At 33.4% G+C, this 62,279-nt stretch overlaps 1 protein-coding gene across 1 annotated transcript; it reads right to left on the bottom strand.

Annotated features, from left to right (window-relative positions):
* Positions 1–2,428: 2,428 nt before the first annotated feature.
* Positions 2,429–55,187, bottom strand: LOC124079726 (zeta-sarcoglycan; the record flags this gene model as incomplete). Its single annotated transcript, XM_046425406.2, has 4 exons — positions 2,429–3,858; positions 10,606–10,729; positions 21,788–21,860; positions 55,061–55,187. Coding segments are annotated over 4 exons (519 nt in total), but the record flags the coding sequence as incomplete, so codon positions are not given.
* Positions 55,188–62,279: the final 7,092 nt, after the last annotated feature.

The following is a 62,279-nucleotide window of genomic DNA, read 5'->3' as shown; positions in this document are numbered from 1 at the left end:
AATAGTTCTATTAACTTCCTAAAGAGTTATTTTGAATGAGACCCAAATACACACTTATCCTTTTTAATATGAACTGTATTCTTGAAGATAGTCAATCAAAGATGATTTTCTCAAAGTGACCTCAATGTACAAATAGTAAGAGCGAAAAATGGAGCACAGGATGAAAAGGTTGGGAGCTGAAAAGATTTGTATTTCAACATTTATTAGCATCTCTTTAACGAACATATGATGATCACAAATGTTAGTTTAAATCAGGCTGAAGATTGGCTGAGTCTTTTCTAAAATGAACCATTAAAATTCAGAAATAAAAGTGACCAAGGAAAACACCTCATTTAAAATCTCTCTCTCACAGATAAATAAACTGGCAAGAGAATTAAATATATTTCTTAAGGAAGTTTACATGATCAGCTAGGGCTAAAACCAGAATTGAAATTCCTGACTTTATTTTCAGAAATTTGAGATAGTGTAAATAAAGATTTCCAAGTTAACATTAAAATTTGAAGTATGTAATTGTCTAAAATTCTTAGATAAATAATTATATAGCAGATTATGAAATTTATGGTGCATAATAAAATATGAAAAAAATAGAACCAAAAAGTACAGTGTAGAAATTAGATTAAAATAATCAGGAAATTTAGAAGTGCTGTTATTTTTTGAAGTGTTTTATTGAAATATCCGGAAAGGAAAAAAAAAAAAGAATAATATGTCTTCTTTTTGTCTTTTTGACCTGCCAAAACTGAACTCAAATACATCTCAGTTTATCCATTTCTGGCAAATAATTTAAAGGCCAAGAATACTCCCAAACCCCTTTGTTTCTTCTTTTTTTCCTGACTTTCTAAGCTAAACTATTACAGCTGAGTAGGGTTCATGTAGTATATTTTAAAGGATTTACTTTTCTGAGTGTGATTTAGAGAAGATGAAATTTGCATCATCCAAGTAAACTGAATTTTAGGTACATATGCTCTAACTTAAAAAAAAAGTTAATAGATAATGAATCTGTTTGGGTAGTCTGTAATTCAGGGACCTAATGTGTCAAGGAAGAAACAAGTCATTTGCATTAGGAAATGAAGTACTACTAGGGTCAATCATCTAAGATTTTTAACAGAAGCCTGAACTCGGACTGCATCTTAGATCCTGAGGAATGTAAAACAGTCATATAATTCCAACCAATTAGTGATGTGTAGAAAGTACTCTGTATCACACTTTTTTCTCTTAAACTGAACAGATATTTTTATATCATCTGGACATAATCTCAATCTCTCAAATGGGTCTATACTTTTGAATTCTGTCTGTATTTTTATTATAATTTTGAATTGAAAATCTGACAGTCTTTCCCCTGGAATTGGTTTCTATCTCCCTTCTTCTGATCATACTTGTCAACTTCTCATCACTTATGATATGTAATTTAAATTTTCAGTGTTCCCATGTACCTTTTATAATATTTTTTTTCTGATAACTAGAACATTTTAGAGCTGGAATAAACCTCAGAAGACATTTAATGTTTATGTTGTTAAGTCAAGTAAACAGAATCCTGCAGATATTCTCAGATTGCTTATGTCAGCTCAACTATTAGTAGAAGATTTTAGAAATAGGGCCAATTATTCATCAATAGAATTGTACCCCTTTGACTAAGAAACTTCTCAATTACTTTAATTTAATATGTCTCAAATTAAAGAAAAATGTTTTGCTTGACATAATATAGTAATTAGCACCCATAATTTCTCAAAATTTCTTGTGTTATAATTTGAGTATTTTCTAAAGACTTAATTGTCTGAATTTGTCATACAAAATTCTAATGTTTCAACAAAAACTGTTGTAAATTTTTAAGCAATTGTATGTCGTAAGTCTTATTTCAATATTGGTTTAAAGACTTATATAATAACCCTCAAATGCAGATAAATTTCTATTTAAAAACAATAACATTGAAATAGCTGAATTCCAGACCCTTCTTTTGAGTAAAGAATGCATTCAGTGAAATTGAATTTTTTCAATTACTAGAAATGATGACTATCCAGACAAGACAATTCTGACCAAATAGTTCACTTTGATGATTTGTTACCCGATTTTCTCACAACCAAATTACTTTGATAAATTCCAGTCTCCCATTTTGCTCCTTCATATGGAAACAGTCAAGAATCCCCAAAATGAAACTTGAGCATATTTGTTAATAGTGTGCATAGGGGTGAACAGAGTGATTGATGTGTGAAAATGAAGAACTTACCTTAGAGTAATTAAGTCATCTTCCCATAATAGGAAATATTTAATATAGATTTACATTCTTGGATTCTGTAGGTTGCAAGAATTGGAGTTAAGGAGTATTATGATAAACAAATCTACATTATTCTGGAATTATTTATTAGAAGCTAATTTACAAAAAAAAAAAAAAAAAAAAAAACAGTGAAGAATGGAAGGAGCTAGATTTCTGAGGTCAGGGTAGCTTAACATTTTAATAAAAGTGACTAAATGTTTGCAACTGAATATAAATGTGACTAAATTTCTTAAAATATGAATCTAAAAGAGTAAACAACACTTTCAACATGTTTATTAACATTTGTCTTTTGTAGTGTTCAGTCAGAATTTTTTTTTTATTTAATTTATAATCTCCTTAAACCTTCAATTTTAAAAAGTGAAAACTCTGAAGATGATATCCCAATGGAAAGTGAATCCATTCTCAGCATTATGTATCATATTAGTATTTATTTAGATGATGTTTGAATTTTAGCAATCCAAGTCAAGTATAAAGTGAATGGAGCAAACAAAAATGTACTATTAAAATTTAGGTGTAAAGGGTAGCATGTGAATTTTTAAGGAAATGATCTATGGATTCCACATCATCGATATTTCCCTCTTAATCCTATCTTATCTTGCAATAAATTAGATGTTTTGTTAAAAGCAAATACGTCACATGCAATAGCCAAGTAAATACTATATAAGGCCATCCAGATATGACAAATGACAGGATAATGGCATTTTGTTAATTCTGTAAAGATTATATTGCTGAGTGCTTTCAAAATTACCTAATGTACAAAATTCTAGACTTAGTAGACAAAGAGTAACAACACATTGGATTTAAAGAAACAAAACTCAGGGAGGGATTCTGTCTTCTTTTGTTTTGTTTTGTTAAAAATCATGTATCGAATTTAATTTTTAGTAAAGCAAGCATTACATAATGCTTCAAAATTTTAAAATTCGGGGATAAAAGTTTACATCCAAAAAGATGAATGGAAAATTGTGCTTTCAAACTGTAGAATTAGTTTTCTTACAGGGTTAACCATTTCATCTTGCCATTGGATACTGGGAATTTCATCTATGTGATGTATATTTATGTGCAGTTCATATCCAGGTTCTGCAAAAATCTAAAACTGTGTGCTTCACTTCATGTAGCAAAGGCACCTATGTTATTCTCCCTTTTGAGCAAAAGTTATGATCCAGTTTTCCTGTTGAAGATGATGTTTCCACTGCTATGTCACTCACACTCTCTGTGTTGAGCAGTCTGGTAAATCACAAGAGAAGGTGGTGGCGGATCCCTGCTTATACTGGAAGAAGTCTCTCTGTGGACCATCGGAAGAAGTTCTGGACTGATCACAAGGGAAACCGAGCAGAAGTGTGAAGCAGACGGACAGGAACAAAAGGCTATTCTGGTGTGAGGAGAAATCAGTCACTTCAGCTCCACAAGCAGATGTTGCTACTGGACTGACAAGTGGAACCTACCCCTGCTGGAGAAAGGTAAAGTTTGCCATTGGGGCAGACACAGAGTTCGTACACTGTCTGTCGAGAACTTGAGGAGCTGGTTGAAGAAGATGAATAGGAGCCGGTTGGTAGATTTCCCAGCCGGATGGTATCTGCATTTAAAAATATCTAGGGGGAAAAGAGATTTCATTTTAATTCATTTCAGCCTCCTCCATCCCCGAGAGCTTGCAACATGGTCTGATAAGAGAGACTGAACTACAGACAATTCTCCTGGTCTAGCTGCCATGCTTTGTTGAACAAACAAATTACATTCCTCCAGTATGGTCCAAACACTCTGCAGCTGTCTCCTCTTTTGAGAGCTGGTGCATTCTGACAGAAAGCCCTCAATCTGAAAAGTAATATTGTACAATCTGCTCAAGGGGCCCATCCAGTTTTTCAAACACCACGGAAAATTAATGATTTCAATAGTCTCTCAATTTAACTTCTTGATTTGGCATAGTATAAAGAATGTACAAAAAACCCAAAGATGTCAGTAAAGATGACATTACTGAAGAAATGGGCAATTGAGGAAAAAAGATACTTTCTGGTCTATTTTTAAAAATACTAAGAAAATCATGTTGTCTCATGTTCTAAAGTTACCTCAAGTAGATCATCAGCCCAATTAACAAGAGATAATTATTATGTAGAGTCAGAATTCAAGTTTCCATGAAATATATTACATGCATTTGAAACCCACTTTGCTGAATCTTTTTGCTTGGAAAATTATCTCACTATTCTTAATCATAGACTCCTACCTTCAGGGACAGCTGATTACATGCATCATATGGTTTTGACATGGTTGAGGAAAATTCCAAAGAAAGAAAAATTGAATCATGAATTTCAATGAACAAAGACACAACTCTCTCCATCAATTTCTTAATTCTATTGTTATGACCTGATTACTGCCTAACTGGCAGTCCTCCCTGTTCCCCTTTTGCCCTTATGGGAGTTTCATTCATTTCTTAATAGGACTCTTGCAATACCCGTTTAACTGGCCTTGTGACTCCATGACTCCATTCCTGTCCGTTTGTCATTGATCTTACTTACTGCTAGGGTATGTAATTTTTTTTTTTTTTGGTACTTGGGATTGAACTCAGGGGCACTCGAATACTGAGCTACATCCCCAGCCCTATTTTGTATTTTATTTAGAGACAGAGTCTCATTTGCTTAGTGCCTCACAATTGTTGCTGAGACTGGCTTTGAACTGTATTCTCCCTCTGAGTCTTCCTAGCCCCTCGGATTACAAGCCTCTACCACCATGCCTGGCTGCTAGGGCAAAGTTTTAAAAGATGCAAATCAAACCAGCCAAGCACTCACAACTCTCTAACAGTCTCCCAGAGACTTGCACTACCTGCCTAATCTCCTCAACACCATCTCCTGCAATTCTCCTTTCCCCACTTCTTGCACTTTCTCCAACATACCAAAAGTATTGACTTCAGAGCTATTTTACTCTTTATTTACTCAGTCTGAAATACTTTACAAAGGCTTATAAGTGGCGATAGATATAAACTGGGTGCCTGGGAACAAGGGTGGAGAGTGATTTCCAACACTGATCTTTTTATACTCAAAAAATTTTTGAATTGTGGGAATCTATTGAAAACTATAAATAATCCAGAAAAAGGATTACTATACTAAGGGCATAGATATTTCAGACTGGTTTAATTATAAATTTGTTCCAATGTTTGCTAAAAGGTCACCTCTGCACAAATTATTAACTGTATTAAAATAACACTAATCCATTAATCTTTACTTTACAACTGCTTGTTTCTATAGTAACAAAACTTTAATACTACTATATTAAGCTTATATTTGTTCATTCATTATTTCTTCTACTTGCAAGTTTGATCCATGAGGGTCAGGCCTGACTTTAGTTCATAGCTACAGATCAGGGCAAAGAACTGTACTAGTGTGTGCTGAGTGACATAATGTTCCTCCTTAACCTTAGAAGTGTCTCTCTTTTGTAGTGTACTAGTACACCCTCCATGAAAGCCAAGTTCATATGCTTTTTTTTCTTCAAGAATCTTCCTTGATAATCTAAGATGAACTGGCTCTTCTTATTTGACCATCGCATTGGAATTAATTATTTTTGGTATTTTATGGTGCTGGTCACTCAATATATCATTTTATTTATTTATTATACTTCTCCTACTAAACTATATCCTCCTTAGAGAAGTAGATTCATGGCTGATTTAAAAAAATATATGTTTTTGTAACTTCTCAGGATGTCTGACCTAGAAATACATTTTCACATAATATAAATAGCTATTGAATAAAGGAATGAATCATAAAATGAATGAATGGTGGCATTTACCAGCAGTGATTAAAGTTACGAAGTCACACTAAACATTTGTGAAATGTTAAAATACATTACTCCATATCTATGTCTGACTTGAAGGATAGGAAAGCAAAGAGATTGAAATGACTTCTGTTTTAATTTTTAAAGAAAATATCTGCTTTTCTGAAGCCAAAGTAATAAGTGCACAAAACTAAATAAAAAAGTGCAGAAAACATGGCTATCCACTTTGAAAGTGTGAGTGTTGGTCCTCATTTTTTCTTGCTCCATTTTTCCCTGCTGAGGGACATAAAGGAGTGAAACAAGAATTGTTACACATTTTGGGCTGGGCAGTGTTATTCCTCCACAGAGGAAGTGGGATGACTCCTTTCATTAGCTTACTTTGAGAGAGAGCAAATGGGTATTATTCAGTCCCTTTTCCTCAAAACTTTTTGTTTTATTATTTTTTTTATTTGTTCTAACTAGTTTTACATGACAGCAGAATGCTCTTTGATTCGTACACAAATGGAGAACAACTTTTCATTTCTCTGGTTGTACACAATGTAAAGTCACAAGCATGTACCTAAGGTAATAATGTCCATCACATTCCACCATCTTTCCTACCCCCATGCCCCCTCCACTCCACCCCCTTTGTCCTAATCAAAGTTTCTCCATTCTCCCCACAGCCCACCCCCATTATCGATTAGCATCCACTTATCAGAGAGAACATTCAGCCTTTGTTTTTTTTTTTGAGATTGGTTTACTTTGCTTAGCATGATATTCTCCAACTCCATTACTTACCTGCAAATGCCATAATTTTATTCTCTTCTAATGCTGAGTAATATTCCATTGTGCATATGTACCACAGTTTCATTATCCATTCCTCACAGCTTTTTAGAAATGGGTATGCTTGCCAAGACCAAACATTCTCAAGCTTTAAGAAGGCCAAAAATATTACAGGGGCAAGCTCCAGATCTGTGAGATTTAGGTCTGCGAATGTGGAGATGAGTTCATTTAGAAGAAATGAAACACCGTCTAGAAACACCACCTGGAGCTGGTTTTTAAGCCAAGACACTTTGAGATGTAGATAATAAGCTGAGGAATGAAGAAAGCTAAAGAACATGTAGAAAAGGAGGCTCATGTGGGATTGATAAAATTATTGCAAGATTCTGTGAATTGTGAATTCATTAGTAAATACTGATAATTAGTGTTGCTAGTTAGACCTGAGGGTTTGTAGGGGCTTGCTAACACCAAGCCATACCTCTGGCTTTTACATTTTTGGAACTAGTTGTTTCTTGAGTGGCTGTGGCCTGGGTGAATAAGTGCAGAGTAGTTGTTTCATAAGGTAAGGCTAAAGCTTGCAGGTGGCAGCCTCAGAAAGCAGGCATCAACTGTGGGCTTCGGCAGAGCAGTGAGCCTCGAAGGACTTGGCCCTGATGTGTGTAGGTTGCAGTGCAGCCACAGCAGAGATCTTTAGTACACACATTTAGGGGCTACTTAGGACAGTATCTGGCTATATGACAATCCTTCATTCCATATAACCTTCCGAGTTTCAAAATGTAGCTTTGCCCACATAAAGGAGATAGATTTTATAATCAATATATTCATTCATATGGAGCCCTTAGAAAGAAAAAACATTCTATTTTCTTGGTTTAAGATAGCAACATAAATCAAGAAGTAAGAAGGGCTGTTTCCCTTTGATTACTTTTGGCACAGTGTTCCTGAGCCTCTCCAGGTCACTGCAATGGGGGTGGGCTCAATCAGCACTTCCTGTTGTTCTAAGTAGTTACTATCATGTTCGTTTTCCAGTTCCTAAGAGTGATATGCCTATTCTATATTGCCCTATAAACCACAGAAGCCATTTGTTCTGAAACTCATCCTTGTTGTCAGAAGTGCATCCCTGAGTTTCAAAGTCATATCCCACCATCTTTTCTTTATCCAGAAAGAATTCACTCTCATCATTCTCACCTGTTGAAAGCAGACTTATCATTCTCAAAGTCTTGACCAATTTTCAAAATAAACAGTCTTCCTCAATGATCTGGATATGTTATTATACTGCATATTCTAGTATGCCACTTATAATACTCCATGTACAGTTATGATGCTTGTTTTTCTCAGGGATAAATCTAAATTCCTTGCAGCAGTCTGTTTGAAATTATTTTGAATATTCTCCAGTGAGGACTTCTATGTACAATTTCATCCTGTCTTTAATCCATTATTTTGAATGCCTGGCTATAATGTGTGTTCTGATATTAAGTAGTAAAAAAAAAATACTGTGTAAATGTAGGTACTTTATAACTTTCTATAATGTTTAGTAAGTGATTAATTTGTGGCATAGTTGATGTAGCAAAGAGAACTATTTTATATCATTTCATTTTTTATAGCAGAATTATTTGTTATTTTAATAATATAAAGTGAGGTATCTTTCTGTAACTTCATTTTATTAATATAAAATAAACCACAGATGAAAACCTTTGCCTACGATTTATTTATAGCATAATATTCAATTGACAGTTAAATGCTAACCTGTAATTGAATCAAAGCATTTTACTTACACATTGAATGAAAGAACACAAGTAAATGATTCATAAACAGGAGCATAACAGAGGTTAATAAACTCTGATATTTATTATGTGACATTCACTATGAATAATTTGAATGAATGGTTATATGACGAAGAGTAACTCTTTGAAAAGGAAGCAAGATATTTTAAAAATTATTTCTGTTTTGCTAAGCCTGACAAAATATCGTAGCCTGCAACTGCAATTTAAAAAAAATACCAAAAAGATATATAGATGTACTTTTTAAATGTTGAAGCATATTTATGGATTGTCTATGAGTGTTATCACTAAGTTGCTAACATGAACCTGCCAATAAGTTTGTTTATAAAAGGAAACAAAATATATAATTAAAATTTATCTTGAACTAGCAACTGAGAGAATGGCAGAAAGTTAAGATTCTATTAATTAATCATTCATCTGGAAAGGTGTGAAATGCCCAAGAGCATCTTCTTCAGATTATTTTTCCATTATTTTTCTTCTCAACTTGACCTTTGTAAGCTCATGTTAAAAAAAATAATAAGGAAACACATGAAGGAAGAAAAAACAAATATGCTAGAACAGCAATACAATAGATTTAGAACCTTAAGGACTTTGGGAATTGTAGTCAGAATATACAGTGTGGAATATAAATCATGTATAAGGACTTAAAATAATTAAGGTAGAATTGAAAATAAACCAACAAAAGAGCAACTGCCATGATGTCCAGGCAGCTTTGAAAAAGAACAGATGATAATTTTTGAAGAAAATAATAAATCTATACAATTAAAAGACCAAAAATATTTAATACTGGGAAGAATCTTGGGGATGAAGATCTGAATATATAAGCTGGATGAGGCCACAGGAAACCAAGAAAGAGAAACTGGGAACGAGCATCCAAAGTCTTCTAGTAGAATGAAGGGTATAAATTTCTTTAGAGTTTTAGGGAAAGACCACAGAGATAATGGGTGAGAGGTAATAGCTGAAGAGAGAATGCAGAGAAATTTCCAAAATTGACAAAAATGTAAATATGTGGAAACAATAATTACAATATGTATTTATAGCAATTCTAGCAATGACAACATATATGCATGTATGTGTACATGTAACATACATATGTAAATATGCATGTATGCTATATATAATATCCCACATTATAGTGGGTGGAGGTCATCAAACACAAAGGGTTATTTACACCAGGCTTGAGAATATGGATAATATTGAAAGTAATGACAAGACTTAAAGGAGACTCTTCAGGGCAGATAGTGGCATGGAAGAGAAATATTAACATGCGTGTCCTTATCCAAGAAATAAGAATCAAAACAAATAGTAAAATAATCTCTTATTTACCTTCTAGACAAATGTAGATGTTATTCCTACAGAAACAAAATGCTGATATCCAAAGTCCTCCTTGGAAGAAACTTTTTGGTTTTGTTTTTAATTTATTTTTAAATAATAAATAAAACCAGAAAAGTTGTACATGTTAATTGGATACTATGCAATGCTTGATACATGTAAACATTGTATAATGCATAAATCAGGATACTTACCAAGTATTTGTGCTCAGATATTTGTCATTTCTTTATGGTAAAAACTTTTATGATTCTTTCTCCTAGCTTTTTGAAATGCACTTTATTGTTACCTACACTCACCCTACCATGAAATAGAACACCCAAACTGCCTGCACCTAGATAATTAAAATGTAGTACCCATTGATCCTTCTTTGGAAAATTTTTTTGAAGACCAAAAGAGAACAAAGATAACAAAGACTGTCTTCATTCTTGATATCATCTTAATATTAATTATGTTTATGTGTTAATGGTGTAACTTAAAGAATTGAAATGCCCCATTTTAAATTGCCATGTGACTAAATATCTCAGTAGAAAATAAGTGGAGCTGTAACTTAAGAAAATAGTATTAGTTTTAGCAAGTTTCATGTTCAAGTATTAATATTTTCATATTTAAGCTTACTACTCCTGAAGCAGTTGTTTATGTCACACTGGAATCACATGCATAGATCCTGAGAACTCAGCAATAAATGGGTCAATGGCTCTCCTGGGGACTTACCTCCCCCTCTGTAGACTGTAAATGCAGCTCCTTCCTGCAGGTAGCCTTGAAGTCACCTGCAGCAGCGCTCACCTGGACCCCACGAGGAGCTTCCATAATCAAGGATCTGGTAGGTGATTCAAGCCTAAGGGAACAAAAAAATCATGAAAAAAACAAAAACAAAAAAAAAATTATTAACCCATTTATCCCATGTCTCAGATAAGCAACGGCTATAAAAACTTAAATTGATCAATGCATTCATCAGTTATAGCAACTTTGAAATAATTTTTATGTTTTTAGATGTCTATCCTTTTAAGAAAAGTACTATAAGAAATGCATTCATGAAATCATGTTCTAGAAATAGGCTGTCATTTCATTTCGAGAATGCACTGTATTTCAAATTACCAACAGTAGAAAATAGGACCCTAGGACAGCCGAATACTACATAGTAATGTACAATGCACTGACCAGATGTTCTGGGCAGCAGAAATGATGCCCACTTGCCCTCATTGTTCTGTGTATGAAATTCAGCTTTGTCCCTTTCTATCTTGCCTTGAGTTTTAAGAGGTTGACCTCTACACACCATGTCTATTTTGTATCCAATGTCCTATTTACACTACAGCTTATACATGTAAAATAGTCTGTATTGTCCCAGGGTCCTATGTATAGGGCTATTTGTAGTTTTATTCTCACTGATAATAACTGATATACGCACTGATCGTGATGAACATTTTCAAACTATTTTAATGCACCTGTGCCTTTGAACTAGTTGCATAATTGAGAACTTGGGACTTAATATTGACAAAAAAGAGGAAAATAGCAATGAACTTAGATTAGTCAACTGAGAACAAGCAACCAACCAAATAATGGGCAGGCACAGATACAAATCTTTGCCATTTCAAGCAAGGATTTAAACCCAAAATGAGTTTCAGAATGTTTTTTTATTGCCTTATATACTTTTTTGGCTCATTATACAATCTTCATTTGTTCATATCAATTATTTACTCTCATTTGTAATGATTTAGTAGCAATTTCTTATGTTGTTTCTCGGCTCACAAAAAGTAGGTCAAGACGAGTTTACATTATTAAATCTTTTATATATTATCAATATTAATGATGAAGTGTTAATAAATAAATTGGTACAATTTAGGATGTACGTATTCCTTAATAAAAAGTTCCAGCTTCACAAAGAAGAAAACTTGAGTGAAAATCATTAATGCTCTAACTTTGAAGAGTGTGCAGTAAAATTTTGTGAACTTGAAAACTTTTAAGGTACACATTTACCTCTAGAAATTAATTAAATAGTACATTTTTATATCAAATAATGTCTACTGGCCCAGTAAAATGTTCAAAGTGAGTAACATCAGCCTGAGAAAGAAAAAAACAATTGGGAGATAACACACAAAAGCCAGAAAACCGTGATAAAAGGTATGAGTTTCCTAGCCTAATAGAGATTTGTGTGTGTGTGTGTGTGTGTGTATGTGCAATGAAAATGGCTCTGAACTTTAACTAAAACATCATAAGGAAATCGAGAGCAGTGAGAATCTGTTGTTCATTTCACCCATTAAAGCAGTGCTTTTTAATTTACTGGATAGAGAAAATTTGGAGGAAAATCAACATATTGGTCTCAAAAATTCTCTGCTCTGCTCCCTGAGGCAAAGTTCAAGGTGATGGGGTATTTAATCTTTTGATGTTATAGGTTTGGGGGAGGGTAATGATTAATGTCTGAGAGTAACTGAGGACAAGAGTGCCAAAGAAGGAAACAGCAGTGACTTAAGGTGAAGGAAGTGAGAGAAGAAACTCTTAGCAAATGCCAACAGGCATCTAGCAAGCTTCCAATGAACAAATGCTTTAGCACAGTGTGAACCCTTTGGTACAATGACTCGAGCTCAGGGAAAAAGAACTAGATTGACTAATTGACTGGGCTTAGTTTTTGATATTTAGTACAATAGAGGTCAACGATAAAATTAGATTTTATAAGAATATTTTTGTTTCTTCTGAAACTAATTATTTTTTGGCTTAAGACATAACTGCTAAATACACATATATTAATGCATCACAGGGTAGATTAAAACATTATCAAAGTGGTAGCAATTTTGCAATATTGTCAAATTGCTCAAGTGCTGAAGTAATTAAGACTTTGAATTAAACAAGTTCCAATTTTATATCTTGTTAATCTTGATAAAACTAAATGTACTAATCATTAAGTAATAATATAATTGCTATGAAGTAGCACTATCTGTTTTGAATGATATCCAATATCCAGGAAAGTGATGTAAAAAAAAAATATATATATATATATATATATATATATATATATATATATATATATATATATATATAATTTAAAATTAATTTTGGAAAAAGTGTTCAGTAAAAAAGTGTTAAATAACAATTATTAGAACATTTGAAGAATTTCTTAATTCTATTTTCAAATGAACACATTGCAGTAGCCAAATATTTCTAGTGAATATGACAGTTAAAGCAAGATTATAAGTATTTTTATAAGCTTTCTTGACTATTGAATATAAAAAATATACTTTTTTCCCTGTGGGCAAAAGTCACTACAGGGCAATCATATATATGGAAATCAAAAACAAAACAACTTCTGATTGACATTATTTTGGACAGCAAAATTCATTGTGAACATTTACAGATGCATTATATGTCAATCATCCAATGCCAATGTTTATAATTGCATGATTACCTACATTTACACACACATGCACACGTTAATTATCTGGAGCTGAATATTGTCTCTAGGTATCCAGTGCTAAATAGGAAAAAAAGTCATTTCTTCCCACAAATTCTGTAGAAACTTTGCTGTATGCCTCCATCTAAACTCTAAGAGGGTTGAACTTCTTGCACTTTGACAATTAAAAAAAAATCATCTCTTTTTTTAAGTGCAAGCAATTCCATCACTCCTTTTTTAAAATATTTATTTTTTAGGTGTAGATAGACACAACACAATGCCTTTATTTTTATGTGGTGCTGAGGATGGAACCCGGGTCCCGCCCATGCGAGGCGAGTGCTCTGCCACAGAGCCACAATCCCAGCCCCTCCATCACTCTTTTAAAAGAGATTGCATTAAGGTATTCCTGTGATTACATTAACTAGGCAAAGAACAGTATAGAACAAATAGATCTAGATACAATGTTTAAAAGATCTAAAACAAAAATAAGCATTGTGCATTACTAGCCATGACAGCTTATCAAAATAGGTTGATAACTTTGTAATTATAAATTTCCTTGACTATTTTGTAAATAATATTTTCCCAAGACATTTATTAGAAACCATGTACTTCTAGAAGCTATATTATAAATTGGAGGAAAATAGAAAAGTGTCCTCTATATTGAAAGTGTTGCTCACAATATAAAGTAAGGCAAATTATTCCCAAGAAGTAGTCTGTGAAATCCAGGTATAAACTCACCGAAACTTAATTACTATGTGCAAGAGTTATGTCAATCTAATGAGAGAATTAAGTGTAGGAGTCTGAATAACTATTCATGAATTCTACTTCAAATTTTAAATCAGTTTAAATTATCCAGGGCTCAGTTATTCGAACAAATAAAATTATAGTCATAAAACACTTTAAAAATAGAATATTGCAGTCATAAGAAAATATTAAATTTATCTTCTTTGTTAGTTATCCATATAATTGCAATAATGTAAAAAAGCTAATGTTCATACTGAAAACTTATTCTGTACGTAAAACTCTGAATTGATGATCTCTTAATCATCACACTAATACTAAGAAGTGGACTCTCCAATTATCTATATTTTATCTACAAAGTACTTGAACATTAGGTTGTTTGGGTTTTTCTCAGGTTTATGAAGCTAGTGCAAAGATCCCAGGATTGCCAAAAAAAAGGTTGAAAAACAATGTTAGACAAGTAAAAAAACTTACAGCTATAGTAATCAAGATCATGCTGGCATAACAAAATAATGGAATAAAATAGCAGATAAATGGATTTTTACTTGTGTGGTCATCTGATTTTTGACAGAGGCCATAATGATGTTAGAATAACTAGAAATATCTTTGAATAAGATGATCCTCAATATCTATCACACATTATTGTCAAGAAAAATCTAAAACATAAGGCTTTGAAAGGAAAATATCTTTGTGAATTTGAAGTAGGAAAGATTATAATAAAAGTAAAAAAAAAGTAATAACTAGTAAATACCTTAAAATATAGCTTATGATTTCAATATTAAGAGCACTTTTTCAAAATAACCATTGATAATGTGAATATATAACAGAGAATAGGGAATAATATCCACAAAACACACATATATCACAAAAGACTGACATAAAGAAACAGAAATTATCCCCAACTCAAACATTTAAATATAAAAACACAAACATACTGTGAACAAAAGATTTGAACAAATTAAAATGATACATAGTTGTCCCATACACTTACATACATGAAAAAGTGATTAATATTAGTAGCCATCAGATAATGAACAGCTATAAATAGTACCAGTAAATATCCACTAGAAAGACTGATTAGCAAGATTGCTAACACGGCATATTGGTGAGGAAGAGCAGAAACTGAAAATTTTATCTTTTTTTGATGGAAAGGTAAGACTACAATCCTTTGGAGAATTTTGGCATTTTTACACAAAATTTAATATATGCAGAAATATACCATGTATGTCATTTACAAATGCACACACAAATATTTAATATTCATATAATGGAACATTGATCAACAATAATTAAGAAAGATGTATCTATGCAAATAGGATCAAGGACAGATGTCAAAGATAAGTGGTGTAAATGAAATTTTACAAAGAAAAGTACATATTGCTTGATTGATTTATTTTTAGTATTAAACAAAGCTAATCCATGATTTAAGAAAAAAGTGACAATAGAGATTACTATTGTGTGTGGTGTGGAGGTTCAGTGGACATGAAGAAATGGTCTTAAATAATGGTAGTAATTTATATCTTTAGATGTATCTGAGTTACACGAGTGTATTTATTTGTCAAAACTCAGTGAATGCACAATTGACCTTTGTGCAATCGCATTACATGATTTAAAAAAAAAGAAAAGAAGCTATAAAATTATCTTGAATACTACTTCCCAATATACACATTGAAATGATCAGGGGGGAACATATGTGTGAAATTAATGTTGAAATCAGTAAAAATTAAATATACTGTTGGATGTATGGTAGAATGGATATATATATATATATATATATATATATATATATATATATATATATATATATGATTAAATATATGTAAGAAAATTACAGTGGATTGATTTACATGGTGGGTATGTGGATGCTTATAATTTTGAGTGCATTTGAATGTTTCCACAGTGAGAGACCGAAAAAGAAGGTATGGTCTTATATTCTTATAAGATTATTCATTTCTAAATATCTGTTTTCCTAATAAAATTTATAAGAAAATGTTATGGAAATATAAATATGAAAATTGTTCTTTCCTCCTGATGTTTCTCATTGACAATATTAAAAAGGAATGACGAATGTTCATTAATGACATATAGGAATACTTTTTAAAAACACATTTTTGTTGCTAAATTATTATTTTACTATGAAAGCCATATTTCACATAATCAGTATTTTACAATTATTTCAGAGTTAAGAATATAACATAAAAAGAATATCTGACTTTTACTTGTCTGAAAATACAAAAATTAGGTATGTTTTTCAGAAATATAAACTCCTAGATAATAAAAATGGCAATAGTTTTAAAAATAAATATATGTATTAAAATTGCCACAGAAATTCAATAGAGTCTTTTTAAACTCAAAAGACTATGTTAAAAATTTGGGAAAGATAAGTATAGTTGGTGCTTAGCAAAAATTTTCAATAAAGAGAAAGTAATCCAGGCACAATGGCACACTCCTATAATCCCAGCAGGAGGCTGAGACAAGAGGATTGAGAGTTCAAAGCCAGACTTAGCAATGGGGAGGCCCTAAGCAACTCAGTGAGACCCTGTCTCTAAATAAAATACAAAATAAGGCTAAGGATATAGCTCAGTGGTTGAGTGCCCCTGAGTTCAATCCCCAGTACTCAAACCCCAACAAAAGAAAGAAAGTGAGACTTTTTAAAAATTAGACCTAGCATAATTATTATAATTGAAACAAAATTATATTGGTATTAGAAATAGAAAACTTGGTTAATGGAACATAACAGAGTCTCAAATTCCTTTAATAGAAATTAAAATCTGAAAAATTCAATAATTATTTCAGGGTAAAACATTATATTATTTAACAAATTATGCTTAATAAATGGATTATCTGAATTGCAGAAAATAATGTTCTATTCTTAACATATTCCAGAAAAATAATTTTTAATTTTACCTTTCAAAATATTAAAATAATAAATTACAAAGTGTAATTTCAATAAAAAATTAGAAGAAAATTATTTTTAATTTTCTTTATTTCAAATAAGAAACTAAGAAATGAATAAATAACTGTACAAAATAAATTACAAAAAATTGTAAAAAGGCACAGGAAATATGTAAGTCTAGAAAGAATAACTTCTGGAAGAAGACAGAAAGCCCAGAAGATAAAAAAGGAAAACAATAAGAGGCACATATGCATAAATGTGTATTCAGGCATATATAATTATTTGTATAGATTAATTTATATGTATAATTATAATGTTTTGCAGAAAATAAATAGCCATTTTTTTTTATTAGAAAGCACTTTGAATGTATCTGACAAATATATCAGGAACATATTAAAAATACAAAAGACTACTAATAGATCTTCACAGACCAAAAGAGAAAACAAAAACACTACAATTGTAAAAACAACACAAGGCCATCTATTTGTGCACAGAGGTTGATATGTAGAGAAGGTGGGCTTGTACCTGCAATCTGCTAGAATTTCTGAGCTTTTCTGTGATGCTAATGTGATCACCTAATGGCAACTATGTGTACAAGAATTTTGCAAGCACTAAATTGTGAAAAATGTAGTCACTGTAGTCATATATTTCTGCTCATTTTTTTTCCTACTCTGGATTCTGAAATCAGTCTAGAATCCCAATGAGATTTTGTTTTTAAGGTGTTATGCAGTGATCGAATCTGAAAATGTATATGGCCTGTTTCTTCAGAAAACATTCTCAACATTCTGAACAAAAGAATTCACACTTTTTAAAACTAAGTTGCAAATGGCAACTTGAGCAGAACTTGAGTATCAAGCATCTTGTTCTTGCTAAATATTTAATACAGAGCAAAAGACACAGTAGGCACCCATTAATAATTTGCAGTGTCAATGATGGAATGGAATGTACTGAACAGAAAACTATGTCAGGAAAACAATGACATCAAAATGAATGCAAACCATGACCTGAACATAAAAGAAGAGCAATAACTTGTTACTTCAGACTATGTATGGTTAGCTTCCTTCAGGAGCAAATCACATGATTTGTTTTGTTTTTATTGTTTTCTGCTCACTCATACCTCCCATTCTGTGTCTTTCTTCAAGGTAGATTACACATATTTCTTGATTGTTGCTCTGTGTTCCATAGTTTGCAAACTAAATTAAGCTTCTCATAATGCTCATTTGTTAATTCTAGATAAATATATAAATACATACTTAGAATGAAATAAGAAAAGGAAAGAATAAAAGAGAAAGTGAGAGACTGGGGAGATTGAGAGAGAAGAAGAAAGGAAAGAAAGGGTACAAAGAGAAAGTAGGAGAAAAGAAAATATACTAGCTTATTCTCTGTGTGTGTGCATGTGTGTGTGTTTACTTATTTATTTTTCTTATAGGTAGAAAGATACCAGCAAAACAATTTATACCACCATTGGCAGAAATGCCTCAGGGCAAAATAGTACTGACTGCATAAATGTTAGCTTTTCTTGAATATTGTATTAATATAAGCTAGAGTTATGTGTTTCCAGAGATTAATTTGGATTGTGAAAACATTAGCATTTCACTTCTAGATTACGTTCACACAGAATGAGAATGACTTAGAGATGCCAATTATAAGATCAAATATTAATTAATATTACACATTCCAAGTACAGCTTCTTTTCTTTTTCTTGGAACAGTTAATAGATCTCAGATCCAAGCTGTCTTTGGGTGATGAGAGTTACATAATGGGCTTCATCTCTTCTCACCATAGGTACAGAAAGTCTTTGGACTATAATAATTTAACTACATGTTAATTTAAGAAATTAAGAAAGGAAGAGTTGTAATAATTGGAGTACTCCTGGCAAATAGACTTTTATGCCCTTTTCAACTCTTCAGCATGTATTTTTTTTAGCCTTTGAAAATATAGACCCCTCCCCACCACAAAACAATATCATTTTATATGGTAAATCAAAGAAAATCTACAGTTGTTGTACTCATGAACCCTGGCACAACATTTGGCAATATTCAACATTCATCGGAAATGAAATGTGTTGAACAAGCAACATAGGAATCCATGTTTCTACAATTTTTTTTAATACCAGGGATTGAACCTCAGGGTGCTTAAACCATTAAGCCACATCCCCAGATCTTTTTATTTACATGTCTCCCTAAGTTGCTTAGGTTTTGGCTAAGTTGTTGAGGCTAGCTTTGAACAATCCATCCTCCTCCCTCAGCCTCCCAAGCCACTGGGATTATACTGAGCTCAGCTCAAAGTATTTTCTACATTTTATTACAAGCTCTTGAAATGTTTTTTTTTTCCTAAAGTCTTTTATTCTTAATGATTATAAAACTTAAGACAACATAGCTAATTATTCCACAAACTATTTTCTTTACTTGGTTGACCCATCTCACCTTGTTTAGCATTAGGTGGGAACAAGAGTACTCCTTATTTCCCTGAACAGAAAATAGTCAGCAAGCCTCGTAAAGACCTTCTCAGACACTCTGCTTTAATCTGCAGTACACAAATGAATAATTGAATACCCCAATCATTACTGTATTTTGCTTCTGTTTCAGTTTTGGAATTTAGATTAGTAACACTCATCTTGGGGGTTGTCAATCTGCTTTTAGCAGTAGAAGATAAGCTTAGCCCAGCTCAATGTTTAAATAATGGATGAATGATTAGAAAACAAAAACCAGAAACACATATTATAATTAGAATTTAATTCATATTCACCCTTATGAATCTGGAGACATGTCAGCAAGATAATTAAAACAGCAGTTGGTTCTTATTCCTCTCTTAGTAATAGACTTCTCATAGTAAAAATTGTAAAATGAGTACACAGCTATGAAAGCAATATAAGTGTTTATTTTAGAACTTAGAATATTTTTTAAAAATTGAATTATTAAACTCTGACATAACTTATGAAGTTGAAAATCTTTGTTTTATTTTTTAAATTTAAATTCAGTTCTTTTTAACATATATAAAACATAAAAAATTAACACATTGATGGGGTACCATGTGATATTTCAATATGTGGATGCATTGTTCAGTGTGTAAATTCAGGTTAAATATATCTGTTTTCTTATTTATTGTTTCTTTATAGTGAAAATATTCAAACTCCTTTCTTCTAGTTTTTAAGAATATACTGTGTATAGCTACCTGTATTCACCCTAGTATGCAATAGTATAACTGTGTTTCTTATTCATAACCACAACTCAGTACCCACTTAACAATGTTCCCTCTATCGCACCTCCCTTTTATTCTCCCCAGGTTCTTGTACTCAGTTTTTATGAGATTAACTTTTTATATTCCATATATAGGTGGGGGCATGTGGTACGTATCTTTCTGGGACTAAAGTCTATATTAAAAGAGTCCAAAAGTAATTGTTATCAGTGGTAACCACATGTCCTATAACTGCCATATTCCTTGTGTCACATTTATTTATGTTTTTCACTATTCAGTTTTGCTTTGGTAAAGTAAGCAAATTTAAAAAAAATATATCAAATTATTATATATGAAATACATTGATGGCTACGATAGTTCTAAAGATACAGAATGAACATATAGATTTCATTTTAATGGAATGTACAACCTGGATAGGTGAAGAGGGATAAAAGAATTCCTGATTGAGAGGATCTATAGATCAATACTACAGCATGAGACACTGTTATATACGTCCCTGAACACTCCTCAATCCTTCTGGTTTTTGTAGAGAATAAGTAATTATTGTTTTGCGCTTATAAAACAAGATTTGGATCACATCAAGTGAGCCTTCTCCTGATACTGCTCACTAGTTTATTGAATCTGAGTTTCTCAATTAGTGAGAAACTGAGTTCTTTAGGAAATCTTAGCATAGAACTATAAAAGTCTGCAAATTTATTATTGTAAAACTATACTTTTTTCATGAAAATTTTCTATTTTGTTTTTATTTGAACATTTTTCTGCTTACCCATGGCTGTAAAATGGTCTTTATGAAGTAAGTTTTCTTTTATTTAATATTTTCATTATGTTTCCCAAAAAAGATACAGTTATCTAACTTAAAATGCAACTTCTTTTTCTTGTTTGTATTATTATTTTTGAATTTTAAAAATAAGAATGCTGCAACAACTAGGAATTTTATTTACCTATCATATATTAATTACACAAATAATTTTCAACTCCCAAATGTTAACTTATTTATTGAATTAATGATATATATGGAGCAGTTGCCTCAATTTTTAAATTTCAATTTTCATTAGCAGTTATTGTGATGATCTTGGGGATAATTCCCTGTGAGGCTGACATCCCACAATGTCCTGGGTAGGAAAAGATCTTATATGTAACTGTGCCTCTTAGAAACAGCATGATAATAGAAAGCAGCTTATTTTACTGGAAATGACTAGACTGAGGGACCCATCATAGGATATGAGTTCTTTTTCTGATAATGATTCCCATTCCTTTATGTATTCCCCCCTCTGTATGATACTGCCTCGTCATTTAGAATCCTCACCTGGTCTCTGCTTTCCCTAATTCTGTGCCCATTTGTGTCTTTATGCCATTACCTGTATCCGATTTTTCAACATCCTTATATTTTATCAGTCATTCTCTCAACTTCCTCAATAATTGTCTTCTTCTTTTCCACATGCCTCCTGACTGCTATATTTATTTTTATTTTCATTGTAAACATATTAGGAGAAAATAAGGAAGTTGTTAAAATAATTCACATTTTATTCCATTTGTACAAATAGTTGACTATTTAGTAAAGAACTAGGGAGTGTCATATGAGTACATAGCAATACACTATTTTAGTTCTTCATATATCAAGGACAACCACTATTGATGGAAACTACAGCACAGGGGTGAGGAGGACACTTACTTACCTGAGGTCTTGAGATGGTTCTGCTCTGACGTGAGGTGTCTCCACCGAGTGCCCAAATACTGCTCCTTCGGTGCCTGGAGGCAGCAGAAATAAGTGGTCAGAGCAATAAAGTCCATAGACACATTCGGTTTCATTTCTATTTTTATACATCAAATATTCTTCCCCAAATGGGAAAACTGGAAACAGGAGTAGAGAAAATAAAAGAGAAATGATGGAAGAGGAGCACAGAATAGTGAAGAACCAAAGAAAGTCAACCTAAATATCTGTTATAACTCTGTTAACTGCTTTTAAGATGACATTACTTATACATTGAGACTGAGAATTTCTACTTTCTGGTCAAAGAAAAAGGACCCATTTATTTTTCCAGTGCCTAAATTCTCAGTTAAGTGAACTAGAGGGAGGGACAGGTCAGTTTTGATTTCTGTCCTCCTACAAATAGTAGGGCAGGGATGAAAGTGTTAGAGGGTGAGCTCCAGTGTAGCGTATTACTAGTTGCTTAAAGACAGGTCTCGTGGGGCATTTAGCAATATAGCTTCATAGTGATCATCAAATGATAGAGAACGTATCATGTTACTTTGACCCCTCTGGAGTTAAGGCTCTATCTAAAACTATGAGCTACTTTAGTTCATTTCATTATAGCTGAATTCATATGGGGTCACAGATGTCTGAAGAGGTCACGGACTCTAACATCTGCCTCAGCAGTTGAATGACACTCCACATAAACTTTCACTTACTGACTCCATTTGATATTTTTTCAGACTTAGAGCTTCTCTGTGCTTTAACTGAACAAAATGGAATGATTTTCTTCTTCAAAAGCCAAGTGAAAAAAAAATTTTTTAAAGATATTGGTAAAAACCTTTGTATTTTTGTGATTTTTCACAAGCATTTCAGATCATTTCCTTCAGATTAAACTTTAATTTCTTTTGTTCTAATATTCTTAAAATGTCTGTATGTAAGAATGTCACTCCTGTTCCACAAATGTCTTCAAAACTATTTAAGTATTACAAGGCAATTCAAAACTATAAATTTTAAGCCTACAAAACAAACCTGTTATTGCTTAATGTGAAGGAACACATAAAATACATTAATTCCAGTAATCAAGGATGAAATTGCAGCTAGGAAAGTACAGCTAACATTTTGAGTTTCTTAAATAATAATTGGCTGTGTTGGGAAATGTATTAGAACCACCTGATGATAGCTTTTTAAAAAATAGCAAAAAGACCTTGATCCTGAGTCACAGAGGAAGGTTTTTTTTCCCCAAAGATTGTAACAGAATTTCATCTGTTTTATGGCTCTTAGGACAAATTAAGACTCTGCTGTAGTAAATTCCTAAGATTACAGATTTCAACTTATAACTAAAAGTTATTGGCATTTTTGGACCTTCTGCTGGGTTTTACTAGGTTTTTCTTTTTTTCTTTTTCCCCTTAAAATGGAGCATGTAGTGTAGGGCACATAGTGTTTATCATTTTAGTTGTTTTCACAAATTTAGAAGAATTATGTCTGTAAGAGCATTTCTCTTTCCAGTTTGTAGGATATTTTATCTCTAAAAGTGGTAAATTTCTTAAGATGAGTCTTTAAATGTAAAATAATAGTTTGAGATAAATCTCTACTTTCATGCTTTTGATGGGATGGCATTTGAAAGAACATTCCAAGGTATAAGTTTGCAGATCTGAAAAAAAGAGACTTTGACATTTTAAAATGAAATATAACTTCCAGATAGGTTATTTATCCATGTGCAAGGTTCAAAAACTAATTTCTACTATTGTATGATTATGAAAAATTCCCAATGAGTCAGAAATATAATTAAAGGATGGCAACAATACTTATTTCTGAACACAGGTTGGCATACATAGTAACTGGGCATAGATTGTATTGGGGAAAATGAAAATAGTCAAAGTTTAAGTTTTCAAAGAAGATCAAACAATTATACAGGTCTCGATTCTAAGTTTCGATGTAGAAAGGTATTAATAATTTTTAAAATATTCCTAAGGAATTAAGTCTACAATCACATCATTTATGGGGCTAAGTTGAAAACTGAACAAAGCATCATAAATAAATAACTAAATGCTGATATCTAGATGACGAAAAAAGTTGTTCTCACCCTCCCTGCTGATGCCAGACTTACAAAAATTAATAGTTGTCAAAGATAATCTTGAAGGATATCAATGAGGAAAAATAAAAGCCACCTGAACCAGATTTGTACTATAACAGCTGAAGACAATCAACAGTAAAAAATAAATCTCTCATGAATGGGAAATTTTTACTGTCAGGTTTGTTAGAATTGACAATAAAAATACAGGATATTGGTAGCAGGAGATGGAAGATTATAGGAAAGGTTTACCTCCCAGTAGCTCCTTAGCAACAGAATTAAAAAGCAGGAAGACTGCTCATCAAAGAGATGGATAACTAAGAAAATTCCCTGAAATTCAGTACTTGACAGTAAAAGAAAACATAGAGAAACAGAAAGTTTGAAAATTCAAACATAATATAAGAAACCATATGTTAGAGGCAATCATGAGTTCAAAGCCAGCCTCAGCAAATTAGTGAGGCCCTGAGCAACTCAGCAAGACCCTGTAAATAAAGTGTTAAAAAGGGCTGGGGATGTGGCTCAGTGGTTAAGCACCCCTGCATTCAATCCCCAGTAGGAAAGAAAGAAGGAAGGAAGGAAGGAAGGAAGGAAGGAAGGAAGGGAGGGAGGGAAGGGAAGGGAAGGGAAGGAGGGAGGAAACGAGAGAGGGAGGGAGGGAGGGAAGAAAGAATATGGGGATAGAGATAGAGATGTGCCAGCTTGGCTGGTGGGAGCAAAGAATAGTGGGGAAAAAAAATGGATTTGCAGGAATCTATGGAATATAGAGGGAGGCTGATCTTCATGGGCCCAGAGCCAGAGAGGGAGGTTGTTGAGTTAAAAAAATAAAAATAAAAATTTCTCAACAGATATTTCAATGTGAATTGGTGCCAGTGGAGAACCATTTGTAAGTGCTGTACCATGGGGAGCACAAAAAAAAGATCAGCAACTCATAAAGGAAGTTGCCACCCTCCCAGCAGTCACCTATCATGGGCTTCAGAGAGCCTGACCAGTGTGACTGAAATAGGTACAAAGAGATTTATTTGATCCTTGAGGATCCTTTGTATGAATACCAAGGAGAAAAAGCTTTCTTTGTTGCATGATGTCACATATCCATGATGACTTTGAATAGAAATGGTCTCAACTTCCCAATTATAAGTTATAGATTAGGATAATGTATTTTTAAATTTTTATTTGTTTTAATTAGTTATACATGACAGTAGAATGCATTTATGCACTTTGATATATCATACATAGATGGGATATAATTTCTCATTTTTCTGGATGAACATGTTGCAGAATCTTATTGGTCATGCACTCACATATATACATACAATAATGTCTGTTTCATTCTACTATTTTCCCTATCCCCACATCCCCTCTCCTTCTCTCCCATCACTTCCCTCTACCTCATCTATGGTAATGCTATTCTTCCCTAGTGTCTCCCGTCTTATTATGAATTAGTATCCACATATTAGAGAAACGTTGGCCTTTGGTTTTGTAGGATTGGCTTATTTTGCTTAGCATGATATTCCCCAAAGCTATATGTGCTAATAATTTATATATGCCATGATTTTACTCTTCTTTAAAGCTGAACTAATATTCCATTGAGTATATATCCACATTTTCCTTATCCATTCATCTATTGAGGGGCACCTAGGTTGGTTCCATAGTCTAGCTATTATGAACAGAGCTGCTATCAACATGATGTGGATGCATGCATTACTATAGTATGCTGATTTTAAGTCCTTTGGTATAAACCAAGGAGTGGAATAGCTGGGTCAAATGGTGGTTCCATTCCCAATTTTCTGAGGAATCTCCACACTGCTTTCCATAGTGGTTGTACCAGTTTGCAGTCCCACCAGCAATGTATAAGTGTATCTTTTTCACCAAGATTGCCATTCTGACAGGAGTGAGATGAAATCTTAGAGTAGTTTTGATTTGCATTTCTCTAATTGCTATAAATGTTGAATACTTTTTCATATATTTATTGATCAATTATATTTCTCTTCTGTGAAGTGTTGTTCAGTTCCTTAGCCCATTTATTGATTTGGTTATTTGTTTTACAATGTTAAGTTTTTGAGTTCTTTATATATCCTAGAGTTTAATGCTTTATTGGAGGTGTATGGGGTGATGATTTTCTCACAATCTATAGGCTGTCTCCTCACTTTATTGTTTTCTTTGCTGAGAAAAAGCTTTTTAATTTGAATCCATTCCATTTATTAATTCTTGATTTTACTTCTTGTGCTTTAGGAGTTTTGTTAAATAATTCAGATCCTAGGCTGATGTGTTTCTAAATGAAATTCTGGCATATTGCATACAAAACCATATTAAAAATATAGTGCACCATGATGAAGTGGGATTCATCCCAGGGATGCAGGGTTGGTTCAACATACGTAAATCAATAATCATAATACATCATATTAATAGTCTTAAAAACAAGAATTATACCATCATCTCAATAGATGCAGGAAAAGCATTTGACAAAATACAGCACACCTTCATGTTCAAAACAAACAAACAAACAAACAAAAAAACACTAAGGATAATAGGAACATACCTCAATATTTTAAAAGCTATAGATGCTAAACTGAAAACCAGCATCATTCTAAATGGAGAAAAAATGAAAGCATTCCTGCTAAAAACTGAAACAAGACAAGGATGTACTCTTTCACAACTTCTATTCAACATCAACCTTGAAACTCTAACCAGAGCAATTAGACAAAAGAAAGAAATTAAAGGGCTACAAATAGGTAAAGAACTCAAACTATCACTATTTGCTGATGACATGATTCTATATCTAGAATATCCAAAAAATTCCACCAGAACACTTGTAGAACTAATAAATGAATTCAGCAAAGTAGCAGGATATAAAATCAACCCCATAAATCAAAAGCATTCCTATACATCAGTGATGAATCCACTGAAAGAGAAATTAGGAAAACGACTCCATTCACAATAGCCTCAAAAAAAAAAAATACCTGGAAATCAATCTAACAAAAGAGATGAAAGACCTCTCCAGTGAAAACTACAGAACACTAAGGAAAGAAATTGAAGAAAATTTCAGAGGATTGAAAGATCTCCCATGCTCCCAGATAGGCAGAATTAATATTGTCAAAATGACCATAGTACTGAAAGAATTATACAGATTTAATGCAATTCCTATTAAAATCCTAATGATATTCTTCATAGAAATAGAAGCAGAAACCATGAAATTTATTTGGAAAAACAGGAGACCCAGAATAGCTAAAGCAATCCTTGGCAAGAAAAGTGAAGCAGGAGACATCACAATGCCAGAACTTAAACTATACTACAGAGCTATAATAATAAAAACAGCATGGTATTGGCACCAAAATAGACATGCAGACTAAAGATACAGAATAGAGGACTTAGAGACAAACCCAAATAAATATGGTTATGTCATACTAGACAAAGGTGCCCAAAACATTCACTGGAGAAAAGATAGCCTATTTAACAAATGATGCTGGCAAAACTGGAAATCCATATGTAGCAAAATGAAATTGAACCTCTATCTCTCACCATGCACAAAAATCAACTCAAAGTGGATCAAAGACTTAGGCACTATAACAGAGACCCTACACCTAGTAGAAGAAAAAATAGCCCCCAATCTTCACCATGCCAGCCTAGGATCTGATTTCTTTGGAATAATGTATTTTAAAACACAATCCAACTATATGCTGTTTGCAACCACATCTCATAGGCAGAGACACCCAAAGACTGAAAGTAAAAGTTTAGAAAAAAATACTCAGTGTAAATAGAGTCCAAAAAAATTAAGAGTAGCTATTCTCATGTTTGACAAAGCATATTTCAAGCAAAATTTTATCAGAATATACAAAGGCTACTGCATACTGCTAAACAGAACAATCCAACAAGAAGATATAATGATAGAAATATATATTCCCCAAATGTCAGTGTATCTAATTACATTGAAAAAATACTTCTTGACATTAAATCTTAGACTCCAATAAAATGATACTAGGTGGTTTCAACACACCCTTATCACCAATAGACAATCCATATAAATATAAATTAAATAAATATACCTCTGACTTAAATAACTCTATGAATCAAATGGATGTAACAAATTACTACAAAAATTTTTTTATCTCCCAAACAGCTGAATTTACTCTCATCTCAGCAGCTCATGGAAATTTTTCCAAAATAGAGCATATTCAAAGTCACAATATAAGTTTTAGAAAATACAAAATAAAGAGAGATATAATTCCATGCATTTTGTCAGATCATAATGGAATGAAACAAGAAATCAACAGCAACAAAAATATTAGAAACCATATAAACACATGGAGACTGAACAGTTCTCTTTTAAATGAATAATGAATTGTAGAAGAAATGTGAGAAGAAATCAGGAAAATTTTAGAAAAAAGTGGGAACGGAGATACAACATATCAAAATTTCCGGGACCATATGAAAGCAGTTTTAAGAGAAAAATAAGTAGTTTTGCATGCCTACATAGAAAAATAGAACCTAAATAAGTAAGTAAGCTTATGCTCCATCTCAAGGCATTACAAAAGGAAGAATAAACTAATTATAAAATCATTAGAAGACAGAAAATAATTAAAATCAGAGCCAAAATTAATGAAATTGAGAATAAAAAATACAAAGGATCAATGCAACAAAAAATTTATTCTTCAAAAAAGTAAATAAGATTGATAAACACTTTGCCAAACTAATGAAAAGAGAGAGAAAAGACCCAAGTAAACACAGTTAGAGATGAGAAAAGGGAAATAACCACAGACATTTCTGAAATCTGGAGAATCCTTAGAAACTATTCTGAAAATTCATAATCCAATAAACTAGAAAATCTAGAAGACATTGACAAATTTCCAGACACATGTGACCTGCTCAAATTGAACCATGAGGATACAGAAAATGTAAACAGACCATTTTAAACCAAGGAAATATAACAAAGAAAAGTCAATTAACAGAAGAACTCTCTTTTGAGTTATATCAGATATTTAAAGAAGAACAAACACCAGCCTTTTTTCAAAGTATTCCATAAAATTAAAAGACAGGAAACCCTCCCAAACACATTTATTGAAGCCAATGTAACCGTGATACCAAAACCAGTCAAAGACACATGAAGGAAAGAAAGCTGCAGACCAATAGCCCTGATGAACATAGATACAAAAATCCTTAATGAAATATTAGCAAACTGCATCCAAAAACACATAGAGAAGATGATACATTATGATCAACTGTGTTTCATGCCAGGAATACAAGGCTGGTTCAACATATATATAATTCATTACCTAAACAGAATAATGAAAAACAATCAGATGATTATCTCAAAAGATTCACAAAAAGCTTTGGAGAAAATCCAGCACCCATTTATGTTAATAATGCTGGAGAACCTACAAATGAAAGGAAATTACATAATCATTGTAAAGGCTATATATGACAAATTCAAAACCAACATCATATCTCACACGTGTGCCAAGCAAGCAATGAAATTTGGGTTCCTCTGCATGAAATGTTCTGGCTGTAGAATAAAAGCTAATAAAGAGAAAACATGGAAGAAACCACAGGACACAGGAAGTAATTTTAGAGTGGGGAGGGGGATGGACCACTCTCCAATCTTAGGGATCAAGCTTCCACACCAGAAAAAGAGAGAGAGAGGGAGCCCACACTTGCTTTATTTATATGGAGAAACATCAAAGGTTTTTCATGGAATGTTCTTTGCCAAATAAGTAAGAGGTGGGCTGTCCAGTTCCCAATCAGTTATGCCCAACTCTGGAGCTATGAGAGCTGTCCCATGAGTAGAGCAGGGATAGAGATCTCAGGCCTTGGACGGTTGGGATCCTTCCCAAGGGGAGACCTAAGTACATAAGCACTCAACCACTGAGCCACATCCCCTGCCCTATTTTGTATTTATTTAGAGACAGGATCTAACTGAGTTGCGCCTCACCATTGCTGAGGCTGGCTTTGAACTCGCCATCCTCCTGTCTTAGCCTCCAGAGCCGCTGGGATTATAGGTATGCACCGTGGATCGGTACTGAGTAAATAACCCTCAATCATCATAAACATAATAAGTCATAGCTTCCCACAATCATAATAAACAGAGAAACACTAAAAGCATTTCTGCTACAATCAAAAATAAAACAGGAACTTCACTCTCACCACTTCTATTCAATATAGTTTTTGAAATTCTAGCCAGAGCAATCAGGCAAGAGAAGGGAATTAAAGAAATACAAATAGGAAATGAAGAAGTCAATTATCTCTGTTAGCTGATGACATGATCCTATATCTAGAAGACCCAGAAGAACTCCATCAGAAGACTTCTAGAAATAATAAGAAAATTCAGCAAAGTAGAAGTATATGTGATCAATGTTCATAAACCAATAGCTTTCCTGTATTCTAACAGTGATTCTTCTGAGAAAGAAATCAGAACTATCCCATTCCCACTGGCTCAGAAAATAAATAAACATAATTCTTGGGAATTAATCTAACCAAGGAGATGAAAGATCCTTGCAAAGAAACTACAGAACATAGAAGAAAGAATTTGAAGAAGATATTAGAATGTGGAAAACCTCCCATGTTCTTGGATTGGCAGAATGAATATTGCCAAAACTGTCTCACTACCAAAAGCAATATACAGATTCAATGCAATCCCTACCAAAATACCAGTGATCTTCTTCAAAGAACTTGAAATAGTAGGGCTAAAATTCTTTTATAAGAATAAGAGACCCAGAATAGATGAAGCAATTCTGAGCAAGAATGTCAATGGAAGAGGCATCACAATACCTGGTCTCTAATCTTAACAAATTACTTAAAAACAAACAAACAAACAAACAAACAAAAACATAAAAAACAAAGCAAGCACTGAACTCCGTGGTACATGCCTGTAATTGCAGCGGCTCTGGAGGCTGAGACAGGAGGATGGTGAGTTCAAATGGAGCCTCAGTAATGGTGAGGAGCTTGGCAACTCAGTGAGATCCTGTCTCCAAATAAAATACAAAATAGGGCTGGGATGTGGCTCAGTGGTTGAGTGCCCCTGAGTTCAATCACTAGTACAAAGTAATAAAACAAGACAAAGCAAAACAAAATCCATAAAAAATGAAGCAAGCTGTACTTATGTTCTTAGACACTGATTCTGTCCAGCTTTCAAAACCTCAGTACTCTGACCCTATCAACCTGTTTTGACCTATTTTCTTATACTCATCTACGAAATATTTTTACTAAATTTCCCAACTCTTAAGGCAAATGAGAGTTGTTCATTCTCTAAATGAAGGTTTTACTATTGATAACATTCATTTGGAATCGATTATATCTCTTCTGAAAAGTTGTATTTTTAAGTATGTATGTTTCTCCTCTTAGGCTAAATTTAAAAAACAAACAAACAAACAAACAAAAAACAAAAGACTGGTGAAGGCAATCCCCCACTCACTGTCTTGACAGGGTCACAGTGAGGATGAATGCTGGCAAAGCCATGCTGGTTGGTGGGAAACTGAAACCAGGAGACCCTTTTTTATGTAATTGGGACTTTTCATTTTCATGCTTATGTTTCTGACAGGAGGCATGAGTATGTTAAATGCCAAACAAATTAAATTTCAGATGGCTAGAACATAACAGGTAGTTCATGCCTTGGAGGCTGTTCTACTACCCCTCAGCATATCAAGGACAAAGTAGAAGGCTGTTCTTCTATCTCAGTACATTGTGGACAATCCTGATAACTGACAACAATCATCCTTTGAAAGGTCATGAGAATTTTAGGCATCACATTGATTATATCAACTAGAACCCAAGCCCATATTTCCGGCCTCTTAGAAAACCTAATCAGTATGCTTATTTCACAAAGTTCACCACATGCAGTTTCATTTTTGATTAAGGAAAGTTATATTATACACTTAGGAAAGTTAAAACATATAAAGATATATTATTTTCTTTTTCTAAACCCTTTCTTACTTTACATAGGGATATATGATGAGCATAGTTAATATTGGTGGAAAGTGGATTGATTTTTAGAACTTACTTTTTATTGAGAAAGATTATAAAGATATGAGAACTAGTGCACCTTGACTGAGAAACAAAGAAACTCTTTGAGAAAGCAGCTCAACCAGTTTTATGAGAATAAATTTAGGAATTAATTAAAATAGCTTTATAAGACACAGTTTTAGAATAATGTTAGAAATATTATTTTATTTAGATTCTTAAGTTTAGAAATTCTTAAGTTTTTAGTTGTATAGGTTTCTGATATGTTTTAAGAATGATTTATAAACTTTAGGATATTTTAAATATAAGATTTAAAGGGACTTTTTTAGATGGGAATTTTAGATTAGAAATAAAATACAAGTGTACTTTAGGTTAATGATTGGTTAGGAGACTTAGAGTCTGGTTACGTAGTTTGGCATTAGTTAATAAGAAAATAACATATCTTGGGAAAAATAGAAAATCTTGGGAAAATCTGAAAAATGTAAATTAGTGACGTATTTTATTAATGATTCTGTACTTTTAATAATTACATAACTGAAGGTCATATCCTAGAAAATGTAAATTAATGTTACATTTCTTGTACCCCCAATCATGGTTAAGGAAATGTCATGTCTTGGCAAAGTTTAAAATTATATAATCAATGACGTATTCTGAATCTATAACGATGAGAAAAATTGTAATAAAAGATGACCCAGAGAAAGCTGCATTAGCTCTCTCTCTGGAGATTGCTCCAACAGAATGACTCCTGTCTCATCTTTTCGCCGACGCCACTCATCCTTCAGGACTCCCTGGACCCCGCTAGGGCAGGACCCCGGCAAAAGACATTGTTTATATGCTACTCTATTTTTGATGTGGCACAGTGTCTTGTCAGTGTTAACTAATTAATAAGTATTGATAAAGATTGATATTTCAAGGTTCTTCTTCAAAGCTTTAGTTATTCTGATTTTTACTGAAGTCTGATTTATGGCACATGCATGTCCCAATGCCCACGTCAGAAACTGAGGAAGCATTCTGAGATGCCTTTTCTTGTTCAGTTTATTAGTGCACTTAATTTCACAGTTTTGATATCACTTATATTATCTGCCAAAAAATAACATACTACTGCCAAACAATTTTCCAAAACTTGAAGTTGACTGTGTCTCATTTTAAATGCTCTGGGAAAGCAATTGTCTATATAAGCCAAGCCAAATTTCAGAATAGAACAGAGAAGAGCTCACATCTGCCTGAAGAGGAGGGCAAATTAATGAACACATAATCTCTGTTCAGACTTCAGGGACTGATTCTAGATTATTTATATTTTTTTCTGTGAAACATTTTCTACATCTTTGAGCTCTAACTCTTTCTTCCCAACTTCCTCAGGTTCCTAAGTATAGGATTTGTAATATTGCATTACAATTTTCTTTAAACTCTTTCCAGAAACTTAGGATTCTTGAAAGTAAAAGACTTTATCTCAATCAAATTTGTTTCCTTAAAATTGTCCATGAATTATAATGCATAAGAAATTATCAGTAAATGAAAAAGAACAGGAATGAAAGCAATAATAAAAGCATGGAAATATTTTATATTTTAACTTTATATGCAAAACATACTAAGTTTCTGTTTCCAAGTATATTTATTTGTTTAACCTTAACAGAAATTTGGCCATTAACCTCAGGTATCAATTTTAAATTATTGAAATGGTTATTATAAGTCTAGTCAATATTAATTGCTCTAGTAAAACAAGAACATAGTTTTAGATGGTTCTTTAAAATAAAAACAAAAATCATCAAACTGTTCATTTGAGACTGGAGCATAATTGCCAAGGATTCTACAAAGAAGTCATTTAAAAGTCTATTTTTACTTTTCATATTTAAAAAAAATGTGTCAGGCATTTATCTTGGATGCTAAATCATGTCCTCTTATATACTTCTAAAAGTTTCCAAAGGGGATCAGTGTTTCCAATATGACCAATTTGATCATGGACTGGAACCTCAAAACTATGAATCAAAATAAATTTTTTATCTATAAAAAATAAAGTTAAAAAGAGATAGAATACTATACAGCCTTTCAAAATCAGAAAATTCTATGATTTGTCACAAAGTAGATGGCACTTTTGATTGTGTTTGCCGAAGATGGACTACTGATGGCACAAAATTTTCACTTAACATCATGTTAAGTGAAATAAGCAACTCACAGAAAGCCAAATACCATATGATGTCATTAATATGTGACATCTAAAATAGTTAGTCTTGTAGAAATAGAGTAGAAGATTGCTACCAGAGACTTGGGTCAAGGGAGGAATGGGAAAAGAAAGGGAAGATAAAGGCACAAAGTTTTAATTTGACTGGAGACATAATTTTAATGATCTATTATACTACATGGTGACCATTGTTAATAAAAAATATATTGCATATTAACATTTTCAAATAGATTTTTTCACCTCAAAAAGTAAGTTGGTGAATTGATGGATATAGATAGATATATGTCAAATAATTGACTGAATATTTCTACAATGCATATATAGATCAAACCACCACATTGTAACACGCATACATAATTATCACTCAGCAATTAAAAATAAGTTTTAAATTTTAATAAAGAAAAAGTGATAATGGAAAAGTAATTGGAAATTAGGTGGAAAACACATTTCTTCAAGGTGAAATATATATCAAATATAAATTATGTGTCACAAATAAATACATTTAGAATAAACTATATCAAGATTGAAAATGAGATAGAATTCTTTCGTGGTTATATTGGTCTCGAGTAGCTTGTGCTTTAATAGGATTTATTTCTCTTCCTATTTTAATGTAAAAGGGCTCTCCACTTCTTAATTATATTCATGCTTTAATAAACTAAATAATTAATAAATTTTAAAATCATACATAAAGGGCTGAGGTTGTGGCTCAGTGGTAAAGTGCTTGCCTAGCACATGCAGGGCCTTGGGTTTGATCCTCAGCACCATGTAAAAACAAATAAACAAAGTAAAAGTATTTATACATTTATAGCTAAAAAAAATCAAAAAATCACACATAAAGAAAACAAGAAAAATACGTTATTTTCACATTGAATGTTAACCCTAATATTTTAGTAGAACCAACATCTTAGAAAAAAAACTACATAGGTAATATCACTTCCTCTATTCTAAAAATTAAAAACTAGAATAGTCAACCTAAGCTTTCTTCATTTTCTTTTCATATACATATTTTTAGGAAATAATGAGCAATTCCAAGGTCTATAATAATTATTGGGATGTCACTTGTCCTTTGACATGAAGAGAATTAGGGTGTTTAGAGAATTCTGAATTTTGTGCCATCAATAGTCCATCTTCAGCAAACACAATCAAAGGATTCTATGCTTGTAGACTTACCTAAGTATAAATGACTTACCACTTCATTTTAAATGCTCTAGCAAATTAAAATATAAATACATGAATTAATAACTTGATAAAAGTTGAGCTACCAACTGAGACTATTGTCCATTATTCATTGTTGTTGTTGTTTCATTTTGTTTTCTTTGTTTTGTGTTTGCAATGCTGAAGGCTGAGCCCAGGGGCACTCTACCACAGAGCTATCTCCTTAGTCCTAATCTTGATTGAGTCAGGATCAAAGATGCTCAATTTTACTGTAAAATATTTCATAACTGATTAGTTCATGGTAAGATTTAGAAGACTTACACCAGATTTCTAGGTGAATTGTCTTTTTACCACATTTAAATAAATTATTCAGAAGCTTTGAAAACCCTTACTACTCACAGGTAGGGACAAGTGGAGAGTGGCTGAAGGATGTCACTCTGGGTGTGCCTTTAGGGTTTATATTTTGTTCCTAGTGAGCAGACCTCTCTTTCTACTTCTGTGTTGCTCTGTGCTGAGCAGGCCTTCCTTTGCCACACCCTTCCACCATTAGGTGCTAGAGCTCCTTAGCCCAGAGCAAGAGGGTTGGCTGTGTATGGACTGAGGCCTCTGAAACCGTGATCCAAAAGAAACTTTTCCTCCTTTAATCACTCTTGTCAGGTCTTTTGGGAACAGCAACATAAAGCTGACTAAAACAGAGGGGCAAACACAATCTCTGAAAAGCATATTGTTTGGGGCCAAAAAAGAAACAAAACCCTTATGCTTCAATGTTCATGGTTTTCTACACAGAAAGTCCGAAAGAATGTACAGAAAATGTAATAAGATTAATTAGAGAGTCACTTTGACTTACTCTGAATTAAGAAGAATTTAACAAAAGTTGTATAAGCTCTTAACAGATGAATTATTAAACATAATCGAAACAAATAAATTTTAAATATTTGTGGATTATAATATGATCATACCTTGGAAGACCTTAACATAAGATTGATAATTTCCCCCAATATTTTAGTATAGTCCCAATGAGTTAATCAACAGTATTTGATGGCATTGGACAAGCTGATTCTAAATATATACATGTGCACATGCACAAACACACAGGAATGTATATATGTAAATACATGTATGAATATTAAGAATTATAAGGCAAACTGTATATCCCCTGCACAAATATGCAGGTAGACATATCCTCCTGACCAGATAACAACACTTCCTGTAAATTCTAACAGTAAACTCCATGAGGCTTCAGTAGAGCTAGCGGAATAGACTTAGCAGCTTACAAGACAGCCCAGAAACACACCAAAAAAATTACATCCATATAAAAACTAGATTTATGGCAAAGTAACTATTGAACACAAGTTAGAAAAGTAACTATTCAATAAATGAGATGATTATTTACACCTATGAGGAACATAAAATTGTATTTAATGCCATATGCAAAAAATCAATGTCAACTGGATTAAAAATGTGATGGGTAAAATTGTAAAATGTGTAGAAGATAATGTGGGACAACATCTTTTGACTTCAGGTTTGAGAAGAATTTCTCATTAAGAAAAATTATAATTTGATCCAATGAAATGAAAAATTATTGCTCAAATACCCTTTTGCTTCAATGTTCATGGTTTTCTACACAGAAAGTCCAAAAGAATGTACAGAAAAAGAAAGTAATCTTTGACCTTGCAGAAGATATTTATACCATATATTCAGTAGTTGACATAGAGCTCTTATCAAAATGTACAAAGAATGCTAAAAACAATAAAAAGACAGATAAACCAGCATAAACTAGCTAATAGTTGCAAGAGGTAACCCACAGAGTTTAAATAACAAATATCCATCTCAGGTGGAGAGGTGGGGGTGCTTAACTCATTAGTAATGAGAGAAAAAATTGAGTTAAAACTGCACTGTGCTACCAACAGAGACTTTCTGGTTTTGCAAAACCTTCAAAATAAATTTCTTATTTCTTATCAGAGAGTAAGTATAATTTCTTAAGACAAAACATATAAAAAGCATTCAGAATGAAATTTATGAATTTGACAATATTAACACAATTTTTTTTCTTAATATCAAAAGACACTATAATTAAAGATAAAATAAAAAAGTAGAGCCTAAGCATATAAAACAATTAACATGTAGAAAATATAAATGACTCCTATAAAGCAATTAAAAACAACAAACAGCTCCTTAGAAAAGAAAGACAAAAACATGATTAGGCAACTCTCAGAAAGAAACCTGAGTATTGGATACATATAAAAAACGATATTATAGATGAAGCACAAAGAAGATGTAATTTATATAAATCTTTATATGAAATATTAGAAAAGTTATCATGTCATTTTGTCTTGTCTGCGATAAAACACTATTCACTACTATTCTCCATTTTAGGATCATAGCAAATGGAGGCCATTATGTGGGTGTTTGGAAAATGGCAGAATTTATCAAAACAGAATCCTCACTGAAAAACTAATGAAAATAAACAACTCCCTCTTTAAAGTAGTCAACTATTTATTTTAGATAAGTGTTTTAAAATAGCATGGTGTGTCTTACCAAGTTTCCATGCTTGTTTCAAATTATAAGGATTTTTGTTGTCATTCAAGCGACTAAAATCATACAAGAAAGGAGAAAATAAACATCAGGCCCAGTTAGGTAAAGTTTTCTATTCAGTTATATTATTGTAAAACAATGCTTGTTTTTTCAGTTCACTACACAAAATGACACAGAATATATCATCCTTCTAACAGAGTCTCACTGGAGAAGACACATGAAGACTACAAAACTTGAAATCCAGGTCAATTTGGTACCTGCTTCCCTACCAAGTTGATTACTTAGTTTGAAATCTTCATGTTCTATACCAAAAACTTAAAAAGCACTGTTCTCATTTCCTCATAGTACTGTGTAAGATTTTTTAAAATATTATATAATATTCATAAATTTACATAATATCCATATATACATGTATCATGCTACAACGTATGGTTCCCAAATACTTAGCATTACTGGTATGTCTGATCAGTTGAAAAGATGGAAATCTATAATGATTCAGGGACGTGAAAATTCTCATGCAGTATTGATTATACCACAAAATGACAGAAACTTATTAAAGTCTCTCTCCTTTGAACAAATAATTCATTTTCAAGGAATTTATTCTAAAGAGATACTTATTTATGGTCATACAAATTTAGCTATGAGGAAGTTGATGATAGCTCTATGAAGGGGAAAAAATCAAAATGTTCAATGATAGGGAAATATTTAATAAAGTATTGTGATTCAATAAAATAGAGTAAATGTAGCCATTTAAATTACACTGTTCAATAGCATGACTTAACAATGAATATTAACTCTACATAAGATATTTGTAATATCTATGTTCTTTTAAAAAAGTTTTTTATTTGGCCATTATAGTTATATATATTAATGGGGCTCATTTTGGTATAATCATGCATGCACAGACTATAATTTACTCCTTTTCAATCACTTTTTCCCTACCCTTCTTCCTATACCTGATCATCTTCCTCTAGTCCACTGGTCTTTCTTCTATTTATTTGTTGTTTTTGACATTTTATTATATATATAAAGGTGAAATTCACTATGGCATATTCATATATGTTCAGAGCATAATTTGTTGAATTTAATTCCACGGTTCGTCCTCCTTTTCTCCCTCCCTTTTAGTTCCTTCCTCTACCCCATTAATTCTCTTCTAATTCCAGTTAGCAGCCATATTTTCAAGTTATAGTCAGTTTCAATTCTTTTCCTTGTATTTTTTGTACCTTTTTCTTCTTCCTTTCTCTGGTGAAAAAACTCAAACTAATTGTTTAATATACAGAAGAATTTAGAAAACATTGCCTCACTTAAAGACTTACTTTGATACAGAGAAAAGTTTTACAGATCTTTTCCTAACAAATGAGTCAGCTACATCAACAAAATGTTTGGTTCTTAAGAGGTAACAATTACCCAATATAATGTCACCTTAAATGTATGTTGTTATTTCTTTTAAAGATAAATGACTTTGTAAATCAATGTCATCCAAGGGTAGATCAGAGAGTCTTGAGAGATTACGAGATTTCTGTCACCAAATGCTTAAAGGGAGAATGAGCATATTACAAAGATCTGAGAGCAGACATAAACTTAGTTGGAAAAATGGAATGATGAATATTTAATAGAAATTTTAAAGCTAAGATTTCATGATACGTATTTCACCTGTTAGATAGTAAAGTAGTGATAAATAAAATAGAATAGCCACTGAAAATTTATTCTAATCAACTTGTCTTAAAACACAAATTACGAAGGATAATTATACTTATGATCATGGCTAATGTTTGCTGAATACTTAGTACTTCATTGTGATAAACTCTGAAAAAAATGTAAGTCAAGTTCTATAATTCTTACAGTAAACTCTAAAATAAAATAATCATAATATATCCATTTTGCAACTGAGAAAATGGAGGCACAGAGATGGTGAACAAGACACCCGAAGGCATACAGTCTTAAATGACCCAAGGCTAGGAAAAAACGCAAACTAGGTAAGAGTTAGAACACAAATATTCCCACTCTTATTTCATTTCTATTTAATTTTTTTATGGTACTGGGAATTGAATCTAAATACATGCCAGGCAAGCATTCTACCACTGAGCAACAGACCCAGAACTTAAGTTCATTTATTCAAAATTATCAATCCTGAATTCAAGGAAGTATGAAACTGGTATTAATTATTCCCGTTTTTACATCTTCCCACAGCTCCCAATTTAGAAAATAAAAAAAATATTTGATGAAATAGATATATTACAATTAACCTGGCAGGGAGAATAATGCTCTCTCTCACTTCAAAGATCTATGTAAAATCTCTGAAATCGGTGCATCTGTTCCCTTACAGGCTAAAGGGAATCCAAATGTCAAATAGATTTAAGATGGATAAAGATAGCATCTCAAAATGGGATTCCCCTGGATTATACAAGATGGCCACTAATAATTGCAAGGATCATTAAAGATAAATGAGAGAGACAGATGTGGAGGAATTGGAGACGTGTTAGCATAAGGTACTGGCCTCTTATTGCTGGCTTTGAAGATGTAGGAAGACATGAGAGCCAAGAAATGTGAAGAGAAAATGTCTAGAAGCTGGAAAAACAATGAAATGGATTATTTCAAAAAGGAGAATGGCAGAGACCTTGATTTTAGTGCAGTGAACAATGACTTCAAACTTCTAACTAACCTCTAGCACTGCAGTTAATAAATTTATCTTTCTTAATTCATTCAAATGTTGGCAATTATAACAGCAGCAACAGGGAATTAGTACAAGTAGTTAGTAATTGCAAAATGTAGACAACTCATTCAAGTTTGCAATCTTTTATCTTTCTTTTTCCCTCTCTCTCTCTTTCTCCCTTCCTTCCTCTATAGTGAAGTGAAAGATTACTCTGGTTATTATTTCTATGAATGTGAACATGGAAATTCTATCCAATTTACACAAAGCACACTGTGCAAAACCATGCAGGTGAGATATATTTTGGCATGCTCCAGCAAGTTCTTTTTAAAGACAATGGTCAGTCGGATTAATGAATATACAGTTGGTATAAAACTAAAATTTGTGGGCTGGGATTGTGGCTCAACAGTAAAGCGCTTGCTTAGCACGGGTGGCACCCAGGTTCGATTCTCAGCACCACATAAAAATAAAGGCATTGTGTTGTGTCCATCTACAAAAAAAGATTCTCTCTCTCTCTCTTAAAAAAAAAACAAACTAAAATTTGTTATTTATCATTGCAAAAGACTTTTTAAATTTTAGAGATATTACTATTTTTTTCAAAGTGTTTATAAAATCTATCAGGTATATTAATGTCTCTCATTGACATTGATAGGCATGTCCTAAAGTTAAAATTTACACAGCTACTTCAAGATATAGCACTTACTCCAGGAGGTCTCTGTGATTTAGTTGAAAAGTCAGATATCTAGTTTTTAAGTGTGCTCATTCCTTTCCTCCTCTAACTTTTTCAAGCCTACTAAATAAATCTGATTGAAATAATAACCTAGCTACTAAATAAATCATGTCCTAGAAGCTCTCCTTCTTGTTATAGAAATTCTTTTTCAGGATCTGAATGTATTATATAAAAATACATAAATGGACACAGATAAAATGAAGTGGAAATGAGACAGGGTCATAAGTGAGGAGACCCAGATCTAATTCCTAACCTGTGTATATTTCCTGCAAATTACTTAACCTGATACACAATTTGCCAAATGAAGATAATAACACACATTCCCCTAAATACTATGGAGTAAGTGAATTAGTGCAAATGACTGTACTTTGTCAGTGGCAAAGGCTATACCAATGCTATTAATCTCATCATTTTGATTAATTTTATTATTGCCATAATGCTTTATCTTGTCTCAGAATGTAATATGCAATATATTTCCTACAATTATTTTTCTTTTTACTTTCCCTTCTTATACTCTTACATTATTTTCACTTAAATACCTCTGGAATATATAATAAATTGTTTTTATTACGTTGGCCTGAATATAGTTCAGTATTACATGAAGTATTTAGCAATTTTATAAAATTATGTCTACATTAGAAAGGGAAAGGAAAAAAAATAATAAACAATTAAATTTAAATCACCTTAATAGGAAATGCTGTAAAAGTAAGAAAGTCATTTCATTAATACATAATATTAAATAATGTCAATTTTTTGGTTCTAATAATGATAATTTTCAACATTTATTGACCACTGATTGATCACTTTTGGACCATGATTCAGACATGATGCTTTCCATGGTTTGGCTCACCTTGAATCCATGAAAAGCAAGTGATGTGTTTTCACTTATTGCTTCAACAGTTACTGATAAAAAACCAATTAACTGAATTGTCCGTGATTGCTCTTCAAAAGGGCAGTGAAGTTGTAATTCAGAGGCATGACATTTTGAATCTCCATTTATATTTAGTCTTTTTTAATCTCTTATATTACTTTTCCATTAAGAGACTGACATTAGTATATCCTCTCCAACTCTCTCTTGGTTAGTATTTAAATGAAATATCTTTTCCATCATTTCACTTTCAATCCATTTGTGTCTTTGGATATAAAGTTTATATCTTGCAGAGTCATGTTTGGATGATGTTGTAAAGTCAAGTTGGATTTTTTTTTCAAAATATATTCTGCCAGTGCTGCCTTTTCCTTGAAGACTATATAAGCTCTAAGTAGTTGCTGGTAAGGAAAACATTCTTTCGCCTGTTTTTGTTTTGCTTCCGATGTGTCTTAGAGTTCTTTCCCCCATTACAGATTTCTTTAGGTTTAATTGATGTTTTAGAGTGACACATTTTGATTGCTTTCTCACTTCTTTTTGTATATATTCTACAGGTGTTTTTCTTCATGGTTACCTTAAAGAAGGCATTTATCATTCTAAATATATAACTTGGAATTAATGTGAATTTAATTTCAGGCACATACAAATTTCTGCTATTGTGTAGTACCACCTTCCCCTTCTCCCTCAATTTTCGGTGTTATTAACTCAAATTATATTTGTATATATTGTTTTATTTCTAATAACATTATAATTATTCAATGCACTTCTCTTTTAAATCCCACCTATATATGGAATTAGAAACCATAATAAAATAACACTTTTGTTTTGCTCATGTATATGCCTTCTTCCAAGATCTTTATTGATTTACAAGGATTTGTGTCAGTGTCTACAGTCACATTTTTTCAGCTTGAAGGACTCCTTTCAGCATTTCTTATGGTGAGACCTAGGGATAAGACTCTCCCTCAGCTTCTTAAATCTGGCAATGTCTTAATTTTTCCTTCATTTATGAATCACAGTTTTGCAGAGTATAGAATTCTTGATAGACAGTTTTGCCTTTCTTTGGTAATGTAGATATGTCATTCCCATTGCATTGTGGCATCTATCATTTCTGATATTCTTACTGAGGATCACCCTTATCTGGGATAAGTCCCTCCTGTCTTGCTGCTTCGGATATTCCTTTTGTTTTAATCTTCATCATTTTGATTATAAAGTATCTAATTTTGCTTTGGATTCATTATATAAAGGTTGTTAAGTTTCTTCCATATGTATATGTATGTCTTTCACCAAATTTGGAAAGTTTTAGGTCATTATTTCTTCAAATATTGTTTCTTTCTCTCTTTTCGCGGATTCTCACATTGTACACATGGGTTCCTTGGTGGTGTCCCATACATCCGTTAGGCTCTATTCACATGTTTTCATTTTTTATATTTTTCTGTTCCCCAGAATCAGTACTTTCAATTTTTTTTTGTTTTCAAGTTTGTTTATTATTTCTTTTACCTGCTTAAATTGGTTATTAAACTTCTCTAATGATTTTTTTTTTCATTTCAATACTTTTGCTTTCCAGATGCAGCATTTGTCCACGGCTGCTTTAAGGCTATCAGGATCCAGAAAGAGGGTAGGGTAGGGCAGGGAAAGCACCAAGCTTCCTTACCATTTTGAAGTTGCCTCTTACTAAATTCAGTGTTTATATGGATGTTGTAAACCTTTGACTCTTTTTCACAGTCTTGACAAGTTGGTTCTGACAATTTCTACTTTTGCGTGACATTTCTATTAGAGAGCCTGAAGCTGCTTACTCTATCAACTGACTAACGTAAAACTCAACGTGCATTTAAAAATTATCACTACATTATATTGAGTTATAAGACTGTGTGACCAAATTACTCCTTTCCAATGCTCATTTGACTGGCTAATGAATGTGTGTAGGTATTATGCCATCAGCATATGCTCTGCATATCACAATTTTGCTTTAGTGTATATGTTTATATACACTCATCTATCAGAGTGTAATGTTATCTAATACATTATGATGTATAAAACATGCTTTTTTAAACATTCGAAGTGTTACCATAGATTTTTTGCTGTGCAAGCAGGGAAAACTGACACAAATGTAATTTGCATATACATTTGTGTATACTTCATTGTCAAGTATAACACTTCCTTTATTACTAAGTGCAATGGTAACTACATTTGTGCTTAGAATTTATTATTTTATTATTCAAATATTATTTTATAGACTGGTTTCCTGTTTACTATATTTCAAATGATTTTTATCCTTCATTACATGCATATTCAGAAAGAACATATTCATATTACAATTTTACCTTATGATGCTGGCTAAGATACCTCAATGATCCATGGATATATTACTCTGTGTCTTTCTGTGCTGTGATAGTTCACAGTAACAGGTATAAATGAAAGTGCTCACAATCACATAGGCATAGCACAGTGTATCTCACTATATCTGCAATTTAAATTAGAGAGATAAAAATTAAAACTACACTGAGATTCCATCTCACTTTAGTCAAAATGGCAATTAACAAGAAAACACATAACAGTAAATGTTGGTGATGATGTGGAAAAAAAGATATATGTTGCTAGTGGGACTGAAAATTGGCACATGCATTCTGGAAAGTTGTTATGGAGATGCCTCAAGAACATTGTGATGAAACCACCATTTGACTCAGTTATACCAGTCCTTGGTATATACCCAAAGGACATAAAATCAGCATACTACAGTGATGCAGCCACATCAATGTTTACAGCAGCTTATTCCACAATAGCAAAGCTATGGAACCAATCTAGGTGCCCCTCAACAGATGAATGGATAAAGAAAATGTGGTATACATAATGGAATATTACTCAGCCATAAATAAGGAAGAAATTATGGCATTTGCTGGTAAATGGATGGAACAGGAGACTATCATGCTAAATGAAATAAGCCAATCCCCCAAAATCAAAGGCCAAATATTCTCTGTGATATGTGGATGTTAACATACAATAAGAGTGGGGGATTAGAAGTTCATTGGATTAGACAAAGGGGAATGAAAGGAAGGGAGTGGGGATAGAAATAGGAAAGACAACAGAATGAATTAGACATAACTTTCCTATGTTCATATATGAATATGCTACCAGTATAACTCCACGTCATGTACAACCACAAGAATGGGATCCTAATTAGAATAAGTTATACTCCATTTATGTACAATATCTCAAAATACACTCTACCATCATGCATATCTAAAAGAACAAATAAAAAATATATCTGCAGCTCAATTGACCTTTATCTGGACCCAGAATTTCCTGTCAGGGAAAGTTGGGGAAAAATAAAATGTAATTATTAAGTGTCTGCAATTAATATGTTTTGTTTTGTACACTATTCAGAAATACATGCAAGAAAGAATTTCTAAAGTATCCAATTTAAGCATTATTAGCTTCCTGATAAATACTTTTCTGCTCTGAAGAAATAAATAACCATAAGCAAATGTTAGAGCTAGATTTATTTGCTGTGCTTTCACAGTAAGCTGCTTAAAGATGACTTTGTTTTTCATTTCCTGACTTCACATTTCTCTTTTTATATCAGGAATCCTTAAGCTGTGGCTCACTGCTCAAACCAAATTCTCTGTTCACTGTTTTACTATCTACACCACCCTTCTCTATGAGTGAGAAACATGACTCCCTTAATCATTAGTAGATTTATTTATTGGCTCAATTTCCAACATGTGACCTGTCTTAGGGTAGTGACAGGCCATAAACCCTCTCTGAGGCTCCCCTCTCCTGGGCGTAGCCCCTGCCAGGCTTTCTTCCCAAGCTCTAGTGACATCATCCTTTTTCACTGTCAGATGCCACTGTCCTCTCTTATTTCTCCCACTGGGTCCAGCTCCCTCTGGACTGTTTTTATCTTTGGTTGCCTGCCTTACGGGAAGGAAGGAAAGAAGAAAGGAAGGAAGGAAGGAAGAAAGGGAGGGATGGAGGGAGGGAGGGAGGCAGGGAGGAAAGGAGAACCGATGGACAAAGGGAGGAAGGGAGAAAATAAAAAGGGAGGGAAGGAAGCTAGGGAGAGAGAGCAGAAGGAAATTCCCATTGGCCTGAGCTCTTTGGTGCTTCTACAGCTATGACTTTAGGCCTTGGACCCATGAATGAAGATGCCAATACTGAAGAGTGGTTTCTACTCTTAGTAAAATGCAACATGATTGTCTGTTTCTAACCTGGCTTCACAGTGAATTTGTCTCCATCCAGTTCTCAAATTTTGTCTCTGAATCTCCAATTTCACATCACCCATTTTTAGACTCGGGTGTGATATCCTTAGTGGGTCAAAGCCAGAATTCCTCCATTAATTTTTACTTGGCCTCTTCATCCAGCCTTGGGCACTCTGAGTTGCCTAAATGTAAAATTTTCAGGTCTAAATTTTAGTATCTGGAACTTAGTCTTTGAATCCAAGCATTCAGAGTTTTCAAAGACATGGAAAATTGAGTTCCTTGACTAGTCCACACTAGGGTGTATATGTTGAAAGTAAGAAAAAAAAATGTCAAGTTAAAGATTTTAGGAGTCCTGATCCAGGGAGTGAGGTTACAGTTTGGTGAAGATATGAATGGGGAGTGAAGGCATATTCTTGATTTGCTGAATGGAATAATAGTAACAACTTTTAAAATAGATATGTTAGATTTAAATGCATAAAGATTTTCGGTAATCATCATGTTAGAGTAAAAGATTATGCTTGTGGACTGAGATGAGTGCAAATATAAGAACTATTTCAAAGCTGACACAATCTAATCGATGATCTACTCATACTATGTATTTTTGCTTTCTTTCGTTTTGCTGTTCTATACCAGGATTTCTGTGTTATTAAATCACCTCCTATGGCAGTAATGGTTCATTATCTCATTTAATTCATTCTTCTTTTATTAAAAGAAGTCCCCAATCACAAGTTTTAACAAAAAACATAGGCATTAGTAAGAGTTTACAGCTGTGCATAAGTGCATGACTAACTTTAAGGCAACAGATAAATGACCAATGCTATTTCCACATTATAAAATTATAAGAAAATTATCTTCACCTACTTCCTCTTTTCCCCACTACTTCCATGCTGAAGTGTAGAAGTGCTGGTATGTGACAGCCTCAACTTTATATCAAAGGCAACTAACTGTGCCCAGAAGGGTTTAGATCTCTAAATCCTCAGTAACCTAGTATCACTGGGTGATTTGCAGAACGTGCTCACATGCAGCGTTATGTGAGCAAAAAATGAAATTTATACTGTTTGAGCTACTCTCTGGAGGATATAACTAGTATTACATATCTATCTTCTTTTATCTTTTTTTTACATTTTCTCATGAAGTCTTGTAAGAACTCTAAATATCTAGCAAAATCTAAAATGTTGTATTTGTAACACTGCTGGTGGGTCTGCAAATTGGTGCGGCCAATTTGGAAAGCAGTATGGAGATTCCTGGGAATGCTGGGAATGGATCCACCATTTGACCCAGCTATCGCCCTTCTCGGACTATTTCCTGAGGATCTTAAAAGAGCATACTATAGGGATACTGCCACATCGATGATCATAGTGGCACAATTCACAATAGCTAGACTGTGGAACCAACCTAGATGCCCTTCAATAGATGAATGGATAAAAAAAAAATGTGGCATCTATACACAATGGAGTATTACGCAGCACTAAAAAATGACAAAATCATAGAATTTGCAGGGAAATGGATGGCATTAGAGCAGATTATGCTAAGCGAAGCTAGCCAATCCTTAAAAAACAAATGCCAAATGTCTTCTTTGATATAAAGAGAGCAACTAAGAACAGAACAGGGAGGAAGAGCATGAGGAAAAGATTAACATTAAACAAAGACGAGTGGGGGGAGAGAAAGGGAGAGAGAAGGGAAAGCATATGGAAATGGTAGGAGACCCTCAATGTTACACAAAATTACATATAAGAGGTTGTGAGGGGAAAGGGGGGTGGAAACAAGGGAGAGAATTGAACAACAGCAGATGAGGTAGAGAGGGAAGATGGGAGGGGAGGGGAGGGGGGATAGTAGGGGATAGGAAAGGTAGCAGAATACAACAGTCACTAATATGCCATTATGTAAAAATGTGAGTGTGTAACCGATGTGATTCTGCAATTTGTATTTGGGGTAAAAATGGGAGTTCATAACCCAATTGAGTCAAATGTATGAAAGATGATATATCATGAGCTTTGTAATGTTTTGAACAACCAATAAAAAAAAATGGAAGTTCTACTTCATGCATTTTCAAATCTCTTGTTTTCTTTCTTCACGCATTATTTAGTGTCTTTTATTTTCCTTTACAATGGTTTATTTTACAAATCTAAAACTAACAAGAATGGCAATGGCATTTTAAAATAATTTTTCAGAAAAAGCCTTTATTAAATATCAAATTTGTGCCAGGACTGGCCTAAGTTATTTTCATAGACCTATTTTTTTCTTTGCCCAAACCCTACAAGTTAGGTGCTGCTTATAATACTATTTTAATAGCTTGGGGGGTGGGACAAGGAAAAAAAGCAGGCCTAGAGTATTTCAAAAATTTGAAATTTGAACAGAGTGGTAGGTGAAATAATGAACCATGCCCCTCAGCTCAAAAATATTCTTCCCTAAATCCTGGATCCTGTGAATATATTATGTTACAAGGAGAAAGGGCATGTGCAGATGTATTAAGATTACTAATCAATAGATCATACAAGAGGGAGATTTTTTTTGTTTTTATTACCTAAGTATCCGGACAGTATAATCTGGCCAGGTAATCACATCTCTTAAAAAAAAAAAAAAAGAAAGAGAGTTTTTGCAGCTGTTGGCACAAAAGTAAATAAGAGAAATGCAGGAGAAGGGAAAGTTAATATTGAGAAGGATTCAATGGACGGTCCCTGGAGACAGGATACTTGGAAAGCATAAGAATATGGGCAGACTCTAGGACTAATCCTAGACCTCGCTGACAGCCAGCAAGCAAACAAACTGCACGACTCTTTAGTACACTCATTCCTATTAGTAATATAGTTTTAAGCATCATCGTGATATATAAAAAAATCAGACTACCAATTTATACACAGCAGGATTAATTCTATTTCCAAGAGATTTTGTAACTCTAAGATCTGTAGCTGTACTAAAAACTTTAAAGATCAAATGCAAACGAGTTTAAAAGCACCAAACGCAGAAGTTACTCATTTTTTACTTTTTTTGGTAAATAAGCTATGATCTTTCACAGCTTCTTCACATTTATCATTTCTATTATATTTTCAAGAAGTTTTGCTTTAATAAAAGAAAAATAGGGAACATTAAATGAGAGTTTATCCGATTAAAATAAGTCTGGAGAGGAACTAGGTAAGGTGCTCTGAGGAAAGAGCTCATTTTGTGACAACAGGTTATTTTGTGCAGTAGCTCATTGTTTATGCATTTCCAACTCAAAAGTTTTTTTTTTCTTTTTCTACCTAAAGATTTGGGGGGGGGGAATTGGGATAGTACTAATGTTTAGAGTCTCTGAAATTTTGGACTTCAGTAAGTTTAAGAAGCAACAAGAAAACTCAAGTTTAGTTATCGACTCCAGTCTATCAACTTGTGCTTTACCAGAGAAAACTAACTGATGGCACATCACTGTTCTAGAGTCTGATATAATTGCATTTCTTCAGGAGCTTCTCAGACAAAAACAGAACAAAACAAAAACAGGGCTGGGGCTGTAGCTCAGTGGCAGAGCGCTTGCCTCACAAGTGTGAGGCACTGGTTTAGATCCTCTGCACCACATAAAACTAAAGAAATAAAGATATTGTGTCCATCTACAACTAAAAAAATTATATTAAAAAAGCAAAAAAAAAAAAAAAACAAAAACAAACACTAGCCCCATCCTGTTGCCTGCATATTTCCATATTCCTGGCTTTTGGAGGAACAATAGCTCTACCTAGTAGAAAGGTTGATTCCAAAGCTGACCTCAGCACAGTGAACTAATGTAACAGATGAGAACAAGGAAGTAGAAGACCAACTAATAAAGATGAACCAGAAAATATTGATCCTGACCCAAAATCATGGTGTTTAATTTAAAAGACAGCTCTTCAGAAAATCCTTTCTTCTGTTGTCAAACAAGCCTTGGAACTTGTCTGTCTCTAATCATTCAATTAGGAAATTAGACAAAAAAAAAAAAAAAAAAAAAAAAAAAAGCTTTCAAACATTAGGGCACTGGGTGTATCCAGGGCTGGGTTTCTCCATTCTCTCAGGCTGCTAGTTTTAATTGTTACTGTCTGGAAAGAAGAGATACCCCTTTTTCCTCCAACATTTTGCTACTTTCCTCTTCCTCTCTTAAACAAAACAGAAGTCAAAGTCCAACTAGTAGATTTTAATTTAACATGAAGGGATTCTACAGGGCTAAAGTCTTTCACCTCAAAGTCAAGTGACTTGGAGTTGCACTTTGTTAGCTAAGTTAGTAGGCTGCTTGGAATACAAATGAAAGTGCAGATTACAGTTGATTGATTGTGCCTGAAAGCACTAAATTTAAGAGTCTTTTGTATACAAAGGCTTATATCTTGGTTTGTTTGTTTGTTTGTTTACTGGATCTCAACAGATAAATGTGTTAAGTAATATCATTGGCCCATTTGTAGGGACTAAAAAACGAAAATAAAGTTTTAGAATACACATATATAAGGTAAAGCACAAAACTCCTTTATACTCAGTGATGTAGCAAGGGCATGTTAAGGGCAAATAAATATATTTAAATTAATTCAAGCAAATTATCACTGAGTGGGGCAAGTAATGTCAAGGGCAACAAAATTTCAAAAAATTGAGCAGATGAATATTCATCATGACTATGGGGTGTGATGGTGGTGGTGGTGTTCAGGTAGGAGCTGGGAATTTTACTTCTGTCCACCTGCAGGGGTATTTGAATGCATTAGGCAAATCCCAGATTCTTTCGAGGTAGGGTAAATGCAAATAGGTTGAATTGCACCAGGTCTATGAATAATTTTCGTCATAAATAATTTTGCCTTAGATGTATAGATATACCCATTGTCTAAATAAATTCATCTCCTTCTGTCACCCTGAAACAAAAGTCCATTTACCCAATGCCATTGTTCATAAAGTATAAAGCCAGAGGGGATGAGGGATCCATTTTAATGGTAATTCCTATGGATATTGCTTAAATAGAAAACTTTCATGTCACAAATTTACAATTCTAGAATAAACCTCGTGCAGATCTCTTGTCACATGTAACTTTGAAGTCTTGTCAGCACAGCTACCTAATTTATATGAAGCACCCTGGAGTCAGTGTCTCTTTGTAGTGTTATTTGTCAAATGACTCAAGCACTGCTTTAAAGTGAATGTGAGCCTGCTAATCAATCCCTGTGCCCTTACAGAGCATGCTATGCTATGCACAATTTTCTCCTGTATGCATGTGAAATTTTAAATTATATTTGCCTTTGATATCTTTATTTTCCTTTATATTAGAAGTATTGCAGGCAGAAATAAAGCCACTATATGATTAATTTCTGGTATTCTGATAAAAGCAAGTCAGGATTCAGGGGGCATTTGAGTGTGCATGTGGATATTTGTGTCTGTGTTTCTGAGGGCATACAGGTTCTTTGAAATCAGAAATGGGATTGGATTTTGGAAGGACTACTAATACATTCTCATTTAGCATTTATTTAGTAAGTACATGGAACTCTTGTATCATCAGGTTAAATGTCAGGGCTCTTTGTGGAAATGCTCTCAAAGTCCTTGGTCTTGTCTTGTCCTTCCTTCCTTCCTTTCTTTTTCTTTCTTTCTTTCTTTCTTTCTTTCTTTCTTTCTTTCTTTCTTTCTTTCTTTCTTTCTTTCTTTCTTTCTTTCTTCCTTTCTTTCTTTCTTTCTTCCTTCCTTTCTTTCTTTCTTCCTCTCTTTCTTTCTTTCTCTCTTTCTTTCTTCCTCTCCTTCTTTTCTTCCTTCCTTCCTTCCTTCCTTCCTTTCTTTTCTTTCTTTCTTTCTTTCCCTCATCCTCCTCCAACTCCTCCTCCTTCTTTTGTGCCAGAGGGTTCTTAAAACACTGAGCATCCTAACCTTTTTTATTTTTTATTTGGAGACAAGTTCTCACCAAGTTGCTTAGTGCCTCACCAAGTTGCTGAGGTTGGCTTTGAACCTACTATCCTCTTGTCTCAGCCTCCCAAACTGCTGGGATTATAGGTGTGCACCACTGCACCCAGCAATCCTTGGTGTTTCAATATGTTATGCTTCAACCCCTTTCAAAACACCCTCCTTGACTCCTGCAAATATGACTCCAAATTATATTATTTTATTATTAGGATCTTCTAAAATAAGCTGGTACAGATCTCTATTGTAAAACTGATTAAGGTGTCTGAGAAACTTTAAAACAGATGAAAAGGATTATGAAGGATTATAAAAAAGGATAGCCTAGTGTGTATGTTTGAGACAGAGAAATAAATGGAAAACTGAAGCCAGAGTGAGCTACTTATTCATCCATGTGTCCAGGTTTACATACATATATCACATTTCACACTCACGCACATATTCATACACACAAAGCAGGATCAGAGTGGAGAGAGAGCAAGAGTTAGAAGGAATAGATGACTGTCCTGTGGCAGAAAAACCTAAGCATGTTCTTCCTGGATTTTGTGCAATTGATGGTACATTGCAGCCAGGCTATCAAGAAAAAGAGGAAAGCAAGTGAATATCTACCTCCCTCAAAGAAAAAAAATTAAAAGCCCATGAAATGATCTAATGTGTAATTTTGTCAAGACAGCATTTTACTTGGAACCACTATGAGACAAGTCAAAGTAATACAAAAATCAGAGGATTTTAAAATTCCATGAGATCATAAAAGCTATCAAGAATTCTAGAACCTTCCCTCACTTATGAATGCAAAATGCCTAATTGGAATGTCTGAATATGGATGAAAGGAGTTTTATATAAGTGTATAAAATCCTCAAATCTGTGTCAGGATTGTGTAGGCACTACCAAGATTTAAACATTGGTAAATGTTGAAATCATATTTGCCCAACTCCCTGTGGGTGTGTCTCTTCTGGGGCTCCCCACCTACTCACCAACCAGGAGGAGTGTTAGTTTTGACAGTTCTAAGGCTGGTGTCCCTTCTGAGTTGTCTGTACCCCATGCGGACCAAAATCCTCATATATCTTTGGGTCCCTGTCTCCCAACTCAGGACTCAAGAGGGGTAATGTGTGTCCTAAGTAGGTGCCTCTTTTCCTCACCTGCTAGGGTCCTAAAATATACATGATGATAATACCAGTGGGCAGTCATAGTGACCACCCCAACACCCACCCAGCAGTGCAGGGTCCAGTCCCTCAGCAGGATATGCTCACAAGAGAAGAAGTTCAAGTGGGACACTAGTGGTGAGAGTATGTGGAGTATATGACCCAGTTCAGGGGATGCTCAGTGAGGATCTCCCGTCAACAATCCTTGTTACATTTCATCACTATCTAAAAATACATCTTAATAGCCACACAGCCACATGTTTGGAAAGTTAATCAAATTAATATTATCTTTGTTAACAACAACAACAACAACAAAAAGCTAACACAACCACTGTGATTTACTAAGAATGGTCAAAAGACACACAGGCACGCGCAGGTCCATGCTCATGGGCAATTTGAACACCACAGTTATCACAAGTTCAATCATTTAGGTGAAGTAAAATCAGAGGCCTGAGGAGTTCATTTAAAATATGGAGTAGAGAAGGCAGGATTTAATCCAGAGAGCATGAGAGCAGAGATGTGTTCTTCATTTCTCATGCTAACTATTCCCACATGGTCCCTGGACTCAGCTCAACCTAAAAAGTAAGGTAGATACACCATGTAATCTGATTTAGATTGGGAAACACTAAGCCAAATTGTTTTTTCTTTTTCCCCTTTTTTTTAATTGTTATTGTTGGTTGTTCAAAACATTACATAGTTCTTAACATATCATATTTCACACTTTGATTCAAGTGGGTTATGAACTCCCATTTTTACCCCGTATACAGATTGCAGAATCACATCGGTTACACATCCACTGATTTATGTATTGCCATACTAGTGTCTGTTGTATTCTGCTGCCTTTCCTATCCTCTACTATCCCCCCTCCCCTCCCCTCCCCTCCCCTCCCCTCTTCTCTCTCTACCCCATCTACTGTAATTCATTTCTCCCCCTTGTTTTTTTTCCTTTTTTCCCTTTCCCCTCACTTCCTCTTGTATGTAATTTTGTATAACCATGATGGTCTCCTTCCATTTCCATGCAATTTCCCTTCTCTCTCCCTTTCCCTCCCACCTCTCATCCCTGTTTAATGTTAATCTTCTTCTCATGCTCTTCCTCCCTACTCTGTTCTTAGTTACTCTCCTTATATCAAAGAAGACATTTGGCATTTGTTTTTTAGGGATTGGCTGGCTTCACTTAGCATAATCTGCTCTAATGCCATCCATTTCCCTGCAAATTCCATGATTATATTTAGATCTCTTTGGGCACTTTTAAAAGATTAAAAATATTGCATCAAAATATTGTTTGTGTCATGGTTGCCCATCAAGTAATTTCAAAGAGATTGTGTTCAAAATTGTCTTGATCAAATTCTTCTCCACTTCAAGTCTCACTTCTCTGTTTTTGGGTAAATTTCAGCTGGTTGCTGACTATTGTGACCCTAATACTATAATAATGACTTAAATACCTCTAAACAATGTATGTATAGTACTATTTCTTCATTTACATAACATTGAGGCTAATTATGAACCCTAGAGAACAAAAATTTATTCATATTATAACCTTTACTTCTTATAAAATTAAAAGGCTGATATTTCCCTTTTTCATATATTTCAGTTTAAATAATAATATCTCTAAGTGTGATTTTTCCACCTTTGATCACCTTCTGCTCAGCATCTACACCTCATCTTTTCTTGTACCACCCACATCTATTTTCCTCCCTCTACCTGACAGTTACAGCTTTACTTCTTTATGTGTGATTAAGGCTGTTAACAGTAACCTCTTATTCTCCAAACACATGTCTTCCACTCACAGACTGTTTGAAAATCAAATGCTGTGAAATCGAGATGTTTGGTGATCATTTTAGGCATGGGAATCATACATGTTACACAGTAGCTCTTGGGCATTTGCATAGTCTTTGAATAAGTTACATTTGTTCCAAGACCTCCATCTACAGTACCTGTAACTTTCAGCTTTTCAGCCCCAATGGTAATCTCATCTTCATCTGCAGAAAACAGCACCCTGCCATCTTCACTGGCTCTCACTTCAAATCTTTTACACTGAGCTTCCACAGCATCAGCTCCTATAGTCAGAGGAAAGGTTTAAAAATGAAACTGGCATACAGGAAACCATTAACATGTAATTTTGTAGAAAAAGAAAGAGATACATATACCATTTTGTTTGTTCCTTTGGGATGTATGTTTACATCTGAATTAGTACTTTTAGATTGTTATCCTTTACAAGAGTCTATCTAATTTTGAGAATACTGCTGGGCTAGGTTGATTGGTTATACAGAGGACCTCCTATTGTTTGACATTATCTTAATAAGGTCTGTGAGTTTAGCAACTTAAAGACACCCTATATCCGCAAGAAGAGACAACGTCTGCTTCCTTTTGTCTTGCAGGCTGAAGACTTGCTTTACCCCTGATACCTCCGGGATGCTCCATGAACACTTGGAAACCAAATGACTCTCCTGTTTTCCCTCTATAATGCAGACAGCAATACCCATATTGTTACATAATAGGATGCTTCTCAGGCATCATTCAATTGTGAATCTTGAGTCATTTTTCATTTTATAGATTTTACTGTTTATTTTTCACATCCTTTAATAGTATTGAATTTGAATCCATTTTATAGTCAATCTTGCAGTCACTTTACTTTCCCTGGTGTATCTTCTAATCAATCATTTTCTTCACTTATTGAAATATAGTATAGGATTAAGCATGTGTAATTACAAAATGAAATTAGAATTCTATTTCCAAATTATTGGCTAATTTTCCTAATCAGTCTACTCACAAAACACAAAGCCAAGCTCTCATAATTGGGAAATGTGATAATTTAAGAATTAGGAGGGATGGAGCAAGAAGATCTAACTAGGCCTTAAAGATGAACACTGACTGAGGAAGAAGGAATTTGAAATACTGGACGTGGCTCAGTAATTGACATTTCCACAACATAAATTTCTTTGTTTTGGCATAACACATATGGCATATGGATCTTTATCTTTAGATAAGTGTATAAAATCCTCAAATCTGTCTCAGGATCTGAATTAGTACTTTTATCTTCTCTCCTGCTAAGATTTTTAGCATCTCTCCCTTGTCTGTATCAGAGGACTTCTCTGACATAACCCAGCCCAGTCAGGGACAGTCACATCACACTGTGGGCATACTTCTTTTTACTCATCTTTATATACTATCCTGACTTACTACACACACATCTCTAAGAATGTGAAACATGAGTCATCTTTGTCTTTCAAAATATCCTAAAACTTAGAATTGTGTCTGACGTCAAGTGGAGATAAGAAATAAATGTTAGGTAATCCCAGCAGCTCAGGAAGCTGAGATAGGAGGATCACAAGTTCAAAGCCAGCCTCAGCAACAGTGAGGTGCTGAGCAACTCAGTGAGACCCTTTCTCTACATTAAAAAATATAAAAATGGACTTGAGATGTGCCTTGGTGGTCAAGTGCTCCTGAGTTCAATCCGCAGTATCAAAAAGAAAAAAAAAAGGAAATTAATGTTAGTAGGTGAATAAAGACTAGATTCAAACTTTCCCTTTCTTCAGTCCCCAGCCCAGCTGGGTACTACACCTATTGTAGCCTATGGCAGTAGGAAATTATACCTCCCTACTTCCATAAACAAGAGGAAACTTAATTTGGAATCCTGATAATGAGGAAGATAATTTCTCTGACAATAAATGTACATTTTTTTCTTATATTCTAATATTATTGGAAAATTTTAAAAAGATTCAAATGGGGCTATGTTAAGTAAGATAGAACTAGTGTCCTCTTGGGATGTCAAGTTCTAAAGAATATGAATTATAATGTTAAAATCTTTTTTATTTTTAAATAAAGACTTTCCTTGTAAATTTTAATAATAATGTTGAGAAAATCATCATAGGCCTTTTGTCATTTGTCATTGTCATTGCATTTGATTTTAGTGTGTGTGTGCGTGTGTGTGTGCACGTGCGCGCGTGCATGCAGGCATGTGTGCTGAGAATTGAAGTCAGGGCCTCACATATGCTAGGCAAGCACTCTACAACTGAACTACTTCCCCAGCCTGTAAGTTTGTGAATATTATCTCAAGAGTTTGTATATACATACATATATTATACACACACACACACACACATACATACACAAACACACACACATATACCATTATATTTTTTACACTAATGAGGATTGAACTCAGGAATGCTATACTACTGAATTGCAACACCAGTCCTTTTTTTTTTTTTTTGTGACAGGGTATTGCTAAGCTGCTGAGGATGGCTTAGAGCTTGAGATCCTTCTGCCTCACCCTCCTGAATGACTGAGATTACAGGTGTGCACCAATGCACCCAGCAAACTTGTATTCATATAAGTGTTTTCTTCTAATCCTAGCCTAACTTTCCTATATGGGACTTTAGTCTTTGAACCATAGTAACTCAACTGACAGATGTTCAAAAGCTATGCTTGACAACAATGGATTGATGGATGTGAATTTTTGCAGCCTTTGAAGTCTCTATTTAAATCTATCTTCAAGTGACTTAGACATACACAAAACCTCAAATTTCTGAAAGATAGATACTTTACAAATAAAAATTTAACATTGACACTACATTGCTTCCTTCAAATACACTCAACTGCTGAGCTTAATTGATTCACAAAATATAGTTAACTTTAATGGCATGGAAGTGTATTAGACCACTTAACATACTTGTACACATGTATATTATATGTGTGACACATACACACACAGAGAGACAAACATTATATATGTATATACTTATTAGCAGGACTTTTCTTGATGTAATACTTAATGTCTTTAAATAGAAGATAATTTATTAACATAAAATGCTAGATTATGTGTCACATAAACTATTTAAAATAAACTATTAGAAATATAAGTAGAGTAGTATCTGGATATGGCAAAACGAGTTGAGATTTTCATTCATTAAATTTAAATGAGCAAAGGCAAATAAGCAAACTGGAAAATATTTATGCACCCAGAATAGATGAGATGTATCTAAGCCATCAATTAATGCATACGGAATCATCCAATTGAGAAATGGATATAAAAATTAATACTTTGGGCTTCACTTTATTCATTATATTAGCATAATTACAGAAGGCAAAATTGTAAGCAATTAGCAATGCATTGATAGTAAATAAGTATTTTAAATCGGAACATCATTGTGTAATATTGCATTTACAGACAGTGCTTTTCCTTTCTGCAAATGGAAAACACTAAAATATGTACAGGGGGATAGTTAATTGTTGGGAATATTTATGCTGAAAATTAATATATTAGAATTTAAGAAACTGAATTTATTATATTCTAACATGCCGTCTATTTTTACATTCCAAGTGTCGCATATTCTCCAGGCTGTCATTGCAAGATGTTCTCAGGAGCAGTAATGCACAGTACTATCTAAATCAATGATGTTTCTGGTGTAGCAGAAAAAGCAATGTTCTTGGATGACTCTGGGTAAGGAGCTAGGATTCCTTAGCCTGTGGATCATGGGAGATGGGATTATCAAGGCAGTACTGTATTTTCTCAGTCATTTTAAGAATTTAAGTTGCTAACTAAAGTACCAAGATTAAACGCTTTCTTAGAAAAATCTCCAAGGAACTTTATATCAACCACTTCAAAATCATATGAAGGGAAGTCAGTATTAGAATTTGGAAGGAGAATTGGCTGGCAGTTGAGAGAAAAAAAATGCAAGCAAAATAGTATGCCTAAAAGTATTGAAATATTAGATGCATATCCAAATACCTTTAGTACTTTTAATGTTCTGTACACTTTTTTTAAAAAAAGCAAGAAAAACAAGAACAACCACAAAGCTCAATTCTTGTTTTCTTGGAGATGTCTTCTTTGTCTTTTTAGAATATAACTTTGGTTGACAAGGAGAAAGTCTCCAACAACTAAATACTGTCTCTGCATTTTTTACATTAAGTTAGTCGAATACTTGAGCTAGAATTTTTTCTTCAATGAATATACCCAAAGAGCTAGAGCAATATGTTTTCTCTAGGTATTTAGTTACTGGTTCAAAGAAAGCAAAGCAAAGATCACAACAAATTTGCTTGCTTGTCTTTGGTGTGTCTTCCTCAAGTATCTTAGGATGGGTTCTTTCTTCCATTATCACTCTGCACTCTAATTTTATATGCATGTCAATATATCCAAGGTCTTAAGAGTATTAAGAGATTAGAAATCTTAGAAAAACAAGAGTAAAATTAAAAATTCTCTGTTCAGAAATTCCTGATTTAGAATTACCAAGATGGACTCAAAATTAAATAAATAAATAAATAAACAAACAAAATAAACATTTGTCATGAATTTAAATGTAAATATACATTTTACTTATTTAATTTTTTGGTACTAGGGATTGAATTTAAGGGTGCTCAAGCACTGAGCAACATCCCTAGTTTTTTAATTTTTTTTTTAAATTTTAATTTTTTTAATTTTGTGACAGGGTCTCACTAGGTTGCTTACAGCTTCACTAAGATTCTGAGGCTGGCTTTGAACCTTTAGTTCTCTTGCCTCAGTCTTCTGAGTCACTGGGATTACAGAAGTGAGCCACCAAGCTTGGTTTGTTGGCTTTTATTTTGTTTTATACTGTGTGTGCTATTGAAATTGCACACTGGAAGGTAGTCTTTGCATGCCCTGGGGGCAGGGTCAGAGTAAGGGGAAGCAACACTCAGCCAGGCTGGTGGGCTGCTTTACCACCTGACACTGGAATCCTGGGCACTTGCAATCCTCAGAGGATCCTCCAGGCATAAGCCAGCCCCCTCCTCCCTGCAGGGACTGTCTTCCCTTTTGGAATGGAGAAGTCATTCCTCCTCCAACAACTAAGGCAGCTGTATGTTCTCTCAAGTTCTACATATTTTACATTGATCCTCCTACCTCTCTCCCTGCAGTTCCCCACCAACCACAGTGTCTACTAGAACTGACCTTGTACACAGAGATTCCTCAATAAAATCTGTTGTAAACTGAAGGATTCCACTGTTCTTCACCATTTGTACATGTGGATGTTATCTCTCCCTCACCCATATCACTTCTCCTGCTCTCCATCTTCTTTTAAAAAATATTTAAAAATACATAGAAAATTATGTAAATACGTTATCTAACATCGAGAGAAAAAAATGTCTATTGTTACCACATGGGTGAGATAATCAGGGCTACCTTTCTTTAATCATGTGTTCCTCCAGTCTTACAAGGTTACAGGGGGGTCAATAGTATCATGACTTGAGTTTTGATCACTCTCATTTTACAACTTTACTATTTATGAATGTATTCTTCAAAATGCTATTTTTGTTGTAAGACACACACCAAACACATAATCATTCATAAATATTCTTTATATTGTTTTTTTTTTTAATTTTCCCAGTATAAAAGATCAAGCTGAGGGCCTCACACATGCTAGGCAATCACTCCATCACTGAGTTACAAATACAAAGCCACAGCCTTTGTATTTTTTAGGGACTAGTTTTATTCACACAGTATTAGGTCTGGTCTAATTCTAGCATATGGATATATGACAGTTAGTGATCCACTTTTTCATTGATAATCATTTAGCTTGTTTCTAGGGATTTTAGAATCAGTAACAATGATGCTGTAAATATTTTGTACAAGTCTCCTTCTGTACTTGGGCAAGTTTTCTTTTTGGGTGGGCAAAGTGTTTTCTAGGGCTTATACTTAGGTGTGGAACTGCTGCAGATTATGTACCTGTACTTCAAGTTTACTGGATAATAACGTATTGATTTGCAAACTTGTAGTATAGATTTATGTTCTTAACAAGAGAGTATGAGTATTCCAATAGCTTTGTACCATTACAAACTTTATACTATCAGACTATAATTTTTACCAAGTTGATGTGCAAAATGTATGCTTATATTGCTGTAATTTACAAATATCCATTAATTATTATTGGGGTAAATACTAGGTTTTGTTTATCAGCATTTTCTTTTTCTTTAAAATTCCTGCTGTGCCTTTTCTCACATTCTACCTAATTTTGAATTTGTTGATAAGTCTTTACATGTAAAAATGATCCTACTCCTTTTCAGATAAATTTGTTAGGAATAGCTTAGTCCTATTTGTGGATTCCTTTATATCATCTTGATTTATAAATTTTTGGTTAACAAAAATGTTATTGTTTGGATATGAGGTGTCCCCTTACAGCTCCTCTATTAATTCAAGAATATCTAGAAGTAAACTGATTAGATTAGGAGAGCTGTTACCTAATTGGTCCTTCCTAGATTAAATGGTCTGAATGGGTGGCAACTGGGCTGATGGGGCATGGCTGGAGAGGTGGGTTGCTGGGGCTTGTCAAGGAAGGATTCATCTTCTCTGAAGTCCCTAACCCTTTCTCTCTCTGCTGCCTGGCTGTGAGGAACAGGGAAGCACTCCTCTACCATAACCTCTGCCCAGAGCAATGGAGTCAGCCTACCATGGATTGCGCCTCTGAAACTGTGAACCAAAGTAAACTCTTCCTTCTCTAAGTTGTTTTTGTTGAGTTCTTTTGTTTCCTTGAGAAAAAGCTAACACTTTTTTTTGTTTTTATGTGATTAAACAGGACCTGAAACATGATAGGAAATCATTTTCCTAGTTACATCCTCAGCCTTTAAAAATCTTCCTTTTTGATGTAGGAACATTCATTCCTAGTATATTTTGTTTATAAAATTCTTAAATACACATCTTCCTTTTTTGCTGAAAGCTTTTCACAATTTGATCTTGCTAATGATACCTTCTATTAAATATTTTCCATTAAATATGTTATTGGATCCTTTAGCTTATATATCAGTACAAAGAAAAGCAACACATAGCAATTGAAAAGGCAGATTCTTTTTTCACATAGAATATACAAGGAAATCTACAATGAAACGATCTTTTTTTTACATAGAAAATACAATGATGTATATGAAATATTAAAATTAATAATTTTTCTGAACTTGATATTTATTTTTGTAGAAAAATTTTAAATGGCTCACACAGTATCATTAGTGTTTAAAGATTTTTAGATTCTCTCTCTCTCTCTCTCTCTCTCTCTCTCTCTCTATATATATATATATATATATATATATATATATATATATTTTTTAGTTGTTGATTGACCTTTATTTTATTTACTTATATGTGGTGCTCAGAATAGAATCCAGTTCCTCACACATGCTAGGCAAGCATTCTACGCTGAGATACAA

Source organism: Marmota monax, unplaced genomic scaffold, assembly GCF_021218885.2.
Source record: "Marmota monax isolate L192 unplaced genomic scaffold, Marmota_monax_Labrador192_F-V1.1 WCK01_AAM20220418_F8-fsc01319, whole genome shotgun sequence".
NCBI lineage: Eukaryota > Metazoa > Chordata > Mammalia > Rodentia > Sciuridae > Marmota > Marmota monax.
The sequence above is the reverse complement of the archived record's forward strand: the minus strand, read 5'-3'. Positions and strand labels throughout refer to the sequence as shown.